Source organism: Glycine soja, chromosome 2 (genome assembly GCF_004193775.1).
Source record: "Glycine soja cultivar W05 chromosome 2, ASM419377v2, whole genome shotgun sequence".
Lineage (NCBI taxonomy): Eukaryota > Viridiplantae > Streptophyta > Magnoliopsida > Fabales > Fabaceae > Glycine > Glycine soja.
This window is the reverse complement of record NC_041003.1, coordinates 36,116,663-36,188,751: the sequence shown is the minus strand read 5'-3', so window position 1 is coordinate 36,188,751 and position 72,089 is coordinate 36,116,663. Positions and strand designations below refer to the sequence as shown.

The window sequence follows — 72,089 nt, the reverse complement described above, 5'->3', positions numbered from 1 at the left end:
CAAACTTACCTCTCTTCAAGCCCACCTTGATCCTTTCCCCGGCGAATACCAAGTCTGCGAAGCTGGAGGGCATGTAGCCTACTAATTTCTCATAGTAAAACACAGGCAAGGTATCTACCATCATGGTAACCATTTCCCTTTCAATCATGGGAGGGGCTACTTGCGCTGCCAGGTCCCTCCAATGCTGAGCGTATTCTTTAAAGGACTCATTTTCCCGTTTAACCATGTTCTGGAGCTGAGTCCGGTCGGGAGGCATGTCAGAATTGTATTGATACTGCCTAAGGAAGGCGGTAATCATATCCTTCCAAGTGCGGATGCGGGAAGCTTCTAGATTAGTGTACCAGATGACCACTGCCCCAGCCAAGCTATTTTGGAAGAAATGCATCAACAGTTTCTCGTCCCTGGAATACGCGCCCATTTTGCGACAATACATTTTGAGATGGTTCTTAGGACAAGTCGTCCCTTTGTACCTATCGAAATCAGGTACCTTGAATTTTGGAGGGATGACGACGTCCGGCACTAAGCAAAGGTCAGTCATGTCCGTGAACGGATAATCGCCGAATCCTTCAACGGCCCTTAATCTCTCTTCGATGAGATCAAGTTTCCCATTTTCTTTTGCTGCCAGGGGTGGCCCCCCTGCGGACAAAAATATTGGCTGTGTTGGGCGGTTTTGAGGTTCTCCCCTGAGGTTGGGCTAAGGTAGCACGTTGGGTGCCGGTCCCTCGGCGGGGAACAGAGAGTAGGAATCGATGTCTCCCTGAGCATGCTCTTGACGATCCTCGTGGACCTCATCCAGCTGTCGAGAAGGCTCCCCTTCAAGGATGGGGGGAGGGACATGACCTGCGTCGTCACGTATGACTGGTGGTGTGTAATTGGGTGGTAATCCATAGGGGTAAGCCACTCGATTGTACCCCGGATGGGGGTTGTTGATGTGCCCCAGTGTGCTTCTTTCTCGTCCTACCACGTTTGGGATAGGGTGATGCGCGGTAGCTGGGAGAGTTGGGTCTGCTTCGGCAGCCGAACTAACAGCGGCGGCGGTGGCCACGTTATTCTCCATTAGTTGTCTCAGTCCTAGCATGGCATCCATCATGGAAACCATTTGCTCTTTCAAAGCCGACATGTCGGCTTTCATCTATTCCTGTACTTCCTCTTGGTCACCCATCGTCCTAGATTTGGATCTGGTGCGATAGGGATGCCTTGGGGCGCGCTTAGTTATGGCGTTTTTCCTAAAAAACAAAACGTGAGGAGTATGTAAAAAATGAATGTATGCTAGAGATAAAATGTGGGAGTGATTTGATTTGCACTGATTTTGGAGTAAAAACGTGGGATAAACTCATTTTATTCAGAAAGTTATAACTAGTCAAGATCAGAGTGACAATACAAACTCCCTAGCGGTTCCTAATTATATGGGCCATTAAGTCTATCATATGCTGACAATAGTTGAGGAGTCCGTGGATTTCCTCGGGGGCGGAGTAGGCGTCCGCCATTGCTTTGGCCTTGGCCTTGGCCAGCAATCGGGGAAGTTCTTGACTCCCGTTCAAAGTAAGAGCAAATTGCTCCATCCACATTGTTGCCTCTTGATGAAACGAGTCAATGACCCTTCCTCTAGCCTCCTTTTCCGTGTACACTCGGGCATATTCGTCCGCCACTTTGTGCTCGTGGGCCGTGGCTAGATTTAATTCTTCTTGGTACTTGTTGATGATGGCTAACATGTTGGTCTCGATCTCACATAACTGCTGAGACAAGCTTCTCTTGGACCTTAGGCAAATCCTAAATTCATCCTTCAAGATCAAACTGTCTACTCGTGATTGGTCCCTTTCCTCTCTCCGGAGCTTAAGCTCGCTGTTACTACCCCACAGAGCCCCTCGGAATTTGTTCCGGCCATGTTCTTCCCTATGGGCCCTTTTGGTTTCTTGTTCCAAGGCCTTGGTGGTGGCTATATTTATGTCTCTTAGTTCGGCGTTCTCTTTTCGGATCCTAATAGCTGCTGATTTGAACTTTTCTTTGACTGTTTGGGCTTTCTCGAGTTCTACCCTGAGGGCCTAAACCTCTTCGCCCTCCTCCGGAGCTTCAACTTCCACCCCCTTAGTGGTTCTCAAATTCGGGAGCCAATCCAAACCTTGCGTGTAGGCTTTTAACCACCTATGGTAGTCGCCGATGGGCCCGTTGCTACTGCCTCTGAGTTTCTTGTCCTTCTTTTGCACCATCTCCCATGCCTTGTGAACCTTCTGAAGTGCCTCCACGTTGGTGCTATTGAAACCTCGTGCAATAATAGGTGTGAGGTCTTCCTCTAATGGTGCCCCTCTCATAGGGTAGCCCAGTTGTCTTATGGCGAGGATGGGATTGTAATTAATGCAACCCCTTGTCCCCATCAAGGGAACATTTGGAAATCCTCCACACGAAATAAGAATCCCAGTTCTTCCTTCTTTCCATCGGGGGAACCAATTGACAGACGCTCCTTCTTTGCTTGCTAAGAGTCGGTCCCAACTTGCCTCTTTTTCTCTGTGCATGAGTGGTGGCCTTCTAGCGGGCAAGCATGTCTCACCTCTTGACGAAAAAGGTGTGAAACCAACCATACGTAGAGGGTCAGAGTACAGTAAACAATCCTTGTACTGTTCTTTTCACATCTTCGGTCGAAGGTGTCATATAGATCGGCTAAGATAGCGACAACCGGGTTTTCCTTGCGGTCATGAAAGGCGAGAAAGTGTCAATTGCTGCCTGGTCCACCAACCCATCCACATTTGGAAAGAGGACCCCTCCAAAGATCAAAAGTGCGAGGATGTCCATGAACGGGGCCCATTCGCCTTTACCTGCCAAGACTCTTGATTTTACTTCCAAACATTTCCTTGGTACTCCAACCACCCCATTTTCGACTTGCTTTCTGTGGTTTAATTCCTGCGTTGAGATTTGGACTATCTTGGAAATTCTAGCTAAAGAGGGATAGAATCCCGAGAAGAGGTATGGTTTCCTTCCTCCCAGAGGGCATCCCAGGATTTCTTTAAACTCTTCCACCGTGGGTGATAACTGGAAGTCCCCAAAGGTGAAGCACCTCAACGGCTGGTCATAATATTGGGCGAGGGAGACAATGGCCTCTGTGGAGACCTCTGCCATGGCTAGGTCCCAGATCTTACCATAAGCTTTGCGAAAAGCTTGTCGCTGGAGCTAACCCATCAACTGTCCTAACTCTTTCAGACTGGCGACTCCTAGGCTCTTGACCTTGACTTGATAGAACCTCTTTTTAAGCGCAGGCACCTGACTCGATCCCATGTTTTACTAAAGTGAAACAAAACCCAGTGCGAATCAAGACTCCGACATCTATCATGGGTGGAATGGATGAATGCATGAAGAAATGCATATGGCACTGATGCATTTTACGAATATGGGAGCCCGGGAGATTGTCCCCTTCTTAGATACAACATTCGGGCAGCATGGCGCCCGATGTATGCATTTAAGAAGGCGACACGGACCCTCCGTCGGTTCGTGACAAAGTGAAGGGATCAAGACGCAACCCGTGCATGATGCAGATGCGAAAAAAGGAACAACACGGGGATGTATATAGTATGACAATATCCACAAATAATCATACAGCAAAGGCGTACATGACATTTTTAGACTACATGCATAGCAGTGTTTAAAAAAGCACGCAGTGTGTTTGCTTCGTGCTCCGATTTTAGGGACCTAAACGAGAGGAACTGAAAGGCTTTTAGTGATAATTCCCAAGGTGGTCATATCTTTCTTGATGGTTTATAGAGGTATCATCCCCTTCGAAAAACATATTGCTGTAGTAGGGACTACCAGCAACAATATGTTATCAAAGAGAAAAAATCTAGATGAGGTTTCACTGTTATCAAGCAAGTCGGAGACCTAGCATGACCACAGATTCACCTCCACTCCTTATGTTCCCATGGACCCAGGTATAGGGCCCCTTTTCAACTCACCGTGTGTACAAATAGTGTTGGTGGTTGTGTGCATCAAATGAATAAATATCTATCTTATGCATACCTTTCAAAAACACACTAAAAGCATCAAAGAGTTTATATATACAAGAACATAATGGAAAAAAAGGAAAAAAAAGAACAAAGGAGAAGTCGTGGTAAGGAATGCACACTAATTGATTGGCCTAACTCTCTAAAAACCATCCCCAGTGGAGTCGCCAACTATCACAACCTACCCTTCGGCGAGAGGGCGACGTGAGCCTCACGGGTGCATCTTCCAAGAAAGGAAAATGCACGGAGTCGCCACCAACATTTATTCGAGGAAAACATCAAAAAAACCGGAAAAGGTGTGGTCTACAAAATTTAAGTGTGAAAGGTTCGGGAGTTGTATTTACGCACGGGGAAGGTATTAGCACCCCACGCGTCCGTCACAAGGGACGGCAGCCTTTAATCAAGTGTGCAAATATGACTTCAATTTGTTTTATTTTTCCTTTTACGTTTTTATGCATTTTGTATTTTATATCTTTTTGTGGTCGACAAGGGTGTTTCCCTCGCTCCTACGTATTCCTCAATTGTGATAAGGAAATCAAACCTATGTAGTTTTTTGAGAACTGAACGTTGGTTAAGTTGTTTTTTTTTTTTGCAAGATATATTGTGACCGAACAAAAGGTCGTTTTAAGGTGTTGGACTATTTAAACGATCTTTTGATTCTTTTGAAAGGAGAGAAACATTTTAAGGCATTGGACCATTAATGATCTCTTGGTTTTTGAAAGTAGTGACAAAGTTACATGTTGACTTTAGGCTTTCAAAAGTCCACGTTAACCAATAAAAGCAAAAAGGACCATTTAAGGCATTGGACCTTAAAATGGTTTTTAGGTGATTTTTATGGACAAAGATTGATTTGTGAGTTGATTTTAGCCTCAGTTTCACTTTTTTTATTAGTCAATTCAATTAAGAAAAATCCCAAAGAAAAGCGTCAGTGGACATGCGCTTAGCAAAAGATGAGCTCGCTTAGCGCACGTAAGTGACTTTTGGCTTAGCGCCAATCACAATCACTTAGCCTGAAGGTGAAGATGGTGTGCTTAGCAAGTTGGCCTTCGCTCAGCGCCTCTATATAGCTCAACCTTCTTCCAGAATTGTCCATGCACTTAGCCACCAGATTGGGCGCTTAGCGAATGATGCGCTTAGCCAGAAGATAAGTGGCTTAACGAGTTCATGAAATTTGCACTTCACCAATCTTGCCTGTTTTACCTGAAATTGAAGTGGAATGATCATTAAATACACAGAACTGGGATACAAGGTACCTATTACCCAAATTATCAAAAAGTAATTACAATATTACAAAAAGAACCATAAATGGGAGGAGTCATATACAATTTACAACAGTTTTTTTACACAAAAGTTTGTCGTATTGACTGACTGCCACGTGTCCACTATCATTATGATCATCTCTCTTTCTACCATGGGGGGTGCCACTTGCGTTGCCAAGTCCCTCCACCGTTAGGCATACTCCTTAAATGACTCATGCTCCCGCTTGGTCATATTCTACAGCTAGGTTATGTCGGGAGCCATGTCAGTATTGTATTGGTATTGCCTAATGAAGGCAGTAATCAAGTCTTTCCATGAGCGGACGTGAGAAACTTCCAAATTGGTATACCAGATGACCACCGCCTCGGCCAAGCTTTCTTGGAAGAAATGCATCAGCAGTTTCTCGTCTCTGGAGTATGCCCCCATTTTTTGACAATACATCTTCAGGTGATTTTTGGAGCAAGTGGTCCCCTAGTATTTATCAAAATCTGGTACCTTGAACTTTGGAGGGATGACAACATCAGGTGCCAAACAAAATTTTGTCATGTCGGCGAAAGGGTAATCAATGAACCCTTTGATAGCCCTTAATCTCTCTTCGATGAGATCAAGTTTTTCTGTCTCTTCCACTGCTGGAGGCGGCCCCCCTACTAAGAAATGTAGCAGTTGTAGAGGGGCAGGGTTAAGGAGCTCCCGTGGTTCTTCACAGGCACCTCCCATAGGCTAGGGTTGCTGACCCTCAATGATAACGGGAACGGCACGATTAGCGTTCTCATTCGGCATGTGCATGGTAGGCGGCATATAATTAGGGGTGTCATACCCTAATTTCATCCAGGGACACTTGTGGTCGACTTTCGAACCTTGTTTGTTCCCTTCAGGACCCTCAAAACAAGCATTGTTGCGTAATCCATAAAGTTTCGCAACATTCCGAAAGGAAAAGCAAGCATCGTTGCGTAATCCATAAAGTTTCACAACTTTTCAAAAGAAAAACACCCATCGTCGTGGAACCCATAAAGTTTTGGGAGGTTTCGGAAAGAAATCGGCAGAAAAACACAAAAGGGGGTGTATTTAGTAAAATGGGGGAGCAAATAAAAAATTTCAAATCTGGGCCCATCTAGAGGATTGTGGACCTTTTCTTTCTTCCTGGCTAAGCAACTAGCTCACCTGGGTGAGCTGGGCGGCAAGCACCTCCCTCCTTTTGTTGAAAAATGGCTTCCAAGGCTCCCGTAATTCTTCCATAAAACTCCCATAACCCTAAATAAGCATATTTCACTTAAGATGGGTGAGAAGGAAGAGAAAAAAAGAATAAAATCAAGTCCTATATTCTTCCGTAAGGCTTCTGTAATGCTTCCGTAAAATTTCTGAAAACCTTGGGTAAGCATAATTCACTTAATATTGGTGAAAAGGAAGATAAAAAAGAGGAAAATCAAGTCCTATATGCTTCTATAAGGCTTCCCTAACTTTTTTGTAAATTACGAAAAAGGGGGTGAACTCATCAAGATGGAGGTGTAAATAGCAGTTTTCAAATTTTTGACTCTAGGCCCTTCCAGAACATTTTGGAAGCTGGGTTGCTGAAAGAGGAAACAATCTAGCTCGCCTGGGCGAGCTGGGCGGCAACCTCCTCCCTATTTTTTCTATAAATAGGCCAAGGGGGACTGTTCCAAAGGGTCCCTGACCCCTATGCTATGCATTTCAGCTGTTTTGGGTGAAAAAACATGTTTTCGTGAAGAAAATCCAAGCCGGGGTGCTTCTGTAATGCTTCCGAGACGTTTCCGTGAACGATTTCGTGAAGATTTTCCGCCGTTCTTCATCGATCTTCGTTCGTTCTTCGTTCTTCAACCGCTAAGTTTTTGAATCTGAGACTTTCAATTCATTTCTTGTTTTGTCGACTCCGCGCGCCTTTCTCCCTTAGAAGACGCATCTGTGAGCCCTCGCATTGCCCTCCCGCCGAAGGGTAGGTTGCGACACATCCCAAAAATGAAATAAAATAAAACTGGATGACAAATAAAATTGTCTACTCTCTTCAAGTCCAAGCCGGTTTAGCTCAATTCTGGATCCAAACCCAATTGCTTATAATTCTCCTGAAATTAAATTAAAACACGGAATTAGTAAAGTAGGCCCAAATGATAAAACTGCATAATTAATTTGACAATTAAGGCTGATCAGTAATTAAAATGGTGACAAAAAAAGGTAAGAAATAAGAGAAAATAATGACACATCACTAATCCTGATCAAGCATCGTCCTTAGATTCCTCTTATAGGACTAAACTCAACCAAGACCGCATTAAGACAAACACACTACAACTAAATTATCGCACCCCAATTCCTCGTGATAGTACAACAACTTAGTCCTGTCCTATCAAGGTCATCAGAATCAGACCAGTTTCCACTGTTGAATGACCCTAACAAAGCATGCATCTATGTGATCAAGGTAAAGGCATACTAGAATGAAAAGCAGATAGCACAGAGAACACACAAAACATCATTAAATAGATAGAAAGATATTTACATCAAGTACCTACACGGAAGATCCAACAGAGGATTTTAGCTTTCTATAACTAGGAAGCCTCCTTTACAACAAAGAGAAGAACAAGATGAAAGATTGCAAAAATACAAGTGGTGAGGATGTCTCCTTCACCTCTAGGATCTCACAACCACTCATAAACTCATCTAAAGCTCTCAGAACAACTTCCTCTTCAAGCTCTGGTCTCTGCAGATCTTCACATAGTAAAATCTCTCAAAACTCTCTGGAACTTGGACCTTTCTCTCTCTTGAATCACTAGACATGCAAAGCTTCATCTCTCAGCCCAAACTCCTCTCACAAAATCTGATTTCAGGCTTAAATAGGTGGCCTTGTTCGTGCTTGTGCGCTTAGCAGAATTCTGAACCGCTTAGCGCACATTAGTGAATTTCGGCTTAGCGCGTGCCTTTCTCGCTCAGCGGATGGACTGAAGCGGTGCACATAGTATGATGAAGCGGTGCGCTCAGCGAACTTGTACAGCTCATCTTCTTCCAGATTCTTCCTCGCGCTTAGCCAATGAGTGTTGCGCTTAGCGGATGCTCGCTAAGCCAGCAGATTGGCTTAGCGAGAAGGTGAAAAAAAGCACTTCAAAACTTGCCTAATTATCCTGAAATTGAGAAAAATGATTATTAAATACACAAAATGGAAGTACTAAGTATTTATTACCTATACTTAACAGAAAGTACTTATAACACTACAAAATAACCATAAATTGGAGGAGTTTGATACAATTTACACAGGTTTTATACACAAAAGTTAGTCGTATTCATTGACTAACAACTCCCCCAAATTTACAGTTTTGCTTGTCCTCAAGCAAAAAGAGAACAGCTCACTTATCCTCAAGTGATAATAACATGTAGTGACTATGTATAAAAATGTATGTAGCAAAAATTACTGATTGCATGATAACAAAATGAAGTAAAATGCCCTCATCACTTGTCTTTCACAAGGTATGAAGTTATCCAAAGAGAAGAAGAAAATGTAACCTGAACAATTAGATGGAGTTAAGCATAAGATAGATATCTAGGAAAGTAGCTTAAACCACAGTCTCACGGCTACTGTTTCACTCAAGTATGTGTTTAAGCTATTCATTAATAACAACTAGTAAGAGGTCCAATCTTTGCACTTCATCTCATGCCATAAAGTCAGAAATGTATAAAAAGAATCAGAAGGACTTTCCCAGGCTTGTAGTGAGGCTTGGCTACAAAAATTCATTGGTTTTTCTAGGATTCAAAGATTTGGATTCTAAGAGAGCACAAATCCTAGACTTATCCCAATGGTCTTTTTAATACAATTGGCTTGCTCACTTGCTTTTCACTTTCATTTGCTTTTGACCTTATTACATCAGCACACTTTTCCTTTTTCTTTTTTGCTTTCTTTTCTTCTTTTTTTAACACACAACTTATGTGTTGTGTGTGCTGATGCTTTATCTCTTTCTTTGCATCCAAATTAGTTCCACTCCCCCAAAGTTGGAGTAAATTTTCCTTGAACCATATGCTCTCCTAGAATCTAAACAAGGTATCTAGAGATAATTATTTAAGTTCAGGGTTCAAATTTTTGACAATATCATTCAGCTCATAAAGGGTGCAGAGGATACAATTATAATTCAAGGTAAGCTTTTTGTTCAAAAGGCTTGTATATGCACAATCATAGCCTTCATCATGTCCTCATTTATACATTTCATTCTAAAATTCAGAGATTCATGCAAAGATTATTACTCATAGCTAGTCGTTCACTCACAGTGTAAGATCACACTCTCACCAGTTTTGGTTCAAGCTTTTCTTTCTCAATCAATCTGTCTACTAACTAACAATTCCAAATGCAAGTTCACATTCTTGTTCTTTCTTTGTCTAACATACACACTTTCTCAAACTCATGAAAAAAAAAACACAAATTCCATCAAAATCATGCATTTTCATACACCAATTTTCACAAAAAGATAAAAGTGCTTCACTGCCATATCATTAAAAACCAAGTTAAATTGTTCAAAATGCTTCAGGATGAGCAAATCAACTACTAATAAATAAAACTAGCAGTGAATGTAGACATAAAGGAAATATTCTACTAAAACCATAATTATAATAATAATAACAATTTGAAAAGGAAATCAGTGTCCAAACTGGAGAATCAATGAGAGCCACAACTTCCTCATATGAGAAATCAGAAAGATCAGCAGTTTATCCAATCAGAAAAGTCAGAACCATCATCTATGTTGCAAGATGGTGAATCAAGAGGGGCAGCAGCTTCATCAAATGATTCTTCGGAGATGATTATCCGAGGTGGAGTTGGTGGAGGAGACAATATTTCAAGCTCAGGAGAAGGAGGTGGATCCACTACTGGAGGTTGTGGTTCAGCTGGTATCGGCTCAATCCTTGCTGGTGCGGGTTCAGGAGGAACAACCTCATGGGATCTCTCCAATGGAAGCTGAGCTTCAGGCCAGGCCACTTTTTCAAGAAAATGCTTCATAGATATGATTGGCCTATTATGAACCAACTCCTACTGGTTATACAAGATCATCAACTGCCCCCTGAATAAACTTTGCAACATAGGGATTACATTATGTGAGTGTTGGACATCTGGTTCCATGGCTGCTGTCGGAGGAGCTGGGTTGGATGATGAAGGGATGTCATCGGTTCTTGCCCTTTTTCTTGATGCCATCTGCAAAAAAAGGATCCAAACAATTGCAAAAATCAAGTTGAAAGAAAGATAACGGTCGCTTAGCGAGATAGGATTCGCTTAGCAGACATTCACAAAATATCCTACCGCTTAGCGGCAATAAACAAAATAAAAATTTCACTAAGTATGGGAGCTTAGCGAACAGGGTCATTCAGCTCAGAAAATGTCGTAATGAATTGCGCTTGGCCTGTGGAAGATTGGCTTAGTGCGCGGTTATCAACACAAATTTTGACTAAGTTACCTGGGCTTAGTGAATCATCCTCGCTTAGCCACAGGTACTGTATCAAGAGGATGAATATTCATCCTCAAAAGATAAACTCGCTTAGCACAATAAGTGCACTCAACGAGTTCTTCGGAAAAACACAAATATTCAATGAATATTGATGAACTCACTTAGCGTAGCAGGTGCGCTAAGCGAGTTCATCGCGTTTTCCAGAAAAAACACTGAAAACGCAATGCATTTTCTTCCAATATTGAGGCGTATAATAGGCATATCCCACATGCAAAGTTCTTAACATATTTTACACAAGACAACCTACACAGAGTCCTAAACTCTAACTACTTCTAAAAATATTAATATCCTATAATTCTTAAAGCTAGATTTAAGGTTGTCTAACCTAAAGTTTAGCAAAATAGCAGAAAAAAGGTAGTAGGGAACTTACTAGTATCATTAAAGCTTTGGTTTGACTGAGATAATGCAATAAGAAAATGCTTGGGCATGCAGATGTAAGATTGAGAGAGAGAAAAGGTAATGTTTATGCAAAAATTCTTGGGCACGTGTGAGTGTACTGATGTTACACTTCACTAAGCTATTTTCAACTCTCTCGCTTAGCGAAATGATACGCTAAGCGAATTCGAGAGACGTTTGGTTTCTCAAGGCATGTCCCTTAGCGAACCCTTGCGCTAAGCTTTTTTTTTTTTACAAATTTAAAGTTTGGCTTAGAATGTGGATCGGATTGCTTAGCGAGATCTGTAGATCAAAAAACCTGCAACTTTCGCTAAGCCGGGCTCTGGCCCCGCTTAGCTAAAATCATGCATTTTGAGTGTAGAGGAGTGGGCACTGAGCGGACAATAGAATCACTCAATGCTACGACTGTCGCAAGCATTTGAGCTTAGCTGCCATGAATGGCGCTTAGCTCAATCAAATTGAGTTTAAGCCACAAGAAGGTCAGCTTAGCCACCATGATTGGTGCTCAGCTCCATGAACCTCAGTTCTAGCCGTAAGGAATTTAGCTTGGCGACAATGGGTCGCGCTTAGCCAAGGATAAGATGTCGCTTAGCGGTCAGGCTTTCGCTTAGCGCTTACATTTCCGCAAGGAATTCAGCTTAGCCACCATGATTGGCGCTTAGCTTATTGAACCCCAGTTTTGGCCACAAAGAAATGAGCTTAGCGGCAACGATTCGCGCTTAGCCAAAGTGTATGATGGGCTTAGCGATCAGGCTGCAGCTTAGCTGAATTCAAATTGAATTGAAGTTGGCTTAGCTCAACCTTGGCCAGCTTAGCGGATCAAATCAGCCTCAGATGCAAGGGTTGGGCACTAAGCGATTGAAACTCGCGGCTTAGCGCATGAACAAAGATGCGCTTAGCGCGAGGCTTGTGTTTAGCGAAAGGACTGTTTTTTAGAAAATGTTTTCTATGTTTTTTTTTGTCCTTTTTCCAAGAAATTGAAACCCTTATATCTACATTCAAAGATAGGCTGATAAACTCCAAAGTACAGATTATACAGCAAGTTCCAAATGATCAAATGCATGCAAAAACAAAGATAACATAAATTAAAACTGGGTTGCCTCCCAGGAAGCACTTCTTTAACATCATTAGCTTGACGTTTTTACCTCAATGGGTGATCAAATGAATGGTGCTATGTGTCCTTGTAAATTCTTCACCATGGTACAGTTTTAACCTCTGGCCATTTATAACCCATGTTATGTCAGGAGTTTGAGATTATGGGTCATATAGCTCTATTGCACCATAAGATCGAACTTTCTTGATAACAAAGGGTCCAGACCATTTGGACTTCAGCTTACCAAGAAATAATTTCAATCTTGAATTAAAAAGTAGTACCTCTTGTCCCGGTTTGAATTCTCTCTTCAACAATTTCTTATCATGATATGTCTTGACTTTCTCTTTGTAAAGTCGTGAGGATTCATAAGCTGTTAATCGCATTTCTTCTAGCTCCAACAATTGGATCTTTTTGTGCTCCCTAGATGCCTTCTCATCAAAGTTCAAAAATTTTAGAGCCCAATATGCCTTGTGTTCCATTTCAACTAGTAAATGACGTGATTTGCCATACAGCAGTTGAAAAGGAGACAGACCAATTGGAGTTTTGTATGCAATTCTGTAAGCCCACAATGCATCTTCCAATTTGGCTGACCAATCTTTTCTGGTTGATGCCACTATTTTTTCTAGTATTTTCTTTAATTCTCTGTTAGATACTTCGACTTGCCCATTAGTTTGCGGATGGTAGGGGGACGCCACTCTATGATTCACATGGTATTGACCTAATACCTTTTGAAGCTGAGTATTATAGAAGTGTGAACCACCATCACTGATCAAGATTTGAGGTACCCCAAATCAAGAAAAAATGTTCTTCTTGATAAATTTCACCACAATCTTAGCATCATTCCTTGCAATGGCCATAGCTTCCACCCATTTAGACACGTAATCAAAAGCTACCAGAATATATTCATTCCTTGCGGATGAAGGAAATGAACCCATAAAATCAATACCCCAACAATTGAAAACTTCAACTTCCATAATGTTTTGCAGAGGCATTTCATTTCTTCGGGAAATCCCCCCATTCTCTGACATTGGTCACACTTTACTACATGATGATGGGCCTCTTTAAAGAGTTTTGGCCAAAAAAATCCTGACAGTTAGACCTTGGCTGTTGTTTTGTCTCCGCCATAATGCCCGCCACATGGTGAATTGTGACAATGCCACAATATGCCCTTGGCCTCCTCACTTGTCACACATCTCTGAAGGAGATTATCTGCACCTACTTTGAACAAGTGTGGATCATCCCAAACATAATGTCGAGCATCATAGAAGAATCTTTTTCTCTGCTGCCAATTGAGATCTTTAGGTATAACACCTGCTGCCTTAAAATTAGCCATGTCAGCAAACCAGGGTCTCCCTAAAATCAGAAACAAAGATTCATCAAGAAATTTATCTCTTATTTCAGCCTCCTTTGACGTGACATCATCATTCACCAATTAGGATAGTTGATCTGCTACCACATTTTCAGAACCTTTCTTGTCCTTGATGACTAAATCAAATTCTTGAAGCAGCAGTATCCATCTGATCAATCGTGGCTTGGAATCAGCTTTGTGTAACAAATACTTAATTGTTGTGTGATCAGTGTAAATCACTATCTTTGATCCTACCATATAAGACCGAAATTTCTCAAGTGCAAACACAATTGCCAGCAATTCTTTTTTAGTCATGGCATAGTTAATTTGAGCATCATTCAAAACTTTGCTAGCATAATAGATGGTGTGGAACATTCTTCCTTTCCGCTGCCCCAGCACAGCACCTACTACATAATCACTTGCATGACACATTAATTCAAACTCTTGTCCCCAGTCTGGTGATGTAATCACAGGAGCAGAAACCAGTTTAGCTTTGAGAGTGTTAAAGGCTTCTAGACATTTTTCATTAAATGCAAACACAGCCTCCTTGTTCAATAGATTGCTTAGGGGTTTAGCAATTTTTGAGAAGTCTTTAATGAATCGCCGATAAAATCCTGCATGACCCAAAAAACTGCGTATGCCTTTCACATTAACTGGAGGTGGAAGTTTATCAATAACATCTAATTTAGCTTTATCCACCTCAATTCCTTTTTTATAGATCTTGTGTCCCAACACAATGCCTTCTTGAACCATAAAGTGACATTTTTCCCAATTAAGCACCAGATTGGATTCTTCACAGTGCTGTAACACTTTCTCTAAATTTGCTAAGCAATTTCCAAAAGATGCTCCAAAGACTGAAAAATCATCCATAAAGACTTCAATACGTTTCTCTACCATGTCAGCAAAAATAGCCATCATACATCTCTGGAAAGTAGCAGGGGCATTACATAAACCGAATGGCATGCGGCAATAAGCAAAAACACTGAAGGGACATGTGAAAGCTGTCTTTTCTTGGTCCTGGAGATCTACTGCAATCTGGTTGTAACCCGAGTATCCATCCAAAAAATAGTAGAAAGATTGCCCTGCAAGTCTCTCAAGCATTTGATCCATGAAGGGAAGCGGGTAGTGGTCTTTTCTCGTGGCTTCATTAAGCTTCCTATAATCAATACACATTCTCCATCATGTGACTGTTCCAGTAGGAATTAGTTCATTTCAATCATTTTTTACCACTGTCATCCCTCCTTTCTTTGGAACGACTTGAACAGGACTAACCCATGAGGCCCGCCTCTAATAACTTGAGCACTTCTTTTCATACTTCTTCCTTCATTATAAGATTCAACCTTCTCTAAGGTTGTCGCACAGGCTTATAATTGGCTTCCAAATTGATTTTGTGCATACAATATGATGGACTGATCCCTTTTAGATCATAATGTTGGATCAAGAGGCCTCAGAATAATTAAGAAGGGGGGGTGAATTAATTATTTCTAAACCTTTACTAATTAAAAAATTACTCTTCTAAGGCTTTTACTAAATTGTTAAGAGAATGAGGAGTAGAAGAGAAACATAACAGAAAGTTAAAGTGGGAATTAAATGCACAGCGGAAAGTAAAAGAGTAGGGAAGAAGGAAACAAACACACAAGAGTTTTTATACTGGTTCGGCAACAAGCCGTGCCTACATCCAGTCCCCAAGCGACCTGCGGTCCTTAAGATTTCTTTCAACCTTGTAAAAATCCTTTTACAAGCAAAGATCCACAAGGGATGTACCCTCCCTTGTTCTCTTTGAACCTAGTGGATGTACCCTCCACTAGAACTTATCCACAAGAGATGTACCCTATCTTGTTCTCAGTTAACAACCCAAGTAGATGTACCCTCTACTTGTACCACAAAGGATGTACCCTCCAATGTGTTAAGACAAAGATCTCAGGCAGTTAAACCTTTGATACTTTGTGAATGGGGATACAAAAGAATTCTCAGGCGGTTAGTCCTTTGAACACTTTTGTATAAGGGAATGGAAAGAATCAAAAGAATTCTCAGACTTTGTCATTTTGAATTCTTTGACAAGGGAGAAGGGAGACACAAAAGAATTCAGGCGGTTAGTCCTTTGTTCTTTTGGAAAAAGGAGAAGAGAGACACAAAAAGAATTCAGGCGGTTAGTCCTTGGCGAATTCTTTTTTGGCAAAGGGAGAAGAGATGAAAAGAATGAATAGCACAAGTTTTCAAGGTTTAGAAAACCAGAAAACTTTGGAAAGCTTTTGGCACAAAGAAGAAGAAGAAGTTCAAAGAGATTCAAGGCTTGTAAAGGATTGTAATGAATTGATTGTTCAAGTTCATTGAAATGCAAAACAAAGCCTTGCTTTTATAGACTCTTCATGTCTGGTCAAGACAACCATTTAGAAGAGTTATAACTTTTAGAAAAACTTAAAACCAATTTGAAAAAATCAAAAACCATTTGAAGAGTTACATCTTTTGATTTATTCAGAAACAAACACTGGTAATCGATTACCAAATTAGTGTAATCGATTACACAAAGCTTTTATGCGAAAGGATGTGACTCTTCACTTTTGAATTTGAATTTCAACATTCAAAGGCACTGGTAATCGATTATCAAAACATTGTAATCGATTACAGCTTTTTGAAATTAATTGGAACATTGTAAATTCAATTTGAAAACTTTTTCAAAACAATTTTGCTACTGGTAATCGATTACACCAATCTGGTAATCGATTACCAAAGAGTAAAAACTCTTTGGTAATCATGTTTTGAGAAAAATCATGTGCTACTCAATTTTTGAGAAAAACTTTTCATACTTATCTTGATTAAGCCTTCTCTTGATTCTTGAATCTTGAGTCTTGAATCTTGAGATCTTGAACCTTGAATCTTGATTCTTGACTCTTAACTTTCTTCTTGAGTCTTGAATTCTTCTTGATTCTATCTTGAACTCTTGAATTGTTCTTGATTCACTTGAGTTGTTCTTTGATTAATCTTTGAGCTTTTTGTCATCACCTTTGTCATCATCTTTTGTTATCATCATTGTTATCATAAAAACACCTTTGAATCACCTTTGATTCACCATGAAGCTTTTCTTCTACACATAAATATGCCAACCAATAGCCGCTTTACGACGTTTTAAAATCTGCACCAATTGATCCTCTTCTTCTTTCTTCAAAGCGTTGCTAATTATAACAGGTTTAGTCTCGTCATTTTCCAAGAATACATACTTTAAATGTTCTAGAAGGGTCTTTAATTATGCTTTGGGCTTTTCTGTTGGTCTCATTTTTTCCAATTCTTCAAAAACCACATGATCAACACAATTGTCTTTTGGATCATCAAGCTCTTCATCACAAACTAAGCAATCTATCCCATAACTAGGTTCTCTTTCCAAAGGGGACTGTAGTACCATGGTTGAAGCTGATAATGCTATTTCCTGCTCCACCTCTTCTTCCTCAAAATAGGCATCACCTATATCTAAGTGTTTCATGGCTTCAAAGAGGTCAAAAGAGATTTTTTTATCCTCCACACTGAGTTCCAATCTACCTTTATCTTTCCCTCCAACATAGCCGATAGTGGCCAAGCAGGGATATTCCAGGGTGCTGGAGAATTCATGCTTTTCTTCTTCATTGGTCAATTGATGATGGATTGAGGTAACTTGAAGAATGCTTTCTTGATGCATTTCAATCTCTGCACGCTCTTCCTCTTTTCTGGCCACCACGTTAGTCATGTTATCTACCAACTTACTAATCTGAGTTTCAGTCCTTCTAAAGGCTTGTTGCATTGACTCTACCAAATCCCTGAATTGCATTAATAGATCATCCAGATTAAGAAATCCTTCTGCTTCATTGTGATGATCAGGTTGCCATTGTGACTCCCTTTGATAATCTGCAGAAGAATAGTCCCTTTCAAATTGAGTTCCTTGCTATTGCATAGAATAACAGTAACCTTTAGAGCTAGCTTGGTATGTCATGAAGTCTGCCAATATACTTTCAAGAACTGGGGTTCTTTCTTTCTCATGGTAGTCGTACATGGCCAGTTCCTTTCTCTGGTCAAAGTTATTTATAAAGTAAAAATAACAACTGTCCTGGTGATGCTCTCCTCCGGATAAATCACAATTCATTAGTGGAATAGAGATCATAATCTTCATGATATAACAGTGAAAGGGTTGTCTTTCTGAAGAATAACTAGATCACCTGTAGGAGAGTCTATACATGCAGAATACTAACAGAAAAGCGGTTATCCAATTCAATAAGAGAAGAAAAATATGAATTAAGAACAACTATTAACAAAATCAAAGAATAACTAATAAAGAATAGACACCTAAAAATGATCTAACTTTCCAAATAAAAAGAAGTTCCTCGGCAACGACGCCAAAAACTTGTTTGCTTCCGGCAAGTGCACCGGATCGCACAAGTAGTATAAAACGGTAAGAACCGAGTATCGAACTCTCGGGGAACTTGTGTTGCTTGGTAAGCTATTTCAGTGAATAGGTGTCTGGTGTGAAAATCTAAGTGTGAATATGAACAGGTATGTAAACTATCTACGCAAAAAGGAAAATCACGCAAGAGAAATGATGTGTAAAAACAAGTAGAAAACGCGTTGGTCTTCATAATAGGTGCCTGATGCTAAAAGGATATTTTCTATCTAGCAATGCTCATGTGTTCCTATGATGTCTCCTAAGATGCTAAACCTCGATTCCTCATGATAGTTTAGCCTAATCCTGATCAAGCATCATCCTCATATTCATCTTGTTGGACTAAACTCAACCAGGACCACATTAAGACAAACATACTACAACTAAATTATCGCACCCCGATTCCTCGTGATAGTACAACAACTTAGCCCTGTCCTATCAAGGTCATCAGAATTAGACCAGTTTCCACTGTTGAATGACCCTAACAAACCATGCATCTACGTGATCAAGGTAAAGGCATGCTAGAATGAAAAGCAGATAGCACAGAGAACACACAAAACATCATTAAATAGATAGAAAGATATTTACATCAAGTACCTACAGGGAAGATCCAACAGAGGATTTTAGCTTTCCATAACCAGGAAGCCTCCTTTACAACAAAGAGAAGAACAAGATGAAAGATTGCAAAAATACAAGTGGTGAGGATGTCTCCTTCACCTCTAGGATCTCACAACCACTCACAAACTCATCTCAAGCTCTTAGAACAACTTCCTCTTCAAGCTCTGGTCTCTGCAGATCTTCACATAGTAAAATCTCTCAAAACTCTCTGGAACTTGGACCTTTCTCTCTCTAGAATCACTAGACATGCAAAGCTTCAGCTCTCAGCCCAAACTCCTCTCACAAAATCTGATTTCAGGCTTAAATAGGTGGCTTTGTCCGTGCTCATGCGCTTAGCGCAATTCTGAACCGCTTAGCGCACATTAGTGAATTTCGGCTTAGCGCGTGCCTTTCTCGCTGAATGGATGGACTGAAGCGATGCGCTTAGTGAGATGAAGCGGTGCGCTCAGTGAACCTGTACAGCTCATCTTCTTCCTCGCGCTTAGCCAATGAGTGTTGCGCTTAGCGGATGCTCGCTAAGCCAGCAGATTGGCTTAGCGAGAAGGTGAAAAACAACACTTCAAAACTTGCCTAATTAACCTGAAATTGAGAGAAAATGATTATTAAGCTCACAAAATGGAAGTACTAAGTATTTATTACCTATACTTAACAGAAAGTACTTATAACACTACAAAATAACCATAAATTGGAGGAGTTTGATACAATTTACACAGGTTTTATACACAAAAGTTAGTCGTATTCATCGACTAACAATCAGCTTCGCTTTTCTTGCCACCTTTTCCTTTCTTCTTATTCTGGCCTTCAGCAGAATCAGTCACTAATGATCCGAACATAGAGGCTTCATCACAATTCTTAGATGCCTTTAGTCAAAGCTCTCTAGATTAGAGACTAGACTTTACTTCTTCAAAAATAATGGAGTCTTTGCCTACACTAAGAGAACTCACAAAATTCTCATAGGAGGGAGGAAGAGAGGCTAACAGAATCAATGCTAGATCTTTGTCGTCCATCTTGACATCAATGTCACATAGCTCCATTTGAACAGAGTTTAGCTAATCAAGATGTTCCTTTAGTGACATACCTTCCCTCATTCGGAGGCCAAACAAACTTTGTTTCAGAAGCAACTTGTTGCATATTGATTTCGTCATAAAGAGTTTCTCCAATTTGAACCAAAGCCCAACAACATTCAATTCTTCAAAAACTTCATAAAGAACCTCATCAAGCTAAGATAAAAGAATTACTGAATGCATCTTTTCCTCTTGTAACTCAAGCAATGACTTATCAATCTTCGATAATTAACTAAAGAGAGGAACCTAGATGCCCTACTCAATAAGGCTCACATCTTGATGAGCCAAAGGTTAAAGCTATTCTTCCTTGTGAATTTTTCAATCTTGATTATGTTGACCATCTTCTTGATAGAATCTAGAAGATGCAACATGAACAGATAACAAACAGAATGGTTGACCACTGATGAGTTGATCTACCATGAAACAGATTCAGAATTAATCTTGAACAGAAGCTCTAGATACCAATTTGTTTGGAAGATTCGAGAAATTCTATTCAGATAAGGGAGCATAGATGATAGAAGAAGAGAAATATTGCACAACATTGTTATGTTTATTGAGAATAACAAAATTTACAATGAAAGGGTTCAAAGAACCCTTAAGCTCTCTAAACCTAGAATACATAGCTCTTTATAAAGGAGACTACAAATAATTGTCTAACCAAAAATGGTTACAGTAGAAAAACATAAAACAACTATAGTTACAACACAACCTATGTTAAAGAACCACTAGGTTGGACATTCCCTTCTACGTAACTAGACGTTTCACTAAATATTTTCCTCTGTATTGTTGAATACTCAACCCAAAAGGCCATTGATACCAACTAAAATAAAAAATATCACACTAGAAAGAAGGTTGAATAATGTGTTAGATAAAAATGAAATCTTTTTCGCAAGAAGTTGTTTTTCACAAATAGATATACAAAAGTCAAGTTACTGATAGTGTCATCCAATGAATTAAACCAATTTTGATGAAGCAAAACCATTGTTTTCCAATGATTGATAAAACAATATTTTTACAAAGGTTTTTCAAGATAACACTTGTGTAATAAAGTGTGTCAATATAAGCTAAAGATAATACTAATTAAATAGCTTAAGAGAAAAGCATGAACACTTAGTTTATATTGGTTCACCCGAACAGAGTTATGTCCAATTCTTCTTCGCGAACCAGTGAAAGGTTCAACTTCTGGCTACAATAATATTCTCTGGGCCACTACTGCACACCCTTATCATAGACCTATTACGTAAGGATTTGAAACCCAAGGTGATGAAAGTTTAGAGGAAAATCTGAGAAGAGAATAAAGAGATCTCTAAAAAGGGGAGGCAAGGAATAGTAGAAATGCTAAAGATGAGACAACCCGCTCTTTAAAGACTATGCTTCTTTCAATTGTTTTTATGAACTCATTCAAAAAGAAAGAAGAGAAAGAAATGGAGGGTGGTGCCTAAATAACAAGTTGCTTGCTTAGCAAGCTATCTTGGCATTTTGCTCCTTTAGCTCGATTTTTTTAAGCAAAACAGCTACAAAGCTCATTCAAAGAGATAATGTTGCAATAAAGTTAAAAGTTGGATGCCTTTTTTCTTTATTTAATTAATTTCATTGATAGAGCTTTTAAGCAGATGCGAGCACTAGATTATTTGTTAAGTCTGGCTGTGTCCAAGTCATAAAGGATTGTACCAAACAATTAAATTCCTAAGGTTTTGATAATAAAAAAGTATAAATTTTATGTGTTAACCTTTCATGCTTAAGCTACAGGTTTATCTATCTCTATGGGATACAAGCAGAAAGCATGAATAGAAAGGCTCTGAACGATGGCTAAAGTATCAGTCATTGGATGATACTGCCTCAGTGTCCAACCCTAAGAATACAAGTGCTTTAGCACTTGGCTCATAGTACGAAAGCAACGGAACAGTTACTCGATCCTCAAGTACTGAAAATAATTATCAAGAAAGTAACGTTCATAGGTTTAGTAAGCAATTCGTACCATAGCACACAAAAGGGAAGATTTAAATTATCTTGTCTTGACATTCTTAATTATTTTTGTCATATGTTGTTAACATTACATTTGATTTGTGCACTGAAAGTCAGCTCTGAGCACAAGATGACACTAGCAGGTTGTACTTCTCTAAATATATGCTACAAAAAGTGTTTGTGGTTCCCACACTTTCTCTGTATAGTAATGGCCTTATGTAAAATGCTCAAGCTATTAGACAATGGCTACTTGATATCTCTCAACGGATCAAAGCTCTAAAGTCTATATAAAGCTTGAAGATGTTTGTGTTAAGATTTTCGAATTACAAGAGAATAATCTGAGACAAAAATGAACAAAGTGTTTTAAAGCTATCAGTTTAACTGGACGAAAGAAACTTGGGCGAATTGAGTGAATCTTAGCTTTGCTAAGTTAGAAAGTTTCATTGTATTCAAGCTTATTGTGCAAACACTCTTTGAGTGATTAGAATACATTTTCTATCAAACATTTATTCTTTGCGAAAACCAAGAGTGGCTTAGTGACAAAGAATACTTGGATCTTAATCTCAAGGAGAGATTAAGGGTAGTGCTAGGAGTAGCCTAGAGAGTACTCCTTGTAGCCAAAAGTGGCATAAAGAATACTTGGTTTTAATCAAACAATTGATTAGTTAAACCATTCAAGGTTTGAAGGAGAACTGGACGTAGCCCAAGAATTTGGGTGAACCAGTATAAAACCGGTGTTTTCTTTACTTCTTTTATATAACTAGTTCCTCTTTATAAGTTACTTCAACACTATTGTGTCCAAGATTTGTGAACTGGTTTTTTAATCACAAAGTGATTTCAAGCACCTTGGACGAAGCCCATCATCCATTGATATCTATTTGAGAAAAGTTTTTCAAAGTTTTCAAAAGACCAAGTTTTATCCATCACACTATTCAACCCCTCGCCCCTTCTAGTGTGTTTCGGGTACTTCATTCTTCAATGAGTACAATGAATAAATGAATTCACCAAACTAAGAGAAGAAAACAAAACAAAAATATTAAGCCTAGGTTCCTTCGAGAAGACCTAACTTTGTCGGGAGACATACCATCATGCGGAAAAGGTAGTAGGACTGGCTTACTAGGTTGAAGCGACAAGTCTTAGTCAAAGAGTTTGTTTTGATCTAAACCTTGATCTCTATATTTTACTTACTCATCACAATAAAAAAAATCCTATATAAATATTAACTATTAGTGAATACATTTGGGGACCACATTATTTATGTATGCTCTCGGCCAAGAAGGGAAACTACCTATCGCCAGATACCTCAAGCGAGGGGTAGGCGGTAGCATGGCTTAGCCTTACCCGTGCCTGTACTAAAATTCAATCTCATTTTTGCAGGGTCCAGGTAGGTGCAAGAAGTTGGAGAGACAAGAACTGATTTATAAAGGGTGCAGGTCCTCGTAGAGTTGGTTTGCTTTTGTGACAGCATCATGGAAGGATATTTTTTTTCCTTCCATGTAACAAAACCTTATTTTCGTTCACCCTATTAGCCACTTTTGCTAATAGTAAATTTGTATCCGTAGTTGTCTCTCCAGATACTTATAGGGGGTTTCAATAGATCTCTTTTCCACCTAGGTCTCAAGAGTATGCCTCTAGGTAAACGACTGAATTTGGATCCACCTCTCGAGCACGAGGGTCGTACTCATTAAATTAAAAGTTATGGGGAAAGATAACTCCTAAATGCAATTGAATCTTTATATGATGCCGCTCGCCACAATAGAAATATTGTTTTAACCAACTTCTATAAGCTTATCATGCAAATAGCCTATTGGAAAAAGAAAGGAAGAAGGAAGGCAAGACTACTAAAACAAGGCTCTTTAAAGCCAGAACGAGTCCTCTCTCGCGAGAGGGAAAAAATCCTTTCTGTTTTTAGGTTCCTAGGACTTTACTCAAAAAATTTAACTCATGGCCAAATCAAGAAGGTACACCACTTCTCCGTTCATTTCAAATACTAATGCTGAAACACCATGAGCAGGAAGAGAAGTTTGAAATTCAAAGTGAAATTTTTTATTTGCCTGTCTAAATTAATTTTACCTATATATATATATATATAAGGTATATGAAGGAGATCAGATCACATCCACCAAATCCGAATTATTTATTCTAATTTAATCTAACAATCCTAATTAAAAACTAAAGTTACTCACGTGTTTGCACCACCTAAATCCCTAAACAAGTCTCTGTGAATTGTAAAACTAAAACCCTCTCAAAGTAAACACACTACCCCTAAAATAATAGTTTACTGACCCTAAGATAATTACCCCTGATCCCCAAACAAATATCTCACAAGCACACCTTCACAAATTCATCTTCATATTGTGCATCACTACCTTGTTTAGGAACAAAATTTAAAAGATGAGGCCAACAACGAACACAACACTCAACCTCGTATGACACTGTATTGGATTAAAGAAATTGGTTTTCCTCTTCAAGGGTCTAGCATTCGTGCCCAAGAAGTCATCAATTGCCCCCGCTTCAATCCCATTCTCACTCCCTTTACCTCTGGCAACGACAAAATTTAGGTCCTTCCTTTCTCATATTTTTCTTTTATTTATTTGCTTTAGGATCATCTTTTTATTGCCAATGAAGAAAACATATTTTTTTCATTTGACTTTTTTATACGAAGCTTAATTATGTAGTCTACTTAATCTTTGACTCTGTGGAACACTAGGAAGAATTTGGCGTTTAAAGGGAAGTGTCGCAACCTACCCTTTTGCGGGCAAGCGAGGCAAGGCTCACAGGTGCGTCTTCCAAAGGAGGAAAATGCACGGAGTCGTCACCAACGTTTATTTGTGGAAAACGTCGGAAAAACCGAAGGAAACCGGTCATGAAGAATATTCCAGATTCGGGAGTTGTATTTACGTTTGAGGAAGGTATTAGCACCTCTCACATTTGTCCCAAAGGACAACAACCTTAATTTTAGAATTGTGTGAAATTATGTACCTAAAATTTTATTTCTTTTTATTTTTTGAGGTCGACAAAAGCGGGGCTCTTGCTCCTATGTACCCTCCATCGAAGAGGAAATCATACCTACGTAGTTCTTTCTAAAGGGCGAATCAAGCGATTCTTTTTACTTGGACGGTGGTCCTTTTAAGGCGTTGGACCTTAAAATGATCCATTTTACTTGATGAGAAAAACTGAGGTATCGAACCTTAAAATCCTTTTTAGTGATTTTTTGCGGACGAGCTTGACTTTGTGAGTTGATTTTAGCCTTAGTTTCACTTTAGTTATTAGTCAATTCAATTAAGAAAGAGAAATCCCAAAGAGAAACATCCGATTGATTTTTTTGGTTTATTTTACTAAAAGATATTTTTTTGAATATTATATTATTATTTTACCTCTTTTTGGTTTCCAACGTGGTTACGGTATGACCGAACGGTTGGATTTCATTTTAACAGAAATTAACGGATATTACAAATCAAATGATCGGTGGAAATTTATTTTATCTTTTTATTAGGCGAGAGAATGACTTAAGTAAATGACTAAAGCACGTCAAAAACGAAAGAAAAGAAAACTGAAAGTAAACGAAATTAAACTGAAAGTACACAAAACAAGAAATGAATTGAAAGTCTCAGATTGGAAAACTTACCCGTTGAAGAACGAAGAACGGATGAAGAACGGTGAAGAACGACGAAGAACGATGAAGAATTTCCACATAATCGCTTACGGAGGCGTTACGGAAACACTTCAACTCGATTTTGCCGCCCAGAGACTTAATGAAGAAGATTTCTAAGCGCACCCGAATTACTAAGTTCACCCCCCTTTTCGTATTTTACGAAAAAGTTAAGGAAGCCTTACGGAAGTGTTTTGGATTTGATTTTCATCTTTTTTATCTTCCATTTCACCAATGTTAAGTGGAATATGCTTACCAAAGGTTTTCGGAATTTTTACGGAAGCATTACGGAAGTCACGGAAGCCCCGGAAATCATTTTTCAAAAATGTGGAGGAGCTTGCCGCCCAGTTACTTCCTCCTTAAGCAACCCAACCTCCAAAATGCTTCGAAAGGGCCTAGATTCAAATTGTTATTTACACCCCCTTTTTACTAAATACACCCCCCTTTACTTTTTTGGTGATTCTTTTTCCGTAACGTTACGAAACTTTACGAATTTCGTAACAATACTTGTTTTCTTTCCGTAAGGTTACGGAACCTTACGGGTCATGTAATTACTCCTTTTTTAGCTTTCGGAATGTTACGGAAACTCACGGATTGCATAACAATACTTCCTTTTGATTTCTGGCATGTTACGGAATTTCACGGATTGCGTAACAATGCTTCCTTTTGATTTCCGGCATGTCTCGGAACTTCACGTATTGTGTAGCAAAGGGTGCCAAGTACCTCGAAGCGGTCAAACAAAGGTTGCATGCCATCAAACAATGGTCCCCGGACGAAATTAGGGTATGACAAGAAGCCTTTCCAAAAGCAAAAAATAATTCAGGACATTGATAAACGTCAAATTTATTGGAATTTCATATGTATTTTGTGACGCTTATTTAACATTTTGGTTAACTTTAGGCCATGTGTTGAATCAAACTAACTTTAAATTCAGTTTTTACTTTGTCTTAGGCCGAATTTTATGATGCAATCCTACCCCCAAGGGTATTGGATAGAAGACTCCAAGAAGATTGTGCCAGAGATGCAAGAGAAGGCCCTAGGGTTCTCATGAGCCCATTTATCTTTGTACAAATTAGATTAGGGTTTCATTATTTTTGGGCCTTGTATTTAGGGCTCCATAGTGTAGGGAGGGTACCCTAGTAATGTAGGATTTTTCAGCCCTTGTATTCTAGGGCACCTAGACTAGTTTTTGTATTAGGGGTAGTTTTATAATTTCACATGCATTAAGTGCACTATTTGATGTGTGTGTTGGGAGAGAAGTTTAATTGAATTGGGAGAAGCCCAATCCAATTAAATTTTGGTGCAGCCTGAGGGGGAGGTGAGCATTTGCTTGCTACACCTCATTCCCACATCATATAGTCACACTTTGTGCTTGTCCTTCATGCTTTACATGTCTCATGACACCTAAACACACTTAGTGGAGAATCTTGGACTTGATATTGGATTAGTGGGCTGAACGATAGTTGAAATTCACTAATAATAATTAGTGAAATTTTGGCTCCAAATTTGGCTCCACAAATTCAAATTCAAATTCAATTGAAATTTCAATAGAAATTTAAATTTCCCTCCAATTTTGTGTGACACTTCGACTATAAATAGAAGCCTTGTGTATGATTTTTTTCAACTTTGATCATTTGAAAAATTACACTTCAAAGTCCAGACCTCATTTGAGGCATAAATTTTGTGCCCCTTCTCTCCCTCTCCCTCAACTCATCTTCTCCTACCTTCAAGCTCTTGTCCATGGCTTCCTAAAGTAGCTCCATGTGGAGCTTGTAGGCCTTGGATCTTCTTCATCAATGGAGTCCTTTTCTTCTTGAAGATCAATGGCAGTGGAATGGAGAAGGAAGAAAGATGATTGGAGATGCCACTTCAAGGAGAATATGAGTCAAGAATAAGCTCACCACCATAGGAAGCCTTGAATAAGAGCTTGAAGATAGGAGAAGATGAGTGGAAGGAGTAGAGAAGGAGCACGAAATTTTATGCCTCAAATGATGTCTGAACTTTGAAGTGTAATTATCAAATTATCAAAGTTAAAAAAATGCGCACACAAGGCCACTATTTATAGCCTAAGTGTCACACAAAATTGGAAGGAAATTTGAATTTCCATTCCAATTTCACTAGAATTTGAATTTGAATTTGTGGAGTCTAATTTGGAGTCAAAATTTCACTAATTATGATTAGTGAATTTTAGCTATAGTTCAGCCCACTAATCCAATATCAAGTCCAAGATTCTCCACTAAGTGTGCTTAGGTGTCATGAGGCATGTAAAGCATGAATGACATGCACAAAGCGTGACTATATGATTTGGGAATGAGGTGTAACAAGCAAATGCTCACCTCCCCCTCAGGCTGGACCAAAATTTAATTGGATTAGGCTTCTCCCAATTCAATTAAACTTCTCTCCCAACACACACATCTGTTGGATCGAGTGGCCTCAGAATAATTAAGAAGGGGGGTTGAATTAATTATTCCTAAACCTTTACTTATTAAAAATTACTCTTCTAAGGCTTTTACTAAATTGTTAAGAGAATGAGGAGTAGAAGAGAAACTTAACAGAAAGTAAAAGCGGAAATTAAATGCACAGCGGAAAGTAAAAGAGTAGGGAAGAAGGAAACAAACACACAAGAGTTTTTATACTGGTTTGGCAACAACCCGTGCCTACATCCAGTCCCCAAGCGACCTGCGGTCCTTGAGATTTCTTTCAACCTTGTAAAAATCCTTTTACAAACAAAGATCCACAAGGGATGTACCCTCCCTTGTTCTCTTTGAACCTAGTGGATGTACCCTCCACTAGAACTGATCCACAAGAGATGTACCCTCTCTTGTTCTCAGTCAAACCCAAGTAGATGTACCATCTATTTGTACCACAAAGGATGTACCCTCCAATGTGTTAAGACAAAGATCTCAGGCTGTTAAACCTTTGATACTTTGTGAATGGGGATACAAAAGAATTCTCAGGCGGTTAGTCCTTTGAACACTTTTGTATAAGGGAATGGGAAGAATCAAAAGAATTCTCAGACTATGTCGTTTTGAATTCTTTGACATGGGAGAAGGGAGACACAAAAGAATTCAGGCGGTTAGTCCTTGGCGAATTCTTTTTGGCAAAGGGAGAAGAGAATGAAAAGATGAATAGAACAAGTTTTCAAGGTTTGGAAAACCAGAAAACTTTAGAAAGCTTTTGGTACAAAGAAGAAGAAGAAGTTCAAAGAGATTCAAGGCTTGCAAAGGATTGATTGAATGAATGTAAAAAGTATATTGAAAAGCAAATCAAAGCCTTGCTTTTATAGACTCTTCATGTCTGGCCAAGAAGACCATTTAGAAGAGTTATAACTTTTAGAAAAACTTAAAACCAATTTGAAAAAGTCAAAAACCTTTTGAAGAGTTACATCTTCTGATTTATTCAGAAACAAACACTGGTAATCAATTACCAAATTAGTGTAATCGATTACACAAAGCTTTTGTGTGAAAGGATGTGACTTTTCACATTTGAATTTGAATTTTAACGTTCAAAGGCACTGGTAATTGATTACCAAAACATTGTAATCGATTACAACTTTTTGAAAATAATTGGAACGTTGTAAATTCAATTTGAAAACTTTTTCAAAACAATTTTGCTACTGGTAATCGATTACAATAATCTGGTAATTGATTACCAGAGAGTAAAAACTCTTTGGTAAAGGTTTTGTCAAAAACTCATGTGTTATTCAAAGTTTTGAAAAACCTTTTAATACTTATCTTGATTGAGTCTTTTCTTCATTCTTGAATCTTGAGTCTTGAATTCTTCTTAATTCTTTTCTTGAACTCTTGAATTGTTCTTGATTCACTTGAGTTGTTCCTTTGATTGATCTTTGAGCTTTTTGTCATCATCATTGTTATCATCAAAACACCTTTGAATCACCTTTGATTCACCATGAAGCTTTGCTTCTACAACATCAAATAGTGCACTTAATGCATGTGAAATTACAAAGCTACCCCTAATACAAAAACTAGTCTAGGTGCCCTAAAATACAAGGGTTGAAAAATCCTACATTACTAGGGTACCTTCCCTACACTATGGAACACTAAATACAAGGCCCAAAAATAATGAAACCTTAATCTAATATGTACAAAGATAAGTGGGTTCATACTTAGTCCATGGGCCAAAAATCTACACTAAGGCTTATGAGAACCCTAGGGCCTTCTTTATCAACTCTAGCCCAATGTTCTTGAAGTCTTCTATCCAATGCCCTTGGGGGGTAGGATTGCATCATCCTATGGTGGTGAGTTTGTTCTTGACTCATCTTCTCCTTGAAGTGGTGTCTCCAATCACCTTTTCTTTTTCTCCATTCCGTTGTCATTGATCTTTAAGAAGCAAAGGACTTTATTGATGAAGAAGATCCAAGGCCTACAAGCTCCACATGGAGCTACATCATTTTATGTTTTTGTTATTTTTAATGAATTTTTTATAGTTTTCAACAAAATAGATTATTCTGGCCAGAGCTCCAGAGGCCCAAAATCAAGAGCAAGATATTTTTCAAGGATAAATCAACTAAAGAAGAATATAATTAGTAGAATTAATTAGAGATATTATTTGTTTGTAATTTCTTGTGATTATCTCCTTAATTAAACCTAGCTATAATTCTATAAATAGGAGCCCAAGCATTCATTGTAAAGGTGTAGAAGTCCCAAGCAATTCTTAAAATTATATAATAGACTTCCACCTACTTGACGCCTCCATTATTCCATTAGACATTCTAGGTTTTATTGTATTATTTTTATGAGTGTAATTCCTTCCACCTAGGAGAGGAAAGAATGAACCTTGTTTTGCTTTAATTTTATCAATTAAATACTTCATCTTGAATTATTTATTTGTTTTCGTACTTAATATTTTTATTTGATTGATCATCTTATATATGAATTTAGGAATTGACTTGTGCTTTGACGAACCTTGTTCAAAATCGAACATGAATCAAGTACTTAACTGGGATTATCTCTAAGGATAGAATAATCTTGGTTATGCCTCGCTAACTCTCGACTATTAATGTCAATTGCTTCTATCGGTATGTCCAAGGGATTGGGTATCAGGCAAGTAGTTTAGAATCTGCAACTATGCGAGCCCCAGGATAGAATCCATTAGTGAATTGGGAATGAGCAAGAGAGATGAGTAGCGACTTGTGAAGTTACCGCAAATCAAACAAATTCCAAGTCCAAACCAAGACATTCATTCTTCAAGATCGATATCACCATCCAAGTCTAGTATTTCTATCTCTACTTAATTATTTTATTGTCATTTAATTTTTATTGCAATTTATGTTATGTTATTTATTTTGTGAATTTCACGAAGCAAAAATACAAAAACCTAATTCTTAGTTAAATAATTAAATGAAATCTCTCCTTTATTCTTTTGGGAAATGACCTAAATGATAGTTCACTTACTATATCACGATTGAATTACACTTGACCTTTAAGAACTTGTAAATATTTGTAAATCTCTCCTTTATTATCTGCACCCTAACAAATTTTTTGCACCATTGTGAGGGAATAAATGGATTTTTATTTTTATTTAAGAACTTGTAAATATTTGTAAATATTTTATTAGGTGTAAATAAATTTTATTAGGTGCAGATAATAATTAGAATAAATATAATAGGTGTATATATCTTTTAAATTAGATTTAGATAGTTAGTTATAGATTTGATTTTACTAGATTGCAAATATATCTTATCTTCTTTTAGGTAGTTAGTAGAAATTCTAAAATTAAAATTTCAAATAATATCTACCATGTCTTTTTATATTTGATTGATATTTGACTCCAATTTGAAATTTTAATTTCATGTTTATCTTGTAAATATATTATTTAATTGATTGGTTTTTAGATTCTTTTTTTTTTTCAACATATCTTTGTGAGGATTATCTTTGTGAGGATGAGTATTAAATCTGAATCTTATAACTAAACATAGACGTTCAAGATTTAATGTAAGAAACTCACATCACATTTTAAGTGATCATATGATATTAAATCTTAATCTTTCATGTATGATTATAAAATCTAGATTTAATTATCGCACTCATATAAAATGTTTCATCTCATAAGATATGTCTTATCTATATATATTTTTTAGACCAATTTTCCAAATAGAAATGATTTTCAGTTTTGAAATAAAATAATAACAAGTCTCATTTTTCACTTATTTTTCAATTCTCTTTCATTGCAACACCCTCTTCAATACAATATAACGCGGTTAAAGGGAAAGAAAAAAAAAACAAAAAAAAGGAGACACTCTTATGCAAGCGAAGCACAACTGGGTTCATAGGCGATGGTTACCTGTTGTAAACTCTACTAGGAGGAGCCTACCCTTCTCATTTTACTGAGTCTATTTTGTTAATAAAACTATTTTAATAATAAAACATTACTATTAAATATACTATAATCTATAATAAATTTTTCAATAAAAATTACTACATATTTCATAGACAAAGGATTAGTTTTAAACATTGTAATACGAAGAAAGAAGTTCCATACCATACTCAAGTACAACCCATGGTACCACGAGCAAATGAACAGCTTAGTAAAGTTAGAAGAGTTGACAAAATAGTTATAGATAATCAGAGTGCACATAACTTAATTAAGTCTAAGAGCTTGAGCATGATGTCGGATGTGATCATCTATGAATGTGGCTATAAAGTAGTAAAGGTGGTCATAACCAGGTTGGAAACGTAACAGTAGGGGAACGTTGGCCTTTTTACAAGCCTCTTCAAACTTGTGAGGCAACAGTTGATCAGGCAAAAATTTGTCATCTTCTCCCTGAAAAGTGGATAAAACCAGCAAAAACTTGGTACGAGTATGTTGGTACAAGATTTTATAAATTGAAACCATGCCCTAGGAAGAATAGTACAATATCTGACAGACCATATTGGTTTTTTTATATTGCTTGGATTTCTTAAACATAAAAACCAAATACAATCTAATAAACTGTACAGGATACCAGCAGGTAAAATTTTGACACTCTTTAAATCAATCATTCACCAGTATTTAAAAAATAAACAAAAACCACAATTTTTACCTGATCAATCAAAATGGTGGAAGAAACATTGGGAAACTTTGTTACCAAACGAGTGGCATCGTAATCCTGCATTATTTCAACTTCTAATTATAATGAAATATTAAGACTTGTTAAGTAAGGCGAACATGCAGTTTCCCCAATTAATTTACCTCCCACTCAGATTTATTGTCACCAAGATAATTTGAGAATGCCTTCTGTCCCCAAGGACAATTTATAGGATTTGCTATTGGAGCAAAGGCAGAAACTGACTGGAACAAGGATGTTATGTAACGAAACACAAAAGAAAACTAAGTTAGAATTCAAATAATATGTAAATAATAAAAAATTAAAAAAATGGTACAGTCTATATGTTGTCTTAGGAAATGTTCTACAAACTTCAAAAGCTCACCGCGAAGATGAAATGATTGTTTTGCTTCTAACTTGCAACATACATAATAAGCGATGAAGATTGCAATATTTTTTTAACAATAAACTATAAATGTGTGTCTATCTTCTTCTCAATCATGGTAGTCAAACTACAGATTCTACTTCAACTCGGGAAGGAGTCACAGAATAGTAAAACGTGGAATTGAAACTCAAAGCATAAGATTCTACCAGATTTATAAAATTAATGTGATAAGAACAGATCAAAATGGAACAGATTTGAAAAGATGAAATAGAAATTTTTATAGATAATTAGAGATATTGTATTACACAGGTTTTCGAGAGCCAGTTTCTCCACAACTCAGATTCTTCCTAATTCCAGAGTGTCTTTCCCATTTTGCTTTACTTCTATTTATACTACATCTAATGGACATAACTATTCTGAATGGTTGTGACTGTTCCCAAGGGTCATGCCCCCTTGATTCGCATCTCCTAACCTTGCACCCCATGGGCAGATCATAATAGTTGGTTGTGACTGTTCCCAAGGGTCATGTCCTCTTGATTCACATCTTTCGGTTGGTTGTGATTGTTCCCAAGGGTCATGTCCCCTAGATTCACATCTTCTGACCTTGCACCCTTTGGGTGAATCGTAACTATTGAGTAGTTTACACCCTTTGGGTGGGTTGTAATTGTTGGGTAGTTTGCACCCCTTGGGTGTTTGCGGGTGTACACCTTGGGGATGGGTGGCTTATGCTTATGCTTATCAATACCCCCGCCTAAAAGACTCACCTTGTCCTCAAGGTGATAAATCGAAAAAATCTCTTGTAATTTAGCCACAGATTCCCAACTATTTTCACTGGGAGGGAGATTTTTCCACTGAATTAAAACTTTCACGTTGCCCGGTTGTAATTCACGACTATCTAAAACAGAATCTGAATAAGTTTGTAATTTCCAATCCTCAGATAACATAGGTGGTAAAGGTTGGGACTGGCTTTCTTGAGGAGAGAGACATGAAAGACCGGATGAATTTTAATGTGAGATGGAAGATCCAACTTATAAGCAATAGTACCCACCTTATTAAACACCTGGAAAGGAGCATAAAATCGAGGGGAGAGTTTTTCATTAATCCTTTTAGCCAAGGATCTTCTCCTGTAAGGTTGCATCTTCAAGAACACCTAATCACCGACTACATATTCTATGTCCCGACGACGTTTGTTGGTATTTGCTCACATGATATCTTAAGACTTCAACAAATTTTCTCTTAGAGTAGCCAATAATCCATCCCGAGCAATTATTAGTTTATTGACTTCTTCAAGGCGAGAAGGAATGGTGGATCCCTTGAGAATGTGAGGGGGATCATGTCCATACAAATCTTTGAAAGGAGACATCTTGCTTGAAGCGATATAATTGGTGTTAAACCAGAATTCTGCCCATGGAAGACAAGAGGCCCATTTCTTAGGCTTTGTTCCAGTTATGTATTGTAAATAAACTTCCAAGCATCGGTTGACAACTTCTGTTTATCCCTTAGTTTGGGGATGATATGCTGAACTAAACTTAAGTTGTGTACCTGCTGCTTTAAAAAGGGCTTTCCAGAAGTTTCTTAAAAAGAAAAGGTCACGATCTGAAACAATGGAAGACGAAAATCCATGCAATCTTACAATTTCCTGTAGAAAAACTGTGGCTACTTCGGTAGCGTTGAAGGGATGTCCTAATGGTATGAAGTGGACATATTTAGTGAGTCTATCAACCACCACCAGGATTGTATCCTTCCCCTTGGATTTGGGCTGTCCTCCAATAAAATCCATAGAAATATTTGTCCATACTTGAGTATGAATGGGTAATGGCTATAGCAATCCTCCAGGAGACAAGTTGTCACTTTTGTTTCTTTGACAGACTGAATGTCCTACCAATGATGAATGAAATTTTTTTAAAATGATTGGAATCCGAGAGGAAGATTTGGATAGCACTAATTTCTCCATGTAAAATAACTTATAATCCATCAAAGTATAGCCCATATGAGATGCGGGATCAATAATCAGGTCTTGCATGATTTTCTGTAACTTGTCATCTTGTTTGATCTCTTTTGTCCATTCTTCGAAATCGTGAATTTGTAAGATTGTCAGGGCACAATAGGAACTTCTCTTCGAAAGGCCATCGGCGGCAGAATTTTCCTTCCCTGGCTTGTACTGTATTTCAAAATCATATCCTGCCCATTTGAAAATCTATTTGTATTGTTCCTCACCAAGCATCCTGTGTTCTGTCAAAAATTTCAAACTTTTTTGGTCAGTTTTGATAATAAAATGGTTTCCCAACAAGTAGTGTCGCCATTTTTGGATCGCTTTCCCGACTGCCATCGATTCGTGATCATACACCGATTTCCTTTGGTTTCTTTCGGATATGGTAGTGCTCCAAAAGGCTAGGGGTCTTCCTTCTTGCATTAGAACTGCTCCGAATCCAGTTCCACAAGCATCAGTTTCAACCACAAAAGGCTTTGAAAAGTCAGGTACTACTAATGTAGGCAAACTGGTCATGGCTTGCTTAAGTTGTTCGAAGGCAGTTTGCGCCTCTAGCATTTTTCTTCAACAGGTTGGTCAATGGCCTTGCTATTTTTCCATAATTATGAATAAACCTCCTGTAATAGCCAGTAAGGCCTAAGAATCCCCTTAAGCCGGTGGCATTCTTAGGCGTAGGCCATAATGTCATTGCTTCCAACTTCTGAGAATCTGTGGATACACCTCCAGCGAACCTTTCCAATTGCTCAACATACTCTTCCACCGTTTCTTCTTGTTTAAGTGCAAGGAGGGCGGCAAAAGGGTTGAGAGTGGCTGAAGTTTGGAATCTTTCAAGAATGGCAACTTTGAAATCACCCCATCCAATATCAGAATTGCAAGTCTCCCACCATTGGAACCAAGATAGCCTTTCCATCTAGCGCCACCATAACTGCTTGAATTTTCTCTTCTTCCAGTATATCTCTCATTTGAAAGAAGCGTTCCAATTTATTTATCCAACTATAAGCATCAGATTCCCTATCATATATGGGGATTTCCAATTCTCCCCATCGTTCTATTTTTCCTTCGCCGGAGTGGTTTTTGGGTGTCTCTTCTTTATTGACGGAACCTTTGGGAGTGCCATCATCTGAATGCTTGAATAAATTTTCCAACATGACTTCTAGGCGCGCAAAACATGTTTCAAGTTGTTGTCGTTCTGCATCTCGGTTTTGTCGGTCCTCCATTAGCATCTCCAAAATTCTCTCCATTGTGTCTGGATTTTCAGAATTAGATCGAGTTGTCACCATTGTTGGAAACAGGTACCGAATCAGTGCTCTAATACCAAATTGATAAGAGATCAAAATGGAACAGATTTGAAAAGATGGAACAGAAATTTTTATAGATAATTAGAGATATTGTATTACACAGGTTTTCTAGAGCCTGTCTCTCCACAATTCAGATTCTTCCTAATTCCAGAGTGTCTTTCTCATTCTGGTTTACTTCTATGTATACTACATCTAATGGACACAACTATTCTGAATGGTTGTGACTGTTCCCAAGGGTCATGCCCCCTTGATTCACATCTCCTAACCTTGCACCCCTTGGACGGATCATAATGGTTGGTTGTGACTATTCCCAAGGGTCATGTCCCCTTGATTCACATCTTTCGGTTGGTTGTGATTGTTCCCAAGGGTCATGTCCCCTTTCGATTCGTTTTGACTGTTCCCAAGGGTCATGTCCCCTAGATTCACATCTTCTGACCTTGCACCCTTTGGGTGAATCGTAACTATTGAGTGGTTTACACCCTTTGGGTGGGTTGTAACTGTTGGGTGGTATGCAACCCTTGGGTGTTTGCGGGTGTACACCTTGGGGATGTGTGGCTTATGCTTATGTTTATCATAATACATATGCATATCAACTCTTATATATGCATATAACATAGTACAAGGAAAACATGAATTCTGATGATCATCCTGTATTACTCATACGTTTTCCCCATTAATTGAATAGGAAAAGTTCAACATAAAAGATATGTTTTATTTTTTTTTTGCACAGCAAAAATCTATATATAATTTTATATATGATGTAGTACTAGGTGTACTGCATACAGGAAAAAGAGTACAAGGCAAAATTGCCTAACCCATCTAAAAAATACAAGATAACGTTATCTGAAACAAAAAATCAATCCCTAAGACAGCTCCTCCCTCAAACTAGTGGACCATTGATTAAAATGAATATGAAAATCTTTGTCCATACATTTTAACCAGGTCCATGAATGGAATAAAGCTTCATCCATGACTTTTTCGGAGTTGAAATTCTGGTTATTAAAAACCATTGAATTTCTATGTTTCCAAATAGTCATGGATAAAGCTATCCAAAGCACTGCCCATCTATTGTCTATACATTTTTTGCTACTCCATCTTGAGAATTGGGTGAAGTGATCTTTAGGATCAATGGTGAAGGGACCCACTCTGTCAGCCCATCTCAAAATCTCCCACCAAAGGCATCTAGTTCTTGTGCAATCAAACATGACATGACCAATAGTTTCCTCCTCTCCATCACATAAAGGACAGGAATATGATGGAAGGCACACCTGCCTCCTTCTTAAATTAGCCTTAGTAGGCAATCTATCTTTAAAGATTCTCCAAGAGAAAGCGGCTGCTCTTGGAGGAATTTTCAAATTCCACATAAACCTGGAAGCATTATCTTCATAATCTGATCCGCCGTCTTCCATGAGGAAATTGTATGCTGACTTTGTGGAATAGGATCCACTAGGTTCAGCCCTCCAAGTGAGATAATCCATTCTAGAGGAGTGAATCTGAGCCCCATCAATCTCATCCATGAAAGCTGCCACCGTATCAATTTCATGATCGAAGAAATTTCTCCTCCATTGAAACTTCCAATCCCACCCATTGTCAATATTCTGACCCATTAAATTGATAGTGAGGTCCTGTTGCTGACTCACCTGATATAAAACAGGGTATTTGTCTTTAAGGGTTATATCATCTTCCCTCCATTTGTCTTTCCAAAACTGGATTCTGGTCCCATTACCCACCTTCCACCTCAAGTTAGTGGCCAAACTATTCTGATGTTGCTGCTGGAAGATCGATTTTAAATCCTTCCACCAAGGAGAATTGTCAGCACTACCTCTACCATGTAATAAGGCCTGCCATCCCCCATATATAGACACTAAAGTTCTTGCCCAAAGCTGATGGGGATTATTTGCCAGCTGCCATCCCCATTTGCCTAGTAAGGCTTCATTGAACTTGTTCAAATCTTTAATACCCAATCCGCCTCTGGCTTTTGATAAACAGACTGTATCCCATTTAACCCAAGGGATCTTAGAAGTGTCATTGTCACCGCCCCAAAGGAAGTTTCTTTGGATAGCTACTATTTTTTGAGCAACTTTTTTGGGAATTCTGTAGAAAGACAACAAATAAATAGGCATTGCTGTCAAAACAGAGTTGATAATGGTAATTCTGCCCCCCATAGAAAGGCATCTGTGCTTCCAAGATGCCAGCTTGGTCTGAAATTTGTTGATGATAGGCTGCCAAACACTCCCACTTTTTGGACTAGACCCCACTGGAATTCCTAGATACAAGAAAGGAATATCCATCTGCCTGCAGTTGAGAAAAAGAGCCGCATCTCTACACCACTCCTCAGATTTTCCAAAGCATCCAAACTGACTTTTTGAATAATTAATCTTGAGTCCAGAAGCCAACTCAAAACATGATAGGATAGACTTTAGAACTCTGACATTGGCTGAAAGAGCATTACCAAAGAATAGAGTGTCATCTGCATATTGCAGAATATTTATATCTTCCTTCAAACTTCCAACTTGATAACTGCTGTACAGATTTTTGGATATAGCTGTCCTCATTAAACCTGTAAGCCCTTCTGCCACCAAATTAAAAAGGAGGGGGGCAAGGGGGTCACCCTGCCTTAAACCTCTCTTGGGTGCAAACTCCGAGGTGGGACTTCCATTAATTAAAATGGAAACTGATGCAGTAGCAAGGCAACCATGGATCCACTTTCTCCACCTTTCACAAAAACCCATCCTTAACATCATGTAATTAAGAAAGCCCCAAGAGACCGAGTCGTAAGCTTTTTCAAAATCAACCTTGAAGAACATGCAAGGTTTATTTTTTGATTTAGCTTCAGCTATAACCTCATTAGCTATCAACACTCCATGCAAAATATGCCTTCCTTTCATAAAGGCTGTTTGCCTTTCATCAATCAGCTGAGGTAGAATAAGGGCTAATCTATTAGCCAAGACCTTGGATACAACTTTGTAGACACAGCCTATAAGAGAAATTGGCCTATAATCGTTAAAAGCTTGGGGATCCTTGATCTTGGGAATAAGAGCTATGAATGAGGCATTGCTTCCTTTTGGGAAAGAAGCATTATAATAAAACTCATCCATGAAACGCATAAAGTCAGGCTTCAAAGTCTTCCAAAACTTCTTGATAAAATTGAAATTAAGCCCGTCCGGGCCCGGACTTTTATCACCATCACAGTCCCACACAGCTGAGGTTATTTCAGCATCAGAAAATCTAGACACAAGGGCTTCATTCTCACTTTGACCAATGGAAGGTAGCTGCACACCATCCATGGTTGGTCTATTAAAATTCTGCTCAGAAAATCTTTCTTTAAAATGATTGAAAGCCTCAGATTTAACCCTACTAGGATCCTGAACCCATTCCCCATCAATGATCAATCCTTGAATAGCATTATGTCTTCTTCTATGATTTATCAGCTTGTGGAAGTAAGCTGAATTTCTGTCCCCTTCCTTTAACCATTTCACTCTAGCCTTTTGCCTCAACATAGATTCATAGGCATTAGCAGCTTGCCATAATTGCTCCTGGAGAGACTTCTTGAGCTCCCTTTCAGATTGATTCATAATTCTGTCAGATATACCAGCCTCCAAAGCATTCAACTCCTTCTTTAAAACCTGAATTTTCTTAGCATTAATAACTCCATTGGATGAACTCCACTGTCTAATGCAGGCTTTAATGAACTTCAATTTTTGCTTGAGGGCGTATCCTCCCCATCCATTAGGGTGATAATTGCTCCATTTAAGGGTCACCATTTCCTGAAATCCCTTGTCCTGCAGCCACCAATCCATGACCTTGAAAGGCTTAGGACCCCAATCAACACTTTTGGATCTTAGAAGGATAGGGCAATGATCTGAAAAATCTCTGTCTAGTACAAACTGTGTTGTATCAGGCCAAAGAGTCAACCAATTATCAGAAATGAAGAACCTATCCAGCTTGCTCATAACACTTCCATTAGGTCTGATCCAGGTATATTTTCTACCTATAGATCTAACCTCTTCTACAGCCATAAGAGAAATCCAGGAATTGAATTCCTCAATACTGGATGCATTAGCCAGATTCTGAGATGAACTCAATCTCTCATTATGATTTCTTATCGAATTGAAGTCTCCTAAGATACACCACAATTCATTTTGATAGGAGGACTTCAAAAGCAGAATCTCTTCCCATTGATTTCTCTTCCCTTGTATATCACAGGGCGCATAAACATTAATAATGATGACTTTCTTGTTTTCCTTTACCCACAATCCTTCCAGCAAAATAAAACCACTCCCCACTGACTTCCTATTCACCACAAAGGAATCATTGTTCCAAATGCATAATAGGCCACCAGCAGAATTAGTAGAAGGAAGACATTCCCAAGTAGCATTACTATCCCCCCACAGGTATTGACATAGCTTCTTATCAATGGAGTCTTTCTTAGTTTCTTGAATGCATAGAACATCAATCTTGTTGGCCAGAGATAATTTTCGAATAGCTGACCTCTTGACTCCACTACCCAAACCTCTAGAGTTGAGAGAGAGAATATTCATGGAGCAATTGTGTTGTTTCCCATCTCTGTTGTTGCTGCAGCTGAATGACTTGTACTAGCCTCATCCAAAAACTCCTTACCCCTGTTTTTAAAATTTTCATCAAAAGATATACCCAATTGACGAGCTATCTCCCAATGCTGATCACCTTCCACTCCATTGAAATCATTATTAAAGCTACTTGGGGGAATAGGACTATGGGGTTGGTGATCCTGCTGAGGGGTCAAAGGACCAGATTGAGAGTCACAAAGGTCAACCCCTTCCTTATTATAATCGTAGGAATTACCTGCTACCATCACCCTTGTATCCCCTTCTGTTCCAATTTCATTTAAAATTGGGCCAAGATTTAAACGGGCCATGGATTTTGCTATATGACATGTTTTTCTTCTGCTATAAACTTTTAAGGCAGAATTGGATTTGCTCTCTTTTTTAACTGGGCTTGTCTTCACCAGGCCCATCTTCCGAATATCTACATCCTTCTTCTCACATTGGGAATGCGATACAACGTCCCTATCATCCATGCCCCGCAAGTTTGAAACCTTATTGACCATTGGAAATTCATCAGGTTTGTTGACTAAAGGTTCTTCTTCCAAGGCCCCTTGGTCTCTCATTATATCACCAGCATCTATTGTCCGATGGGTCTTCAGCGAGATCCCTGCCGCTGCAGTTTCCTCAAGTGGTATCTGAAGTTGGGTTGGACATGGAGACCTAGGCTCATACCTTCCATAACCATGCAAGCTCGTAGGGAAAGAGCCGTTACAATTGTTCAAATCCAGCGTGGCGTGGCTGAAGTCCTTAGAGACCTGGGTAAGCGTGCGCCAACAAGATGGCGACACGTCAGCAGTGCTGCCGAAAGTTACGTTCCTTCTCCGCGAACGGTACCCTGAGTCCCGACGGCCCCTCCGATAGTCTCCCTTAGCCAACGACGGCGTTTGGCTGGGAAAAGCGCCGATATTATTGACCGGGAGTCCATCAGGGGATTTACATCTGGGAAAAGATATGTTTTATACATACACATCACATCAAGACTACAGATATCCTAACAAATATTTGAAACCACTAACCCTTATGCAAAGGGAACTCAAAAGAAATAAAAGATAAACTCGTCACTAGCACCAAAAATCCAATAGGGAAAAAATGAACTCTAATGATCATCCTCCTTGTACCAAACATAGTCTCGCAACTATTAAACATTAATAGTTCCATGTAAAATATAAGCTTAAACTAATCAAACGTTACCAGATATCCTAACAAATATCAGAAACCACTAACCCTTATGCAATACACAGTCAGCTTATAGTGGAGAAATATATTAATGAGCAGTATCTCAGTTAGGGAAAACAACTAATAACAATCCACATGCTATTTCAACAGTAAAACCATCCATAATGCTTAGGAAATTGCCAAAGTTTCCAAAGTAATTCTTTGACTATATTAAAACCAGATTTTCAGTTGTGTAATCAACACCTTATATTTATCCTGATTTTTCAGGAAGATTGTTAGAGCACCATGCCCACCCATAGAATGACCAAATATAGAAGCTTTTGATATTTCAAGCTGTGGAAAATTATCACTCAGAAGCTTTGGCAACTCCTTGACAACATAGTCATACATGCGCCAATTCTTCCATTTCTCTTGTGTGGCATTGAGATAAAATCCTGCACCTGCTCCAGAATATATATGCAAATAAGATATCTTCTGATAAGTAAAATGCATACTGCACATCTCAAATTCTCTTAGCTATAGCCCATAACAATTAAAATTATTCCACACAACATTCACACCTGAACAAAAATGAGCTTTTTTCTATCAAAATAAGGATAATGAAGCAGAGATATCACAATTTGGAGATATTCCAGAGCAGATAAAATAATTTTTCATCTGTTATACATCATGATGAGTACACTTTAGATTTTCTATACATCATGTTAACATGCTTTGGTAACACCAGCTCCATATTATCAGTACCTTCCATTTTCCCATTCATGTCCAACAGCACTTGATGAACTTTTAGGCTGTGTAGTGCACTAACATAACAAGTTTCATCATCCATTGGCATATTATGGTAAAGCCAAGGTTTAGGTAGAGAATTAGGTGTGGGATCTTAAAGTTTCAACATTCTTTTGTGTCTGTATGCAATAAATATGCATGTCACACAATAAATTCCCATTTGATTAGTGTCATTCAGAATTTCAATTTGGGTATCATCCTTTTATATTCCTTCGACCATTTCAATTGGGCAGGTCGTTAAGAAGTTCTGAATTCTAACAGTTTATTATCTTGTTTAGCAGACAGCCACAGAACCATTTCAATTTGTTTTCCTTTTCGAATTCTGTGGAATAAGATGGCCAGCAGACAGCCAAAGAACCATTTCAAGCCTTTGCAATCGGCAGCAATCCAAACATTCAGTTCAGTTCAGTGCAGTTCAATTTTAATATATAACTTTAGTTATTTGTTTCATGTTTGTGGGTTTCGTACCTGTAGCAAGTTTAAAGTTTAATAAGCTTTAGCTTGAGAAAGTGTAAGAATATTAAGGTTATTGGTCTTATTATGTTTGTGGGCTTGGAAACATACTAGTAGTATTATTACTGGACCTAATTATTGTTAACTAATATAAATAGGAATATTGGTTGTGATATTGTTACATCTATCAGCCATATCTTCAATGTACAACTGTTACCCAAATTTCTTTATTTTCCTTCTTCTTTACCTAACTCCTACAATTTCAAATTTCAAATATTTACCAATCTTCAATGCCAATCTGATTTCCTCACAAAATTCCTAACTAAATTATAAGTCCCATGCCTAAATTCACACTACACTTCATACCAAATCTGAATATATAGTTAGCATTCATTTACTTTAGTATTTAGATCGATGGGATTACTTCATGAGCTAATGGGTAAAGAACCTTGATGTCACAATGCACACCCCTAACCTCACAATCTGCAATGAAGTGAGATGGGGTGGGAAGATAAAAGACAATTATTGAAAAGATAAAGAGAGAAGTGTATGATAGTAGAAGGAGGGCAGTATAAACAAAATCTTGTTTTCATGTAAAGAGGGTTGGGTTAAGGTGATATACAGGGATGGGAGTTGACAAATGGAAAAAATGCTCCTAGCTAATTGATTTTGTGGTGTCATACCCGTACCAAACTTTTTCCAAATAAACACAAGAATGTTACAAAATGTATTCAACCACAACAACAACAATACTAATAGTAAAGCAAAGTTACAGGATGATGCAACATCTTCACAATATACATCCCATGTCATAGAAAAAGGAACTAACACACAACATTCAACATCTGCTACAACTTCTCGAAGTGAATTTACTGCAAGCCACACCTCCAACATTTCACAATTTACATTATTATGGGTACCATTGATTCAGGTGCAAACATGCAGAAGTCTGTGTTGTGCTTTAGTTAACCTATTAATATTATTATTAATTTGCCTACCCAAAAAAATGAAGAAGCCTGAGTAGTTTGAAGGTGTAAATCTTTCGAAATGCATTGTAAATTTGACATTAGGACCAAGTGGGGCATGCACATGGTAATGGACTTGTCTAAACAAGAGTGTCATTCATCTAGCCTTGGATAATTTCCCTCATGCATATATGCAACCATATACATGCATTCATGGCACAAAGAGTATAACAATGTTTTTTTTTCTCTACTCACTATGAAACTATTTTTGGTACCATCGGTCAGGATTTTGGTCAGCAATCATCATAATATTCAAAGGGTCAAAAACTCAAGAAATACATGAATCACTGAAGAGAATTTAACTCATGCAAACTACCTATAAGGCTATAACAAGTTAAAGCCAGACTTATTTCACCCAACCCACACCAATGAGGGTTTAAGGTTTAACAACAAATATCAAAATATCTTAATTTTGTAACAAGATTTAATAATAAAATATACTGATCCTTACTCAATGACTTTATGATCAAAGGTCTAAATTTACATCATAAGTTCCATATGTAATCCCAAAAACCACACGAAGAAAGCTAATAAGAAAGAAATCACTAGAAGGAGGGAAAAAAAAAAGGCATAAATTTACTATGCAAATGGGAGCCATATTCAGTAACAAAAACATATAGCCTTAGAGAACAAACAATATTTTTACCCCTCATTATTGACAAGTCTCGTAAACACTTATTAGGTTGGTTTATTTCCTGTGATCTCTCCCACTACTGTGTTGTTGTAGGAACTATATTAGCAAAGGTTTCTATTTTTTTAACACAAACATTAGTTGTTAGTTTGTTGTTAAGGGGGAAGATTCGAACTCACGACCTCTTCCCCCCCTCCCTCGCTTCTCCCTTCATCACCAAGCCAGCCTCATAACCCCTTGCAAAAGTTCCTCTTACTTATACATATAAAATTCCTTACACAAATATAGAATTGGGTAATGAAAATTGTACTTCTATATGCACAAATATTTTTTTAAGCAAATATATGCACAAATTTTCATTACTAAGTGTATAAGCAGTATATAAAATGAAAGTTTAGCCACTGAGTCACAAAAACAAGGGTAGAAGATAAAACAGAACATCCATTATGATTCTAATATACCATATCTAAATGACAATTTCAAGAAATTCAACATCCTCATAAGGCAAACAATCTGCAAGACTAAAACTAAGGCCCCATCCCCGAGCCCCACAAAGTCGCGCCCAGGGTTCAATTAAGACCCAGCCTTATTTAAGGCCCAAATATATTGGTCTCATGTGACATACCTACTCCAAGGTCCCAGCTGTCTGCTTCTCCTTCCACATTCAAGCCTCCTGCATTATCAAGTTTAAACTGAGAACATATTGAAGCTTAACAAAAGGAAAAGTAGAAAGACCATTACCAATTAATTATAGTGGTTAAAATATATATTTTTTGATTGGCTTGATTAACTATGTAGTCCGTATAATATACAGTTATTTTCATTCCAGCCCTCTTAAAATAAATTTTCTGTTTTGGTCCCTATTAATTTTTTTATTTTACTTTCATTTTTGTATTTGACATTAGGATTCTCAGCTAAGTAATGACCTGACTTGAGTACTTGACAGATATTGGAAAATATGCACGATGTTTCTTAACATGGACTAAAATAAAAAACTACCAATGAGGACCTATATCAAAAGTTTACAAGAGACTAAATGAAAAAAATAATTTCAGGAAGATCAAAACAAAAATATCTGCGAGTTTAATAGACATGCAATAAGAAATCATCTTTGAAATGAATTTTAAAGTAATTATTATAAAAGTTAACAAACTATTATGATCGGTGGTTTATGATCGACTGACAGTTTATAGTGACCAAACTGAAACAAAAAAAAATTGTAGATAAGGACAAAAATTGTATTTTAGCCTAATGTTAATCAAGTTTGGTAAGTAGAAGCAATAACAAGTTTTATTCGGAAAATAACACGGAGAAAATAAATAAATAAATGAAAGCATTCTGATTTACTCGGAGAAGTGTCGGGGGCAACCAAGGCAACACCCTCGGCGGAAGCGGCACGCTGAGCACCCGACTTGAATATGAAGTTCTCGTCGGTGCAAGTGAGGCCAGAGAGAAAGTACAGCACCTATTATTCATTCAAAGCACAATAGCCGGGTCAATCAATCGAGGAAGTGCAAAATTAGGTTAAATTGGAATGAGAAATGGGGAAATTGAGAGAGGGACTCACTGGGAATTTGTGAGAGGGAGAAGGAGATGGAGGGAAGTAGATGTGGAAGTTCATGGAGCATCCCAGGGTAAGGCTGAAATGCTTGAATCTCTTGTTGTAACCTCCGAACATCTTGCCGCTGCTGATCTCGGTGGGTTTGGTGTCCATCTCTGGTTCTGATTAGGGGACTTCCTTGGAGTAGGTTGGTTTTGGGTGAGTGAAGATCTGCGAGTGAGAGTGAGGTTTTATATCATCGTTCCCCTCACCAGATAATCAGAGGACTGCTGTTATCCTAAATGATGATTTTAGTTTTATTTTTTTCTTCAATTACTTTTTTACCTTTTAAAAAAACTATTTTCATATTTTATTTTATTTATTTTGTTCAAAGGATTTTTTTATCTCACTTTGGTCACTTATTTTGCTTAAAAAAATTCAAAATAACCCTTCAATTATTTAAATATATTTAAAATGATATTTTAGTGTTATTGAATGACAAAGTTAAATATATTTAAATAATTAAAATATTATTTTGGATCTTTTAAAAAAGATAAGATATCAAAATGAATTTTTTAAGAGATAAATTTTTATTTTGAATTTTTTAAATAAGATAAAAGACTAAAGTAAATTTTTAAAAAATAACTAATTATTTTGAACAAAATAAAAGATCAAAATATTATTCATAAGTTTAATTACTTGTTATGTTGATTTAATTAAGTTTTTTTTATATTCTTAATTCTAAATATTTTTAACAACTTCCAATTTTTTATTTTTAATATGAAGTTAACATATGGATCCATTAAGTATTTATATTTTTAATAGTTTTCATGTCAACATAACAAATAACTATCATGTGACATATGAAGATGTCATGTGATGAAGAGTAATTTGTAGTTTTATGAATTTGTCACATGGTATAATATTTTAATTGTATTTTAAAATTCAGTTTTTAAATGTTTATAAAATTTTCATTTTTTATTTTAATGCATGCAAAATTTTCATCCTTTTTGTTTTAATTGTTTATTTATTTTTTTTCAAATGCATTCCACTATTAATAAACAATTCAATATAATCTCATAATTTTTAAAATGATACCATTTGATTTCATAAATAAAATTTTTAATAAACCCTGTCAAGTCAATTTGAATAGAAGGAATCAAAAATATCAATTTGAAAATTAATAAATTAAATTGAATCATCTATTAATAATAAGACAAAATTTTAAAAAAAAATAAGATGACTAAAAAAGTAATGAATTTTTAATATTATTATTTTAGTCACATTTGAATTTAGACTAATATAATTATCGATTTACATTTTTCAAGAGTTTTTATTTAATTTCTTTCACTATAAAGATTAACGTGGCAACAGCGTAGAAATTCGGGAACCAAAGTAATTGTTTACTCTAAACTTTTTTTTTTAGAGGATTTACTCTCTAAGCTATTCATATTACTTATTTATTTCTTATTTTAATTTATACTTTATTATCTAATATGTTTATTTCTTTCATAAATTATAAGCGATAGTATTTTCGTTTGGTTATTGGAAGGATAAATATTTATTTTTATATGCTTAGAATTTATAAGAAATAAAAAATTGTTGTTATGTAAAATAACCAAATAAAATTTTTAATATGTAAATAATATTGTAATTAAAAATTGTAACAAAATAAATATCTTTCAATACATAAACTATATTTTGGATTACAATAAATAATTTAAATTTCAATATAAGATTAATTTTAATTAGATTTCAAAGTATTTATAGGGAAAAAATGAGGATTCTATATAAGAAAATCAACTTGATTTTCTTTTTATGAAGTTACAAACAATTATTTATTAAAAAAAAATAAATTCTTATTAAGTAAACTTAGATAAACACTCAATATTACTAGAGTAAGCTTTTAAAATTGTTATATTGATAGTTTCTTTTAAAAAAAACTTAATTTTGAGACGACAAAAAAAAACACAAATTGAAAGGGACAAACAACTAAAAAAATATCAAACGTATTAATAAAAATTAATAAAAGTAGTTTAAAATGAATGAAAAAAATATGAATTGCGAGAGTAGTGTGTAAAATAAAAAATTCAAGGGAGAAAAAGAAGATAACATTGAGAATGTTCAAACAAGGAAATGAGTTTCATATTCTAATTTATAATATAAGAATATGTTGTTGTAAAAAATTATATAAAAATAAGTTTTTCTGTACAACAAGACTAAGAGTGCAGTCTAAAAATCACAAATTTAGGCTAAGTTTTAGAGTATTAGGAATCCTTAGAGAATAAATTATGAAGAAAAACCCAAAATCACGATTTATAGTAACGAGTCACCGAGGTTAATAGTCAGCCTGTGAATTCCTTGTTGCCCGTGTCCAATGAAACACTTCAAGACACAATGTAGCAAAGATCACAGCATGCCTATGAATTTCCTATTGTCCATGAACCATATGCAATGCTTCCAAATAGCAGATATCCCAAATAACCCATGAGTTCCTTGTTGCCCTTGAATGAATCCTTGGAGCTTCCTTACACTAGTCAGCAAAGTTCACATTTCAACCCATTAAGCAGAGTTTACATGTGAAATATCATATGTCATGCATCATGACATGATAAAATTTGTCCTAAAAGTTGTTATTCAGCTTAACCAGGGAGGTTATGAAAGAGTTCATGTGAAGCTCTGGCCTCGTGGGTGATATTTAGTGTGGGATCTCTTGAAAGTTGATGTTCATCCCATGGGTTGGAGTGAAGTTGCAAAGTCAAGTAACCCTGATGTGTCATTGATAATCTTATGTCGGATGAGAATGTCGTGTTGAATTACCCATGGTGTGAAAATTTGTCGACTTGATGTTCTCCCAAACTTCTCTCACAATTGTTTCGACCAATACCATAGGCATTGAGGATAAGTCGGCAAGTCCATCATTGCATAAGCATCTAAAGTTGAATATGTCACTAAAACATTTTTTTACTTTAGGTCACGCCAAAATTGTCCAACTTAAATCATTATCTAAACTTTGAATATCCCACAATTTTCCAAATGTTTCCTATTATATATGTTTTCTTTGTCTTTCGTTAAATTTCATTCGCACAATCGTTGCTTATTTACATTTACATGAGTCAATGGTTAATAACATTGGAAATTGCTACATATCTTATTATAACAACATTCATACTAAAAATAGTCACCATATGAAATTATGCAAATATGTGCATCTTTTGGCACATTAGATGGCGGAAACATAGTTTCCTTGTTGATTTTATCATTCTTTAATGATTTATTTATTCATGTATTGATGCAAATATAAAATTTCAATTATGCATGTTGGAAAAGAATGGAAACTAGTAAAACAACATCCATGTTGACCTTGTAATTCTATAACAATGTACTAGCCCCCTAAAGAATCAATTAGTAAAAAATGATAACACATATTACATTGCTTTAGCCCAAATTTGAAACACAGAATCATTTAGCCATTATTAAAAAATATGTTTTTTACATTAGTTATTTATGACTTTCTACCTCGGTTTTTAACCGATGTTGAAAGTATTATCGTTAACATCGGTTTTTGAAAACTGATGTTAACGAAAAATTAACAACATCGGTTATTTAAATAACCGATGTTATATAATAAGCATTACACCCAAAAAAAATGTATGAATGTATACAGTTGACATCGGTTTTTATACAAAACCGATGTTATATACGTTAGCATTGGTTCTATATAAAAACGATGTTAACTTCCAAACATTAACATGAGTTTAAGTAAAAAAACCGACGTTAACTTATATGTTAACATCGATTTCTGTTAAAAAAACCGATGTTGTCTTTATGAATTTTTTTAAATACTCTTTGTTTTTACAAAAAAAAAACCCAAAATTTAACCTGTAAATATAAAATCAGACCACACAGCACAACATATACCATTTGCATTTTGCTTTCAAACAGGTTTTAGCAGAAAGCTAGCTAGTAAACTATCAATTGTAAAAAATCAATTGATATTTATTAATAACTATCAACAAAGATTATTCAATGTTAAAATGAAACAACAATTGTAAAAAACGTAATGCAAGCTGCCATACCCTAATTTCATCCGAAAATCATCGTTTGCGAGGATGCAGACCTCGTTTGACCACTTCCAAACACTTGAGACCCGTCCCCATGGAATCCGTAAAGTTTTGAGACATTTTGGAAAAGAAACGATAAAAACATGCAAAACACGAGAGTGTGTTTAGTAAAACTGGGGCTGTAAATAGACCGTCAACCCCCATTTTTGCCCGGAGATGATTGTTTGTTGACACACGGATCTCAATTGGTCACTTCGGAAAACTTAACACTCATCATCGTGAAATCCATGAGGTTTTGGAAAGAAAACAACTAAAAACACAAAAGTGGGGGGTGGACTTATCAAACACGGGGATACGCTCAGGAAAATTCATCTAGAACACTTGGGAAGATGGGATGAACTAATCAATTGGGGGTGCACTCAAGAAATCTAATCAGTAAGCAACCCTAGAGGGGGTGAACTTATCAATTAGGGGTGAGCTCAGGAATCTTCCCCAAGAAGCCTCTAGGTGGTAACCACTCCCATTTTCTCCTATAAATAGGGGAAGGGGGCTGAGTTTAAGGATCCAACAATTTTTGCGCTAAGCTTTCACTTGAAATTAGTGAGGAGAAGAGAAAAAAGGAAAAAAATTCAAGTCGAGGTCCTTCCATAACACTTCCAAGACATTTCTGTGAGCGATTCCGTGGAAGTTCTTCATCGTTCTTCGTTCGTTCTTCATTTGTTCTTCACTCGTTCTTCGGTCTTCAACCGATAAGTTTTCGAATCTCAGGCTTTCAATTCATTCTTGTTTTGTTTTCTTTCATTCTTCATCTCGTTTACTTTCGGTATTCTTTTCTTCCGCTTTTAACAAGCTTTTGATCGTTTATTTAAGCCGTTATCTCGCCAAATAATTGATAAAATGAATTTCAACTGATCATTTGTGTTGTAATCTCGTTTAATCACTGTTGAAATAAAATCCAACCGATCGTTCACATTGTAACCTCGGTTAAATAAAAAAAGGCAAAAAATAATAATAAAATAATCAAAATATCTTGAAAAAATATTAATAAAATAATAAAAAAATCAATCGGACGTTTTTCTTTGAAAGTTTCCTTGAATGAATTGACTAATAACCAAAGTGAAACTAAGGTTAAAATCAACTCACAAACCAAGCTTTGTCCGTAAAAAGTCACTTAGAAGAACATAACGTATGCTATACAATTAGATGAAGTTAGGCACAAGATAAATATTAAAGAAAGTAGCTTAAACCAAAGTCTCACGACTACTGTTTCCCTTACGCTCAAGTGTTTAAGCTATTAAGCAATAACAACCAACAAGCGTTCTAATCTTTGTACTTCATCTCATGTCATAAAGTCAGAAATGCCTAAACAAAATCAGAAGGACTTCCATAGGCTTGTAGTGAGGCTTGGCTACAAAAATTATTAGTTTTTCTAGGATTCAAAGGCTTAAATTCTAAGAGAGCATGGATCCTAGACTCACCCAATGTATTTCCTTTTAATTTATTTAGCTTACTCACTTGCCTTGCATTTGACCCTATTACAATAGCACACACTCTCTTTGTTTGTATTTTACTTCTCTCTCTGTTTTTTTTTTATAAAAAAAACACAACTTATTTGTTGTGTGTGCTGAAATGTCTTGCCTTTTCACTTCATATCCCAACTAACTCCCCCAAATTTGGGGCAAATTGCCTTGAATCATATGCCCTCCTAGAATTTAAACAGGGTAGTTGGAGATATTCATTTTAAGTTCAGGGTTCAATTTGAAAATTTAATTCAACTCACAAAGGGTGCAAATGATACAATTATAATTACAAGTAGGCTTTATGGTCAAGTAGTTTACAAATAGAACAATGGCCTTCATCACATTCAAATTTATGCGTTTCATTCTAAAATTCAGAGACTGATACAAAGAATATTACTCAATGTTAGTCGTTCACTCACAATTTAAGATCACACTCTCACCAGGTTATGGTTCAAGCTTTTCTTTCTCAATCAATCTGTCTACGGACTAATATTTCTAATTGCAAGCTCACACACTTGTTCTTTCTTTGTCTATCATACATATTTTCTCAAACTTATGATAAAACACAATCTTCATTTCAGCCATGCATTCAATCCATAATCACCATTTCAAACTCATATCAAACTGCATTTTCATAGAGTCAAGTTAAACTGTTCTTTATGCATCAAGACTTTCAAAATGTTTCCAAAACAAAAAGTAAGTTGTAAACCATATTCACATGCCACAAATCATAATAGTTCATACGTACTAAAACCATACAACCACTATACTACGCAAACATAATAATTAAAATGTACTCATAACGATATAATTATAATAATAATTAGGATAGGTAATCAAATCCTGTCATTCATCTCGATCCTGCTCCTCATCATCGAAATGTAACATTGGCGTCCCCGGAGGAGTAGTGATTTGTCCCCCCCTCCTCATCTGAAAACTAAAGCTCAAGTGTGGCTGGAGGACTGGTGTTCAATGTCAGGACCGGTGTGGTAAGGTCCTTTGGTATCTCTAAAATAAGAGTAGAGGGGTCATCTGGTCTCTCATGTACTGGTGTAGGAGGATCTGCTACCTACTGAGCAAAAGATAACTCCATCCTTGGTGAGAGTGGATCTTCTGGGGTCTGTGGTGTCCTCTCAGGAGTAGCAGCCTCCTGTCTCATTTGTGACTCACCTGCTTCAATAGTCTCATGTATATCTGGCACAATTGGCTCAAGAAAAATAGTCTCATATCTACTCCTGCACCTGAAAAATCTAAAGCTCCAAGGATGGTAGCCTCAGAAGACGCATCATATACCTGTTGAGGTACCTAAGCACTAGGGCCCTCACCCTCTCTCACAGCAGAAGGTACGGTTCCAGGCCAGGATACCTTCTCAATGAACTGTTCTACCGACAGAATGGACCCTGGAGGAGTTACCACCTGTAGGCTTTATAGTAATAAAATTTGTCCCTAATGAATACTTTGAAGCATGGCTTCAAAGCGCTGAGAGTCATGGGCAGCTGGTGTAGGCGTGGCAGAAGTGGGAGGAGCTGGTGGTGCAGAAAAAGAAGGAGCATTTGCTGGTCGAGCCCTTACCTTCCTGACCCTTCTGAAGTTAACTGTCAGATCATCCATATTCCAACAGTTTTTATTAATGTAGGCCAAATTAATGGCCAGGCTCAGGCTCTCATAGGTCAGACTGTCAGAGGTAACTCCTCTAGTTCTACACAGGGCAATGATCAAGGCTGGAAATCCGAGCCTAGAGGAGTTACTTTAGGCAATGGTAGAAATCTGACATGAGATTATGGCTCTGATGTTCATGTCCATGCATGTGACTAAGCCCTAAACCAAACTGGCTCTATCCATATTAAGATCAGAGGTGTGGGAAGTGGGAGTCGGGTTACTGTAGGAGAGGACACTCCATGTCTGTGCAAGAGTGGTGAGATCTTTCCTCAGAAGCTTCCAAGGATGGCCCCCTGCATTTAGAACAAAACCCCTACCAGGGATGCAGAGATGGGCAGCAAACTCTTGAGGATCAATCCTCATCCTCGAAAACCTAGAATAGGTAGGCAGTGTCTCACCCTCCTCCAAGACTATTGGAGTCTCTAAGAAAGAATTTAGACTGTCAGCATCAATCCTGATTAAATGTCCTCTCACCCTCACTTGCTTAGGGCTCTGGTCTTCCGAGCTGTATAAATTGGCATAGAGTTCTTTAACCACTGCCACATCTATGCTTCCCTCCTGAAGGTTGGTGAGGCATTTATGTAGGTTAAACCTCTTCAACTCTGCCTTAAACTCGTCAAATTTAGTATGATAAATCTTAACATTCCTTTCCGGAAGGATCCTCCGGTCCAGAATGTTATCTGTATTTTTGCAACCTACCCTTTTGCGGGCGAGCGAGGCCAGGCTCACGGGTGCGTCTTCCAAAGGAGGAAAATGCGCGGAGTCGCCACCAACGTTTATTTGTGGAAAACGTTGGAAAAACCAATGGAAACCGGTTATAAAGAATATTCCAGATTAGGGAGTTGTATTTACGTTTGAGGAAGGTATTAGCACCTCTCATGTTTGTCCCAAAGGACAACAACCTTAAATTAGAATTGTGTGAAATTGTGTATCTAAACTTTTATTTCTTTTTTAATTTTTGAGGTCGACAAAAGCGGGGCTTTTGCTCCTACGTACCCTCCATCGAAGAGAAAATCAGACCTACGTAGTTCTTTCTAAAGGGCAAATTAAGCGATTCTTTTTACTTGGAAGGAGGTCCTTTTAAGGCGTTGGACCTTAAAATGACCCATTTTTACTTGGTGAGAAAAACTGAGGTATCGAACCTTAAAATCCTTTTTAGTGATTTTTTTGCGGACGAGCTTGACTTTGCGAGTTGATTTTAGCCTTAGTTTCACTTTAGTTATTAGTCAATTCAATTAAGAAAGAGAAATCCCAAAGACAAACGTCCGATTGATTTTTTTGGTTTATTTTACTAAAAGATATTTTTTTTTATTATTATATTATTATTTTACCTCTTTTTGGTTTCCAACGTGGTTACGACATGACCGAACGGTCGGATTTCATTTTAACAGAAATTAACGGATATTACAAATCAAATGGTCAGTGGAAATTTATTTTATTTTTTTTATTAGACGAGAAAATGACTTAAGTAAATGACTAAAGCACGTTAAAAGGGGGTACGGAAAGTAAATGAAACGAAAATAAAAGTACGTGAAACAAATGGGGACCACCAAGGGTACATATAATGAATTAAAAAGTTCGATTTCGGGAACTTACCGGTTGAAGACCGAAGAACGAACGACGAAGAACGGTTGAAAATCTTCGCGAAATCACCCACGAAAACGTTACGGAAACGCCTCAACTTGAATTTTCTTCACGGAAACAATTTTTCTCACTAATTTTAAGTGATCCCGAAGTACAAACAATATAGGAAAATAGGGGAGGAGCTTGCCACCCAGCTCGCCCAGGCGAGATAGGTTGCTTCCTCCAGAAGCAACCGCCTTCTGGAGGAACATCCTAGAAGGGCCAAGTCGGTCTGGTTGCTATTTGCACCCTTTTTTTACTAAGTACACCCCCCTTTTACTTTTTTTGGTGATTCTTTTTCCGTAACGTTACGAAACTTTACGAATTTTGTAACGATACTTGTTTTCTTTCCGTAAGGTTACGGAACCTTACAGGTCACGTAATTACTCTTTTTTTGGCTTTCGGAATGTTACGGAACCTCACGGATTGCGTAACAATGCTTCCTTTTGATTTTCGGCATGTTACGGAAACTCACGGATTGTGTAACAATGCTTCCTTTTGATCTCCGGCATGTCACGGAACTTCACGTATTGTGTAAGAAAGGGTGCCCAGTACCTCGAAGTGGTCAAACAAAGGTTGCATGCCGTCAAACAATGGTACCTGGACGAAATTAGGGTATGACATGTATATCGGTTCCAGGCTTCCAAGGATTGAAATCTCCTGGTATCATACTGAGCCTGTGGCCTAGAAGCAGTGCTCTTCCTTTTCCTTGATGCCATCTGTAATAACAGGAACCAAAAATACATTAGACTGGAATTTATTCAAGTTCAAAAACAGAAATTAAAAGCTGAATTTAACTCTAGGCGCTTAGCGAAATATAGTAGGCTTAGCGCACCTTAGGCAAAACAATAAACTAGCTTAGCGCAACAGGTTGCGCTTAGCCAGTTATGACAGGAAAATTTTGTTCTGCATAATTGGCTTAGTGAGATAGATCCTCGCTTAGCCCAAAGCAAATTATTTCACACAGTGGCTTAGTGCATCAGACACGCTTAGCCCAATGATTGTCGCAATGAATTGTGCTAAGCTTAGCAAGGCTGGCTTAGTGCTTTACAAAACTTCAAGATTGTCTAAGTGATATGGCTTAGCGAATCAGACACGCTTAGCCAATCACTTGCTACAAGGAATTGCGCTTAGCTCAAATTAGCTTGGCATAGTGCGCGGCGACCTTCCCAAATTTTTCTAAGTTACTCGGGCTTAGTTGGATGACATTCGCTTAGCCCTCGTGTTGTCTTTTTCCGAGGTTTGGTGGCTTAGTGCACAAATCTTTTGCTTAGCCATGTTCATACCAAATGATGAACATTCATCTGAAAAGATGAACTCGCTTAGCACGGCACGACTGGCTTAGCGAGTTTGCCTGGGAATGCATACATTCACGCACTTTTGATGAACTCGCTTAGCGTATCAGCCGCACTTAGTGAGTTCGTCATGTTTTCCAGAAAAACACAGATAACAAACTTTGTTTTCTTCTCTTTTTAGGCCTCTAAAAGGTACCTATCAAACATGCAAGACCATCAAATGTACCCACACAGTACAATCCTTAATAAAGTCCTAATTTTTATCCATTCTATTTACAATATAATCCTAAAAATTAAATTGCTAACCTAATGTCTTCTATCCTAAGGTTTCAACAAAAATGCAAAAGCATAAATGAAGTGAGGAACTTACTTGGATCAAAGGTGCTTTGTGAAGATTAACAGAAGATGCAAGAAGGATGCACAAATGTAATGCGCAAGTGTTTGGGAGAGAGAGATTGCAGGGGATGCGTTTTAGAAATTTTGAGTGAATGTGAGTGTAACTGCTGTTACACTCACTTATCTATTTTTCAACCAACTTGCTTAGCGAGTACGACCGCTAAGCGATAGGGAGAGACGTTTGGTTTCTCAACACACTCGCTTAGCGGGCCATTTTGCCGAGCCCAAGCCCAAATTTTGAAATTCAAATTTTTTTTTGACTGGGCTTAGTGCAAATAGACGCGCTCAGCGAGTTGTGCAGATGAAAATTCCTGCAACTCTCGCTAAGCCGGGCTCATGGCCAGCTTAGCTGATATACTTCATGCTACATACAGAGGGGTATGCGCTTGGCGCAAAAGTGCGCGCTTAGCGCTATCTAGGCCATAAAGAATAGGGCTTAGCGCAAGGTGACTGCACTTAGCCACTAAACATGACGCGCTTAGCAGATGGCTCTGGCTTAGCCCAATTCAGACCAAGCTGAATTTGGCTTAGCTTAGCCAAAATCAGCTTAGCTAGCCCAAATATCTAAAGATGCAGGGGTTGATGCGCTCAGTGCCATTACGACGCGCTTAGCGCATTGAAGACATGCACTTAGCCAGAGGTGCTACGCTTAGCCAGAGGATTGTTTTTTAGAAAAAAAAATTCTAAGTTAAAATCAGTCCCTTTTTTAAAAGAAACCCCTATATCTATCATTAAAAACAAGCTAATAAACCCCTTTTTCAATGATCACCAAGCAAATTCTAACTTATGTGATGCATGAAAATAGAATTAAAGAAATCAACATTTGGTTGCCTCCTAGGAAGCGCTTCTTTAACGTCATTAGCTTGACACATATACCTCAATGGTTGATATCCATTTTGTCCTTTAACTTCAGAACCTTTTTATCACCCTCCATCACCTGCAAGTAGACATTCTGATCTGGTACAGGCTTGTCTTCTTCAAATAGATCAAAATTGATCCTCTGATCTTCAAAACCCATTTTCAATTTCTTTTTTCCCATGTCAACTACACAGCTTGCAGTTAACATAAAGGGACGTCCCAAAATGATGGGAACCTCATGGTCTTCATCCACATCCATGACCATAAAGTCAGCTGGAAAGACCATCTGCTTAACTCTTATCAGTATGTCTTCAATTACCCCATAAGGCCTTGTGATGGATCGGTCACCAAGCTGTAAAGTCATTATGGTGGGCATGATATCCAACTCTCCCAACCTTCTACAAATGGAGAATGGCATTAAGTTGATGTTGGTTCCCAAGTCAATGAGAGCCTTCCCCATTGTGACTTCACCTATTGAACAAGGAATAGTCACACTTCCAGGGTCCTTGTGTTTTGGTGGAAGGATATTCTATATCACAGCACTGCAATTGTCCTCCACAACGATATTTTCTTAGTGAATGTATTTGTACTTCCTTGTCAACATATCTTTCAAAAACTTTGAGCAGAGTGGAATCTGCTGCAAAGCTTCTCCAAAAGGCATAGTTATTTCCAGTTTCCTGAAAATGTCTAGGAATCTCACTAGATGGTGGTCCTTATCTTTCTCGGAAGGTACCACAGGATATGGCACTTCCGTACCTTCCTCTGAAGCTTTTTCTTTCCTCTTTTCTCTTGCTTTTTCACTCCTACTCTTTTCTTCATCTTTATTTTTCTCAACTTTTTATTTTTCTTTTTTTCTTTGTCTTTTCCTACCTCTATTTCTTTTTCTTGGTCTTTTATTTCTTTCTCTTTGACCAATATTTGTTTTTCCCTCCTCTGACTCATTGCATCTGTTACCTCCTCGTTCATTTTCCCAGTACTATCCTTTACAACAGTTTGTTCTTTGAAGGCCACAATATCTTCATCCTCAACTGCCACACGCTTCATGTTTCTTGTCATCACAGCATTACATTCTTCTTTGGGATTCTTCTCAGTATTTGCCTTAAAGTTGTTGGATGACTTCTCAGCTAACTGTTTGGCTAGTTGACCCACCTGGGTCTCAAGGTTCTTCAATGCTGACTTAGTGCTTTTGTAATTCGACATGGTTACTTGCATGAATTGAGTCAGGGTTTCCTCCAGTTTGGTAGTCCTCTGGAAGATATTAGGCCCTTGTTGAGGTGTCCTGTTGGAAGGTCCATTCTGGTCCTTATTGAATTGATTACTAGGGTGTGATCTCCATTGTCCTTGCTGATTGTAGGGACCTTGCTGGAAACTTGAGAATCCTCCTTGGTTGTATCCTTGCCTTTGTTGATTTGCCATGTAACTAACTTCTTGCATTTGTTCTTCAAAAGGAATACAATGGCTAGATTCATGAGCACCACCACAAATGGTACAACCTCTAACTTGCAAAATAGAAGACTGTGAAGGTTGACCAGTAGACAATTTAGTTGGAAACTTACCAATTGTTTCTATTAAGATCTCAAGTTACTTAGAAAGCAACTTATTTTGTGCCAACACAACGTCTTGTGATGATAATTCCAATAAACTCTTCTTGGTGGGTTGATGCACTCTATCACATAGAATAACATGATCACTGGCAGACATATTTTCAATCAACTCAATTGCCTCCTCAGGGGTCTTCTGCTTTATCTTTCCTCCTGCTGAAGCATCTAACAACTGTTTGGATTATGGTCTTAGCCCATCTATAAATATATTCAGTTGAGTTGGCTCAGAGAGTCCATGAGTGGGAGTCTTCCTTAAAAAACCTCGAAATCTCTCCAATGCTTCACTCAGGGATTCATCTGGGAATTGGTGGAATGATGAGATAGCAACCTTCCCTTCCGTAGTCTTTGACTCAGAGAAGTATTTTTTTAGAAACTTTTCAACCACTTCCTCCCACGTCTTCAGACTATTTCCCTTAAATGAATGAAGCCACCTGTTGGCCTCTACTGCCAAAGAAAATGAAAATAAGCTGAGTCTGATGGCATCGCTGGTACTCCAGCAATCTTCACGGTGTTACAAATTTCTATGTACATTGCCAGATGTGCATAGGGGTCCTCATTTGGTAATCCATGAAATAAGTTTCCCTATATCAGATGAATCAAACAATGAGGATAGTTTATGTTGTGAGCTTGGACTTCAGAACGCGCAATACTTGTAAAGAATTGTGGCATTAAGCTACTAGAATAATCCTTAAGGGTAACCCTTTGTTGGTGTTTATCAGCCATCACAGAGGCTTCTGGTAAGTATATAGCGGATTCCCTTGATGATAGTGAATCAAATGATGTAGAGTCAGAAGATTGAACTTCTTCTTCTAGAATGGAAGCTACTGTCCTGTCTTGCAACAAATTCCTTCTCCTCTCGGCTCTGTTCCTTCTTAAGGTGGCTTCATTTTCCAAGTCCAAAGAACTAGGTTGCCTGTGGGAGATCTATGCATACAAAATACTAACAGCAATAACGGTTATCCAATTCAAGAAGAAAACAAATATGAATCAAAGAAAATATTCACAAATAATCAAAGAATAAAGAATAAACACTTAAAGAACTGAACTAAACTTTCCAAATAGAAAGAAGTTCCCCGACAACGGCGCCATAAACTTGTTCGACGTCTGGCAAGTGCACCGGATTGCGCAAGTAGTATAAAATGGTAAGAACCGAGTATTGACCTCTCGGGGAACTTGTTTTACTTGGTAAACTGTGGTTCAGTATATAAACGTCTTGTTGTAAATGGTTTGCGTGGGGTATGGACAGGTATCCAAACTAAACTATTAAAACAGTAGATCACATGAATAATGGTGTGTGAAGATAGATATACAACGTGTCGGTCTTCCTACCAGGTCCCTGATGTTATAAAGGATTTTCTCTACCTAACAATGCTCATGTGTTCTATATTGTCTCCTGAAATGATAAACCCCGATGTCTTGTGCATGTTTAGCCTAGTCCTACTCAAGTATCATCCTCAGATTCCTCTTGTTGGACTAAACTTGACCAGAACCGCATTGAGACATACATACCAACAACTAGGTTACCGTACCCCGATCCCTTATGAAGATACGATAAACTAGCCCCGTCCTATCTAGTTCTAAGGATCAAACCATTTCCCAATGTTGAGTGACCCTAACTATGTATGCATCTATGCGATCAAGGCAAAAACATATTAAAATGAAGTACTGATAGCACAACAAACACATAAAACATAATCAGATAGATATAAAAGTATTTATATCAAGTACTCCATAGGAAGAACCAACTGAGGATTTAGCTCTCCATAACAGGTAGGCTTCTTTTACAACAAGGAGAAGAGAAAGTGAAAGATTGAAGAGTTACAGGTAGTGGGGATGTCTCCTCCACCTTTAGAAACCTCACAATCACTCAAAATCTCATCCAATGCTCCACAAGATAGCTTCCTCTTCAAGCTCAGTTATCTCCTGGTCCCTCCACAGCCAAAACTCTAAAAAAAAAAAACTCCACCCTCCTTAATTTCGAGATTCAGCTTTAAATAGGCAATTTTATTGGGATACATGTGCTTAGTAGGAGATGGGCTCGCTTAGCGCATGTAAGTTACTTCTGGCTTAGCGCCAGTAATGCTCGCTCAGCCTGGAGGTTCAAGCAGTGCACTTAGCGAATTGATTCTCGCTGAGTGCATCATTGAAAACTCATCTGCTTCCAGGATTTTCTATGTGCTTAGCCATGAACTGCTGCGCTCAGCGGATGGCTCGCTAAGCAAGAGAATTGACTTAGCAAGCGGCTCAAAATCAGCACTTCCACCAAACTTTCCTAATTAGCCTGAAATTGAAAAGGAATGATCATTAAATACACAAAATGGGATACTAAGTACTTATTCCCTATATTTAACAAAGAGTAATTACAACACTACAAATTGACCATAAATGGGAGGATTTATATACAATTTACACAAGTTTCTTACACAAAAGTTAGTCATATTATCTGACTAACACATTGAACACAAAAAACACAATCAATTAGATATTAAAGTAATTTCATTATTTGTTCCTTAGAAATTCCCAGCAAGTGTTTAGCTAGTCATACAGAAAAACCCTAACACAATTGAGATTAAGAGTAGAGAATAATTGTTCCTTACACAAGAAGGGGGATCCCTCCTTCTATTCTAAGCATCTCACAATCACTCTGCAACTTACTAATATCTCTAATTACAAAACCTAGGTCTCTCTGCAAAAACTGCTCTTCTTGCTGCCTCCAGAGCTCTTTTCTCGAAATAAGCATTGTGGTGTGCTCTGACTTCTATGTGTGATGGTGATTCTCTAGATTGTTACCCTAATTCTGCATAAAATAACTTTAAATAGGCTCTGAACCCGTGACATTGCTCTTAGCGCCACCCTCACGCTTCGCGCGAGTAAGTGGATTTGAGCTTATTGCCAGTCATGCGCTGAGCCTGGCTAAAGACAACCACTGCGCTTAGTGCACTGATCTCGCGCTTAGCACGCGGCCTTGATATTGGTGTTGTTCCAGATTCTCTGTCGCGCTAAGCCCGCTGAAGCTGCGCTTAGCAATGGATATGCGCTGAGCCCAAATGGTGAGCTGAGCGCAACTACCACTTTTAGCACTTCAAGATTTAGTCTCTTTTAACCTGAAATATGCACATATTTTATCATTAATTCCAATGGAAAGTATTCTAGAGATAGCTTTAATAATAAAACAAGATTTATTTACAAATTACTACAAAATAACCATAAATTGGGGAACTATACAAGTTTTAGAAAATGTTTTCTATACAAAAGTTAGTCGTATAAGACGACTAACAGCTGTTAAACAACCAATGTAAGAATTGTAGGAGTTGTAGTTTTGTAAATAAGAACAAATTTTTACATAGATTGAAAATTTAACTAATCTATTTTTTTTACATTGAGTTAAAGTTTAACCAACATTGGAAGGTTTCCAAAACTTAATCGAAATTTTAACTGGCTATTGTCCTAGGATAGGTGTGTTTGTTAGGGATTTGAAAGAGGGCGAGCACTTTGTAAGGGTAAGTGGGAGAAAGAAAGTTTATGAGCAAGAGCAATTATATTAAGCCCATCATGGTCTCCCACAAAAGCAACCCCCACAAGACAAAGCATGTGTCACTTTTATCTTCATGCTCTTTTTCAACATTGATGCATGTCAATGTTTTGGCTATATTGATTTGTCATAGTTGATGTTTTTTGGTGGAGGAAGAAATGTGCATGTGTCATGCATGAAAATAGGATTATTTTTTAAAATATTCCATCTCATAATTGGTTGTCTAAATATGACATATTGGGTTAGTGTCTACATAAGACATGCTTCTTAACCACCTTATGACCCTCACTAGGAACAATTTCCAACTTCCAAGGTTAAAGCATGTAGCAAGGAGAAGGATGGCAGTCACAGGTCTTTCAGAAAACAAGTCATTGAGCCATCACCTATCCTCCAAGTGAGATTAGGCAAAACATGATCCCAAGTTTTGAAAATCCCCATAAAAGATAAGAAGCATATTGTGACCGAGTTTCCCTGAGAACAAGGTCAGAGTTACACTTATACTTGCCCTTCACAACAACAACATGAAGATAATGTTTTCTTAGGCATAAATGCTAACACACTTTCATTATAAAATTTTTGTTTATACCACTCCTACAACACAGGCTAAGACCACCTTTATCTATTGTTTGCATACATTTTTCAAGGAAAATATATGAAACTACCCTTGAGTTTCAAAATCCCCTAGAGGAATCCCTTACACTTTTTATCCAACTTATCACAAAGATATCTTGGAAGATATGCTGATCGCAAGACATATGAAGGTAAGGTTGCTAGTACTAATTTAGTTAATGTTAGTCTCCTAACAAAGGAGAGGATTTGGGATTTCCAACTACTTAAGTATTGATTTTCCTAATAAATAATGCTATGGAAGGTTTGTTTGTCGACCCCCTAAAGCAGAAGAAGCACCAAGTATCCAAATTAATTTTCTGAAAAACATGATTGTGATTTCTACACTTACATAAGTCTTGAGAAGGAAAAACATCCTCAGATCATGCATTTTAAGCATATCCTAAATCAATCTCTCCCTTTCCCTCTCTCTTGTCATGTGTCTTTCTTTTAGACACACTCACATGCTCTTTTTATTTTTGTTAGCAAAGAGTTGGGTTCAAAATGGGTTAGTTGTTAGAGATAGGGGAGTAACATGAAGATCAAGCTTTGAAGAGTTTTGTCTTTTTACATGCCCAACTCCTTATTGAGTGGCATTTGTATTGATTGTTTTTTTAGTCTTAATCTATCTATGTGTGTACATCATGCATCATCATGTAGAAGTAGGAAGATTGTTTCTAAGGCAAGAAATGTCTTCGGTGCATAACTCTTTGTTTTAATCGATTATCGTATACTTATAACCAATTACACAAGTCTTTTGAGAAGCTTGTAGTGAGATCTTCTTCTAGTTTAATTGATTACCCCATATCAGTAGTCGATTACTCTGTTCTTTTGAGACCATGTATGTTTTTCTTGGGTCTCTGCTTTAATCGATTACGAAGGTATAGTAATCAATTACATCATTCTTGAAAGTGTTGCCAAAAGTGATCATGAACACTTTAATTGATTAAATTAAGGATCTAATCAATTACATTGTTCTTGAATGCTTTCCAAGTGTTGGGAAAAACACTTTAATCAATTAAAGTGATAATCTAATCAATTACTTCTTTGAGATAATCGATTACATTGTCAATTTAATAGATTATAGGCGATTATAATTATTTTCTCTATATATAGCCACCTTGTGTTCTCACTTTGAATAGTGAAAAGAACGAGCTTTTACAATTCACTAACTCTAGTTGTTGTTTCTTAAAGCTTTCAAAGGTTAAAGTGAGTTGTTAACATCTTTTGAGATCAAGAGAGATCCATTCAATCAAGCTTTGGTTCTTGCATTTGAACGAAAAGGTTGTATCTATCCTTGACTCTGTTTTCATATGTTTTTACATATTGTTGCAGCATATGCATGAGTCTTTACAACATGCTAGAATATGTGTTTTTTAGTTTGAAGCAAAGGGTAGGTTTCTCTTATGCTTATATTCACAAAGGATCCTAGGGTTGGGTGCCTTAGTTTCATTTTATGGGTAGAAATATGAAATTAGTTGTGATTGCTTGTAAGAACTCAAAGTGCATAGTGGAAATCTAATTCAGGTTGAATTAAATAATTGGAGTAGCTTCTCTAGAAATAAAGAGTAAACCAATATAAATCTTATTGCCCATCTTCTCTTGAATCTTATCTCTCTCCATTACATTCTTTATTAATTTACTGAGTTTAAAGATATTTCACATTGAAGTGCTTTAACAAAAGGGTGTACATGTAATTGATTCAATATCGGTTTTAAACAAAAAGTTTGTGATATGATCACTGGAAGAAAAAGGTTTTCAAAACTCTATTTTATTTCAATTTGTTTTCAAAACCAATTCATCCCCTCTTGGTTTGTGAGTCTCATCATTTTTTTTTTCATTTGTTTAGGATATGTTTGTGCAGAAAAATGCCTGAAACATAAGTCTAAGAGACATTAGGCTTTGTTTTTTTCTTATTGTGTCAAAATTTTCCAAACAATCCAACTTTGTTGCTAGATACAACCTTTATTTTAGTAATAATGGTCTAGTCCATATGGAAGCTCCTTGTTACTAATTGGAACCCCCTTTGATAGATTTTTTTTTTTTTTTACTAAAACCCAAATCAATCAGACTTAACATCTTATTACTAAGCTAGCCAAACAACACATAATTCAACATAAAAAATTATAATTTGTGAATAAATAAATATATTTATACATAATATAAATTGCAAACAATTTAAACAAATCAAAGTTAATAAACATCAAAATCAACATAATAATTCACAAACAAAAATAAATTAAACTTAACAATCATCAAATACAATGACATAAAAGATCACACAGAGTTATTTCTTGTGTTTTAATTCATTCAAACTAAATAATTTCATTTTAAGAAATTATTATTAATTTGATTCTATTAAAATACCGAAAAACTTAAATCTCTTAAAATATATCATATTAGAAGAGTTGGTCAAAGATGATTCATAATTAGATTCATATTATACCCCTAATTAACAAGACCCATTTGGTTCATGGCCCAACAAGCTAACAATGTGATAGCTACCCAAACCAACAAGTCAATCACAAACAACCCAATTAAACCAATAAAATGACACAAACATAAAAAAATCCAACAAAGGCCCAAGTTAGGCCCAAATTATATAAATTCTTATTTTAAGTAGTTGCTCCACTTTAAGCTTTTTTTTTTTTTTTTTAATTTTCGAGTTCTCTATCAACAAATTTGGGGTTTGGGGTGAGTTGTTCTTTAACATTGGAGATTTCAATTTTGAAGATCTCAATTTGGTTACACTATTGCGATTGAATTCTGAACTTGGTTCAATTTATAAGTTTTAAATAAAATTAAGATTGTGGTGGTTAAAATACGCTAAAATGTTTAAATTATTTTAAAATAATTAATTTTATTATTTAAAATTTAATAAAATAAAATAAAGAGTGACAATTAAAAATTCATAATATATCAACATTAATTATTTTAAAACATAAGAACAATATATTATTGTACCAAATTTTAAATATGAAAGATAAAAAAATGAAACTTTTAAAAGATAAAAAATTAAAAAAAAGTTTTGCAAAATGATAAGAGACCAAAAGAATATTTTAGCTTAAACAAAATGATCAACTATTTATCAACAAATTGAAAAATAATTCTATGTGATTACGAGTCAAAAAAGATCAATTAATCACTACATTCTATTATTTACATTATTTTAAACTTTGAAGATTAAATAATCTAAAATAAAAAGAAACGTAAATTGGTTATTTAATCCCATAAATTGCACGCAATAAAAATAAATTTTATTTATAGTATAAAAGGTTAAATATATTTTTATACCTAATAAATATTCGATTTTTGTGTTTATTTTTTAATAAATTTTTATTTTGTGTTGAGTCCCAAAGGAAATAACACTTATATTTTTTATTCTTGATATTTTGTTTTAGTCGTTGATAAATTAGAAATTTTTGTGTTTGCTTCTTAGTACATTAGCAAATTTTTTTAGTCTGTATTAATAGAAAATGAAAAAAATTTATCATGGAACAAACACAAAATTTGTTAATGTTTTAGGGACTAAAAATAAGTGTCAAGGACCAAAAATAAAATTGTTGTTTTATTAGATACTCATTGCAAAAAAAAATTATTAAGGAGCAAATGCAAAATCTGATATTTATTAAGAATAAAAAATATAAGCCTAATATAAATATAAGTATAACATTATAAACTTTGAAGCTCTCATTGCATAATTATATTATTTAATTTATTAGTGTGACAAATTAGTCACTTTGTTAAATTTGTGATATTATTTTGTTATTAAGTTGTAATGTTCGAGGACAAAGTTGACAATAAGTTATACTTTTTTAGGACTAATTTGATATTATGTGTAAAGTTTAGGAATCAATTTTTCATTAAATTATCTATGCGACTAATTTGTTACACATTTAATAACTAAAATTTTCATTGATCAATTTATCACTACATTACACTTTCAAAAACGAATTTGACTATTTGTTTTAAGTACTTTTTTTTTGTTTTAATTTCTTAATCAATGTTGTAAATACAACTATTAGCAAGACTCACAAACTATTGTACCATCACCATCATAAATTTCCAAACAAGACAAGCTCAGAAATGGCAGGACCTTACTGAGCACATCATTTCTCAAGTTTCCAATTAAGCACGTAGGGGCAGGATAGGCATACCCAGCTTGTGAGCACCTAATAGAAATTCCTCGGTGCTTCATGGATAAGAAAATTTTGTTACTTATAATAACGTGTAATAATTTTTAGTAAGACAATAATCTACCATAAAATTAAGTAAAAATTCCTCATATAGACACGAAATACCAAAGATATCTCTAAGACCTAAATGATCAAGTGAATTTTTTAATAGGAAATTGGAATAGGCTAACTGCCAATGAAGCATGTCACATGGAGCATGATCAGCAAAGTCATCCAATATTAATGAACCACCGAGGGAAGTTGGCAACAGTCACTAACCTTTAATGCCATGCCAATAGGCTTCAGCCATACAGCTTCATTATTACATTGTAGTTATAACCTCTTTTCTCTCTCTCTCTCTCTCTCTCTATATATGGCATGACCAATGTGAACAAAAACCTCTTCTAGTTTCAGTCCTATTAGTTTTTATAAGCTCCACTTCAGGCACATTTCAGTGCAAACACATAATCCTCATTTTTCGTTTTGTTTCTTGTGAGCTTTATTTCCATCAACAAGGTCGGCTATTGCATTTAAAACAAAATATTTTGGACTTTTTTGTGACTAAGGAAATCGACCCTTTGGTTGAATAAACGTAACTTTGTAGTTCCCACACAAAAGTTAAGGGTATTTTGTGTTTTATTGTCTTTTGCTGCTTCTAGCTTCGTTTTGGTTGGGTAGATGAACAACTCTAGACGGAGAAAACAAAGTCACTTTTGTTTCTGAATTTTTTTTTCTGGTCTTTAGGCATGTGCACTGCTTAGGAGGCCAAAAAAGGGACACATTATTATTAGTAATGGTATGACATATTCATGCAATTCTCTATTTCAACTATAGTCTGGAGTGAGAGAACCTTTCGATCAGAAAATTTGGAAAGGAAGACCTCAAATATTAGTTAGTTCAGTGTTTGGTCCAGCAAGATCCACCAAAAAGATTTGATTTTGCAGTTCATTTTACATCTTATTGGTAACACAAACCTCTGATCAAAAGGGTCAAATTCGGTAGTTGTGTTAGAGGAATGTGGAAGGCCTAAGATTTAGAGGGCTCATATAGTGGTGTGTGATGTGTTTAGTTTATTTATAGGCATCAAGCCTGGATTAGAAAGGAGGACTCACCTATTGGAAAGTTCATAGAACTAGAAGCAAATAAAGCATTGGAGATTTCATTTCAAGGCTTGTGTTTATGCACTGTGGGAAGCATCATGGGATTAGTCAGTAATGAATACTCAAATGGATCTGTTCAGAGCTGCAATGGATTAGAGGAGAAGCTTGATGATCTTCGCGGCCTTGTTGGCAAGGCTGATGGTGATCCTTTGAGAATAGTGAGTGTTGGTGCTGGTGCTTGGGGCAGTGTTTTTGCAGCTTTGCTGCAAGATACTTATGGCCAATTCCGCGACAAGGTGCAAATCAGGATATGGAGAAGGCCAGGAAAGACAGTTGATAGAGCCACTGCAGAGCACCTCTTTGAAGTTATCAACTCAAGGGAGGATGTGTTGAGGAGATTGATCAGGCGCTGCGCTTATCTGAAATATGTTGAGGCTAGACTTGGTGACAGGACTCTTCTGGCTGATGAGATTCTGAAGGATGGGTTTTGCTTGAATATGATTGACACACCACTTTGTCCATTGAAGGTGGTCACAAACTTGCAAGAAGCTGTTTGGGATGCTGACATTGTAGTTAATGGTTTGCCTTCAACCGAAACACGGGAGATTTTTGAAGAGATTAGTAAATATTGGAAGGAGAGAATCACAGTGCCAGTGATAATCTCTTTGGCAAAGGGTATAGAGGCTGCATTAGAGCCTGTTCCCCATATTATAACCCCCACAAAAATGATTAACCAAGCAAGTAAGATTTTTCTTATTTTTATGAGTTATCTTTTCTCCATTATTCTGGCTTCTTTCTTATACTTCAAAGGCCAGACTTTCCTCATACATTTGATACAATAGAAGAGAATCCCATCAAGATTTTAAACTGCATTTGCACAACCACATCAGTTGCATTTGCCTGCAATTTTGTTAATCACAATACAACAACACAACTGTGACCATAACTGCAATTTAAAACCTTGGATTGTATGAGCTCTCATATAGAAGAATATAACTTCAACTCTTTTTTCTTTTTTACTTTTTTTATGTGGCAAACATCCTTATTTAATTAGTAAGTACAAAGTTGGTGCTGTACTGGCTTTCTTTAGTTTGGTTGGGAGTGATATGAGTTAGGAGACATACATCGTTCATTTAACAAAGGAAAACTGTAAAGTAGTGAGGAAATCTTTGAGTCATGATTCAGGGAATCATTGATATCTCACTTTTTGACATTTTTCATACAGTCACATCAACCTGCTATTTGGTGTATGCTTACTTCATGAATAACCTCTCTTTTGACCAGTACAGCTAGAGATGAAGTCTAGTCAAAGAAACTTCCGCAGCATTATTGTGAGTTTTATTGGTGGAGATAATTTTTTGAATGAATGTGAAACTCAACCTTCCAATCGACCCCTAGCAAGTTCATTTCACTGAAATTTATGTCATATTCATATTTAGGTATATTACATATCCAGGATTTGGCTTCTCTTCTTCATTTTAGAGTATAAAGTTCAGTAATAACAATTGATTCGGAACTTAACAGTTGAAAACGTTATAAAATACATGTACTTATAAAATAAATCAAGGGGAAGTCGTTAAAATTTCAATAGTTGATTACTCTGTACTTGTCCTCTGAAGTATACTTCTCACTTTAAAGAATCCAAATCCATATAAACTGATAGTCCACCAGCTAGGTACTGCTATTTGTTATCTAGAATTTGTTTGATAACGACCAATGGAAGCTGGTAATTTGGTAGTATATCTATTTTTATCTTTCCTCATTCTCAACTCTTTACAATGCATACTTTGACAGCTGGAGTGCCTATGGAGAACATACTGTATCTTGGTGGTCCAAATATTGCCTCAGAAATATACAACAAGGAGTATGCCAATGCCCGAATTTGCGGAGATGAGAAATGGAGAAAACCTCTTGCAAAGTTTCTACGACAACCACATTTTATTGTCTGGGACAACAGTGACCTTGTCACCCATGAGGTCATGGGTGGCTTGAAAAATGTCTATGCAATTGGTGCAGGTAAGATTCTAATTAGTTAATAGCACAAGCTTTACAGCTAAGAAGTAACTTGTTCTAATCTGTATTGCCATATCTTTTATATGTTATAATGGTTGCGATTTTTGTGGATAACCCTTTGTGATGCCATTCTACCCTTTTAGTTTTGACCCCCATTCCAGTTTTGAATGCTATACAAGCATTGTAATGAGCTTAAAAAGTAACTTCGATGAATGATGATAGGAGAAATGAACAGATGAAAGAAAGCTAGTTGAGATCCATATGGAAATCAAATAAGTGTTTAAAGGCTTTATCATTGGTCCATTTGCTTTAATATGATATCATATTATGCTTTTTCAGTTTTCTTAAGATTTTTTCTCCTTGCATATGCTAGTTGGCTGTCCAGAAATTGTGTCAAACTTTTTTCCTTTCCATATTCCAAATGTCTGAACATCATCTTTGCTATTGTTTGGTCCAACTCGCGTTGAAGTCTGTTTTTCTTAGGAATACTGGCTTGGTTTCAGTACTGACTCCAAGCGACTATGCTAAGAATTTCAGTGTGTTATTGTGTACAAATCAAAGTTTAATCTTACCATAATTATAGAAAAGACTATAAAGTTTATCTACTATAGTGTAGTGAATCGGGGTTATTCACTTTTAAGAGAAATAAAACATTTCCAAACAGTAGTCATCAAGTAACACGGTCATGCCTTGGACCATAGTTACCAGGTATATATGCGATTACGGTTATGAACTTTTGAGAGAATTCTGTAATTATGCCTTAATTAGACTATTGGAACAACCTCATTTATATACACCAATTTTGACACTCATCTTATTTACCTCTCTTTTCCTTTCCTAGCACCATCACATACATCACTTTTTCTCTTTTTGGTTCCTACCTCTCTCCTCCTTCCCAAGGTTTATACACTGTAAAAGATACAAAACCTTCATTGTTCTGATTGAAAACATGGCTTTGCCGTGTCAAGAAACGGGAACTACATGGCCATGAATTTTGACCTCAGAATAACAGCAATAGGTTCCATGGTCCTGTCTGCTTAAAAGTTGTTGGAATGGAGTCATCCAATTTGCATATTTATAGTGTAAATTTTGTCTTTTGTACTGCTGCATAAAGATCATAAGCAAAGTGAATATGCAACTAATTTGGTTCAAAAATCTTGTTTCTTCCATAAAATCTCCAATCAATTGCTTCAAATGTGTCAAAAAGGCATAAAATGGTATAAGAAACCTATCAAACCATTCATCCATAATTGTTTTTAATCTAATTATTTAATAAAAGACGTAAAATTAACAAGACACTTCTGTGATGTTAAATAAAGCAAATCAAACATTCAATATGTGATATTATTGCAACCTATTAAGTAATTTCATAGCTCTGCAACTATATGGTATCTAATGGTTATCAACTTTTTATGAAGTCATATAACAGAACAGTTACTCTTATTGTGGTTTTACAAAAATT

The 72,089-nt window shown here is 36.9% G+C and overlaps 3 protein-coding genes across 3 annotated transcripts in view; 1 reads left to right on the top strand and 2 right to left on the bottom strand.

Annotated features, from left to right (window-relative positions):
- Window positions 1-31,681: 31,681 nt before the first annotated feature.
- Window positions 31,682-46,463, bottom strand: LOC114393101 (S-formylglutathione hydrolase-like). Its single transcript, XM_028354366.1, has 7 exons — window positions 46,213-46,463; window positions 45,993-46,110; window positions 45,271-45,318; window positions 41,994-42,190; window positions 32,462-32,560; window positions 32,313-32,378; window positions 31,682-32,053 (listed from the first exon to the last, which is right to left on the bottom strand). The coding sequence occupies exons 1-7, from the start codon at window positions 46,357-46,359 to the stop codon at window positions 31,871-31,873; spliced, it is 858 nt and encodes a 285-aa protein (XP_028210167.1). The 5' UTR covers window positions 46,360-46,463; the 3' UTR covers window positions 31,682-31,870.
- An 11,156-nt stretch (window positions 46,464-57,619) lies between these two features.
- Window positions 57,620-58,060, bottom strand: LOC114375586. Its single transcript, XM_028333415.1, has one exon. The coding sequence runs from the start codon at window positions 58,058-58,060 to the stop codon at window positions 57,620-57,622; it is 441 nt and encodes a 146-aa protein (XP_028189216.1).
- Window positions 58,061-67,867: 9,807 nt separating this feature from the next.
- Window positions 67,868-72,089, top strand: part of LOC114393092 (probable glycerol-3-phosphate dehydrogenase [NAD(+)] 1, cytosolic) — a 6,810-nt gene continuing 2,588 nt past the window's right edge. Inside the window, exons 1-2 of the mRNA XM_028354355.1 lie at window positions 67,868-69,355; window positions 70,409-70,630. Coding sequence (XP_028210156.1) covers window positions 68,713-69,355; window positions 70,409-70,630 — 865 coding nt within the window. The 5' untranslated portion in view covers window positions 67,868-68,712. The remainder of the gene's footprint in view (window positions 69,356-70,408; window positions 70,631-72,089) is intronic.

Bases quoted from the DNA above. Each gene is read 5' to 3' on its own strand.
- LOC114393101 (XM_028354366.1), bottom strand. From the start codon at position 46,359: ATGGACACCAAACCCACCGAGATCAGCAGCGGCAAGATGTTCGGAGGT. The intron at 46,111-46,212 runs GTGAGTCCCTCT...AATGAATAATAG, and splicing joins CTCCCTCTCACAAATTCCCA to GTGCTGTACTTTCTCTCTGG. The intron at 42,191-45,270 runs GTATGTCACATG...ATTCTGGAGCAG, and splicing joins CAGCTGGGACCTTGGAGTAG to GTGCAGGATTTTATCTCAAT.
- LOC114375586 (XM_028333415.1), bottom strand. From the start codon at position 58,060: ATGGGGAAGGCTCTCATTGACTTGGGAACCAACATCAACTTAATGCCA.